General features: G+C 44.6%; 1 protein-coding gene across 1 annotated transcript; it reads left to right on the top strand.

Moving 5' to 3' along the window:
- The first annotated feature begins 24,256 nt into the window (after window positions 1-24,256).
- On the top strand, window positions 24,257-70,914 carry LOC115206775 (ATP-binding cassette sub-family B member 7, mitochondrial-like). Its single transcript, XM_029773976.1, has 8 exons — window positions 24,257-24,458; window positions 24,772-25,103; window positions 25,530-25,693; window positions 42,840-42,969; window positions 43,240-43,411; window positions 43,996-44,099; window positions 53,947-54,054; window positions 70,046-70,914. The coding sequence occupies exons 1-8, from the start codon at window positions 24,257-24,259 to the stop codon at window positions 70,265-70,267; spliced, it is 1,434 nt and encodes a 477-aa protein (XP_029629836.1). The 3' UTR covers window positions 70,268-70,914.
- The last annotated feature ends 1,175 nt before the right edge of the window (window positions 70,915-72,089 follow it).

The raw sequence follows: 72,089 nt of genomic DNA, 5'->3' as shown, positions 1-72,089 counted from the left end.
ATAATAGAGACTGTTCCAGCCCAGGCCGTGTAATAATAGAGACTGTTCCAGCCCAGGCCGTGTAATAATAGAGACTGTTCCAGCCCAGGCCGTGTAGTAATAGATACTGTTCCAGCCCAGGCCGTGTAATAATAGATACTGTTCCAGCCCAGGCCGTGTAATAATAGAGACTGTTCCAGGCCAGACTGGTAACTCTAATGAACTTATCCTCTGCAGCAGAGATAACTCTGGGTCTTCCAATCCTGTGGCAGTCCTCATGAGAGCCAGTTTCATCATAGGCTTGATGGTTTTAGCGACTGCACTTGAAGAAAAGTTCTTGAAATGTTCCGTAATGACTGACCTTCATGTCTTAAAGTAATGATGGACTGTCGTTTCTCAAATCAAACTTTATTTGTCACATGTACCGAATACAACAAGTGTAGACTATACCGTCAAATGCTTACCTAAAAGCCCTTAGCCAACAGTGAAGTACAAGAAGAGTTAAGAAAATATTTACCAAGTAGACTAATATAAAAAGTAACACAATAAGAATAACATTAACGAGGCTATATACAGGGGGCACCGGTACCGAGTCTGTGTGCGGGGCTACAGGCTAGTAATTTGTACATGTAGGTGGGGGTGAAGTGACTATGCATAGATAATAAACAGCGAGTGGCAGCAGTGTACAAAATGGAGGTGGGTGGGGTGAATGTAAATTATCCGGTGGAAATTGTATTAATTGTTCAGCAGTCTAATGGCTGGGGGTTAGAAGCTGTTGAGGATCCTTTTGGTCAAAGATTTGGCACTTCGGAAAAGGCTTGCTGTGCGGTAGCAGAGAAAATATGGGCTTTCCTCTGACACCACCTATTATATAGGTCCTGGATAGCAGGAAGCTTGGCCCCAGTGATGTACTAGGCCGTTCGCACTACCCTGTGTAGCGCCTTACGGTCAGATTCTGAGCAGTTGCCATACCAGGCGGTGATGCAACCGGTCAAGATGCTCTTGATGGTGCAGTTGTAGAACCTTTTGAGGATCTGGGGACCCATGCCAAATCTTTTCAGTCTCCTGAGTGGGAAAAGGTTTTGAGGTGCCCTCTTCACGACAGTCTTGGTATGTTTGGACCATGATAGTTTGTTGTTGATGCGGACACCAAGGAACTTGAAACTCCCGACCAACTCCACTACAGCCCCGTCGATGAGAATGGGTGCCTGTTCGGCCCACCTTTTCCTGTAGTCCACGATCAGCTCCTTTGTTTTGCTCACATTGAGGGAGATGTTGTCCTAGCACCACTGCCAGGTCTCTGACCACCTCCTTATAGGCCGTCTCATCGTTGTCGGTGATCAGGCCTACCACTGTTGTGTCGTCAGTTAATGACTTAATGATGGTGTTGGAGTCATGTTTGGCCACGCAGTCGTGATTGAACAGGTAAAACATTAGGGGACTAAGTACACAACCCCGAGGGGCCCCAGTGTTATTAAGGATCAGCATGGCAGACTTGTTGTTGCCTACTCTTACCACCTGGGGGGGTGGCCCGTCAGGATGTCCAGGATTCAGTTGCAGAGGGAGGTCTTTAGTCCCAGAGTCCTTAGCTTAGTGATGAGCTTAGTGGGCACTACGGTGTTGAATGCTGAGCTGTAGTCAATGAACAACATTCTCACATAGGTGTTCCTTTTGTCCAGTTGATAAAAGGGCAGTGTGGAGTGCGATTGAGATTGTGTCATCTGTGGATCTGTTGGGGCGGTATGCGAATTGTAGTGGGTCTAGTGTGTTTGGGAGGATGCTGTTGATGTGAGCCATGACCAGCCTTTCAAAGCACTTCATGGCTACCGACGTGAGTGCCGTGGGGCGGTAATCATTTAGGCAGGTTACCTTCGCTTCCTTGGGCACAGGGACTATGGTGGTCTGCTTGAAACATGTAGGTATTACAGACTCGGCCAGGGAGAGGTTGAAAATGTCAGTGAAGACACTTGAGTTGGTCTGCGCATGCTTTGAGCACACATCCTGGTAATCCGTCTGGCCCAGCGGCTTTGTGAATGTCGACCTGTTTAAAGGTTTTGTTCACATCGGCTACCGAGAGCGCTATCACACAGTCATCCAGAACAGCTGGTGCTCTCGTGCATGCTTCAGTGTTGGTTGCCTCAAAGTGAACTAAAAGGCATTTAGCTTGTCTGGTAGGCTTGCGTCACTGGGCAGTTCACGTCTGGGTTTCCCTTTGTAGTCCGTAAAACTTTTCAAGCCCTGCCACATCTGACGAGCATCAGAGCCGGTGTAGTAGGATTCAATCTCAATCCTGAATTGAGCTTTGCTTGTTTGATGATTTGTCTGAGGGCATAGCAGGATTTCTTATAAGCGTCCGGATTAGTTTCCCGCTCCTTGAAAGCGGCAGCTCTAGCCTTTAGCTCGATGCGGCTGTTGCCTGTAATCCATGGCTTCTGTTGGGAAATGTACGTACAGTCACTGTGGGTACGACGTCGTTGACGCACTTATTGATGAAGCCAGTGACTGAGGTGGTGTACTCCTCAATGCCACTGGATGAATCCCGGAACATATTCCAGTCTGTGCTAGCAAAACAGTCCTGTAGCTTAGCATTCGTGTCGTCTGACCACTTCCACATTGAGTGCGTGCCTCACTGGTAATTTTTTTTTTCTGGTTGCACATGTGACATGCTGGTAAAAATTTGGTAAAACTGATTAAAGTTCGCCTGCATTAAAGTCCCCGGAAACTAGGAGCTCCGCTTCTGGGTGAGCATCTCTTTGCTTATTTGAGCTGTTCTTGCCATAATATGGACTTGGTCTTTTACCAAACAGGGCTATCTTCTGTAAACCCCCTCCCCTACTTTGTCATAACACAACTGATTTGCTCAACTGCATTAAGGAAAGAAATTCCACAATTGTATTTTTAACAAGGCACACCGGTTAATTGAGAAGCATTCCTGGTGACTATCTCATGAAGCTGGTTGAGAGAAGGCCAAAAGTGTGCAAATTTGTCATCAAGGCAAAGAGTGGCTATTTGAAGAATCTCAAATATAAAATATATTTTGATTTGTTTAACACTTTTTTGGTTACTACATGATTCCATATGTGTTATTTCATAGTTTGTCTTCACTAATATTCTACAATGTAGAAAATAGTAAAAATAAAGAAAAACCCTTGAATGAGTAGGTGTTCTAAAACTTTTGACCGGTAGTGTATGTTTGGGCTTCTTGCGGTCAATTTGACATCTATTTGTAATTATGATTCGGCCCCCTGTCCATCCACCCAAGAAAAAAATTATAGCTTAGCTGAATCTAGTTGATGATCCCTGCTAGAGTCTACAGGGTTCGTACAGACAGTGGCAAGTCAAATTCAAGGACTTAACTTATAGGACACTATGGTGTTGAAGGCCGAGCTGTAGTCGATGAACAGCATTCTCACACATGCATTTATTTTGTCCAGGTGGGTAAGGGCAGTGTGCAGTGCATCGTAAAATGACTGGGCATGAGCATGCACCTCAATATGTACCCGTTGTTCCTCTTTAGTGCATTTAACTATACGTCACAAATAAAAGCCTTGGGTGGCGAGTTGATGCAATTCCAAGTCAGGAAGATTAAAACCATCCTCAGACTCAGGAAGACATAAAACTCAGACTAAAAAGAAAGGTTTTATTTGCCCATATAAAGTCTGTTATTACCAAGTATATTTTAAAAGTATTTCTTTGGTGGGGTAAGCTTTATTTTTTTGTCACAAATGATTAAACTTATAGTAAACTTATATATATAATCAGCAGGGGACTCTCCAGATTTTCCTGGTTTTAATATAAGTGAAATAACTGTTTGGTACATGAAACTAGGAAGCTCTGAATTGAGTGACGTGTTGTCATTTGTGTAAATAGGGGGGCTAATTTGTCATTTACACAAAATATAAATAGGGGGGCTAATTTGTCCTTTACACAAAATATATATCTGTACCGGTAATTCAATGGGAAAGCCGTCCAATCCCGGTAGTTTTTTTTTATGCAAATGTTTATTTATTTTAAATTAGATAACCCCCCCTTGTTTCTCCACAATTTTGTGGTTTCCAATTGGTAGTTACAGTCTTGTCTCATCGCTGCAACTCCCGTACGGACTCGGGAGAGGCGAAGGTCGAGAGCTGTGCGTCATGAAGTTGTTGGCTCTCTTCAAACGTAAAAGATCGTATTCCTGCTTAGGTTCAGAAATTCTCGAATTCTTCTCGAACTCAGATTTAAGTTTTGCGGAGTATGAGATTCATTCCCCCAATGTACGCCATAAAGGCATCCCGGATTATATCGGGGGTCGGCTTTTCTATGTCTTCTGTCTACATTTGTAATATTAATCTTTGTATTTTTTATTTGTTCATTAATGTATTTAAAACATTTTGGGTCTTGAAGATGTGCTCTCTTCATTTTCCATATTCTGTCACTAAGTGTATTTTCTGTTGGTTTATCTAAGCATAATCTAAAAACACCAGCTTTGCCCCTGATGGAATATACAATGAAATCGTTATATATTTTTCACCATGTAAGGTACAATTCAACATTAGAAAACATCCTTCGTCCATTTGCTGGGATATAAGGGACAATTGTGTATTCTTATTTATCAGAATGCCTATCACGTCTGCTATTACTGCAGTTGTGAAGGGGGCACGACAACACCTTTTCCCCCTCAAGAGACTAGCATGGGTCCTCAGATCCTCAGTTTTTTACAGCTGCACCCTCGAGAGCATCCTGACCGGTTGCATCGCCGCCTGGTATGGCAATTGCTGGCATCTGACCGTAAGGCTCTACAGAGGGTAGTGCGTACGGCCCAGTAAATCACTGGGGCCAAGCTTCCTGCCATCCAGGACCTATATACTAGGCGTGTCAGAGGAAGGCCCAAAAAATTGTCAGACTCCAGTCACCCAAGTTATAGACTGTTCTCTCTACTACCGCATGGCAAGCAGTACCGGAGCGCCAAGTCTAGGATCAAAAGGCTCCTTAACAGCTTCTACCCCCCAAGCCATAAGACTGCTGAACAATTAATCAAATAGACCCCCCCTTTTTTTTGTTGTTTATCTATACATAGTCACTTTACAAATTACAGTGACTCAGTACCGGTACCCCCTGTATATAATCTCCACATTGACTCTGTACTGGTACCCCCTGTATATAGCCTCCACATTGACTCTGTACCGTAACACCATGTATATATTCTCCACATTGACTCTGTACCGGTACCCCCTGTATATAGCCTCCACATTGACTCTGTACCGGTACCCCCTGTATATAGCCTCCACATTGACTCTGTACCGTAACACCCTGTATATAGTCTCCACATTGACTCTGTATCGGTACCCCCTGTATATAGCCTCCACATTGACTCTGTACCGGTACCCCCTGTATATAGCCTCCACATTGACTCTGTACCGGTACCCCCTGTATATAGCCTCCACATTGACTCTGTACCGGTATCCCCTGTATATAGCCTCCACATTGACTCTGTACTGGTATCCCCTGTGTATAGCCTCCACATTGACTCTGTACCGTAACACCCTGAATATAGCCTCCACATTGACTCAGTACCGGTACCCCCTGTATATAGCCTCGTTATATCATTTTCTTGTTACTTTTGTATTTTTTTAACCACAGCAAGGTGACTGGGAATATGGTCGAATACAAACAGTGTAATTATACCCTCCATAAGGCAATCATACAGGCAAAACATCAGTACAGAGACGAAGTGGAGTCGCAATTCAACGGCTCAGACACGAGACGTATGTGGCAGAGTCTACAGGAAATCACGGATTAGAAAGGGAAAACCAGCCACGTCGCGGACACCGACGTCATGCTCCCAGACAAGCTAAACACCTTTTTTATCCACTTTGGGGATAACACAGTGCCACCGACGCGGCCCGCTCCCGAGGACTATGGTCTCTCGTTCTCCGTGGCCGATGTGAGTAAGACATTTAAACGTGTTAACCCTCGCAAGGCTGCCGGCCCAGACGGCATCCCTAGCCGCGTCCTCAGAGCATGCGCAGACCAGCTGGCTAGAGTGTTTACGGACACAGTTGTTTGAGAGACGAGTCAAGGATCATATCACCTCCACCTTACCGGCCACCCTAGACCCACTTCAATTTGCATACCGCCCCAATAGATCCACAGACAATGCAATCGCCATCACACTGCACAAACCCATTTGGACAAGAGGATCACCTATGTCAGAATGCTGTTCATTGACTATAGCTCAGCATTTAACACCATAGTACCCTCCAAGCTCATCATTAAGCTCGGGCCCTGGGTCTGAACCCAGCCCTGTCCAACTGGATCCTGGACTTCCTGACTGGCCGCCCCCAGGTGGTGTAGGTAGGAAACAACATCTCCACTTCACTGATCCTCAACACGGGCCCCACAAGGGTGCGTGCTCAGGCCCCTCCTGTGCTCCCTGTTCACCCATGACTGCATTGCCCCTCACCTCCAACTGTTTGAATGTTAAATGACGAGACAGAGGCATTGATGCGAGTAACCAGTCTTGTTCCGTATATTGCAATACATCCGGGTATTTCAAGAACACTGGAGTTGCAGTAATTAACATTTACCAACAGATGGCATCACTGTGCCATCTTACACCCATAACATCTTTCCTTTTATAAAATAGGACAGGAGCTGTCAATTCACTAACAAAACAAACCTAGTAATAATTTCCAACATGAACAGTTTAGTTTTTCTTTTTTTTCTTTTTTTCTTTCAGGTAACAACTTAACACATTTTGATACTCTCTTCACTTTTATCTCTGTCTGTCAACAATCCCTAATGGGAAACCTACAGATTAAGTATTTTTGGTGGCTGGGACAGACGCCCACAGCGTGAAAAGACAGGGCGCTTGTCTGCAAGGACTGCGGGTTCCCGCACAGGCGTGTCACCTGACTGTCTAAGGGGAGTATTGATGGGCGAGGGTGCGGCCGACCTGTGATCCCCTGGCTCTTCGCCCAGTGCCTCAGGCCCCATGTGACTTGCTGGGGTTCTGTCTTTTGTCATGCGACCCCTTTGACCATCAGGGTTCTGAGTAGGTGCTGGCTCAGCAATCCGAAGGTCAACCCTGTTACGACGGTACAGTGATCTATTCACCTCGACCAAGTAGGAGCGTGGTGCCACTTTTTGTACACCGGATCCGAGTCTCCAGAGGCCAGTCCGGTCCCCTGGTAGTGGCTTCATCCGCACCGTTTCACCCACCCTGAGCTCAGGTAAGTCTTTTGCTGATTTGTCATAGATGAACTTGGAGACCTGTCTTCTGTGACGTAGCTTCACCAGCACGTCTGTCACCACACATGGCTCCAGGAGAGTGCTGGCTACTGGCAGAGCTGCTTTTAAGCGCCGTGCCATGAGGCGCTGTGCCGGGCAACTATCCATGCCTTCTGTCAGGGTATTGCGCCACTGCAGGATTGCTTTCCAGGCATCTTTGCCCTCTCGCAGAGCTTTTTTGCAGAGGTTCTTTGTGATTTTGACTGCGGACTCCACCTTCCCATTAGCTTTTGGGTGTCGTGGTGATGAAGTGACGTGCTCGATTTCCAATCTGCAGCAAATTTTCGGAACTCAACTCCGGAGAATTGGGGTCCATTGTCTGAAATTACCCTATCTGGCTGGTCATAGCGGGCAAACTGAGCCTTGCAGCGTTTGATTGTTGTCTCTGCTGAGAGGTCGGGGAGGAGGTCAATCTCCCAGAAGTCTGAGTAATGATTGACTACCAGCAGAAAGTCTTTGCCACTGTGCTGGAAGAGATCTAGACTTACTATCTGCCAGGGGCGCATCGGTAGCTCGTGGGACATCATCGTCTCTCTCTGTTGCTCAATGGCATATTCATTGCAGATTGTGCATTTACTGACATAGTCTTTGATTTCACTCTGCATTCCTGGCCAATACAGTGTGTCACGTGCTTGTCTGTAACAGGCCTCACCTCCTATGTGACTTGAGTACACGCGCGCCAACATCTCAGGGCGCAGAGACCGGGGAATAACGACTCTCTGACCCTTGAATATTACTCCGTTTTGAACACTGAGCTCCTCTTTGACTGGCCAATAATCTCTGACGGCTAAAGCAGTTTCTTCCTTGCAGTCGGGCCAGCCCATCAGAATCACAGACCTCAATGCATGGAGTTGCTCGTCCCTGTCTGTGTGCTGTCTGATTTGTATAAGGCGCTGGTCCGTGACATTGAGGTAATCAGCCTGGTTGATGTGTTCAACATCCACTTGCTCTGTTTGTAAGCTGCACACTGCGTGTCGTTCATGCATGGAGTGTGTGTGAGTGCCTGATGCAGTAGCCCTGCTGAGCGTGTCACTCACATACATCTCTGGCCCTGGCTTGTACACCACCTTGAGGTTGTAGTTTTGTAGGGCCAGTAGCATGCTCTGCAGTCGTTTCGGGGCATTCAGGATAGGCTTGCTGAATATAGCAATAAGGGGCTTGTGATCTGTCTCTGCGGTAATATTGTCGCGCCCGTACAGGTAGTGGTGGAAGCGTTGGCATGCAAACACAATGCTGAGGCACTCCTTCTCTATCTGGGCATAATTCTGCTCTGTTGGGGTGAGTGCCCAAGAGGCGAATGCCACAGGCTGGCCCTCCTGCATGAGGCAACAGCCAAGTCCATACTGGATTGAGTCACTCTGAATCGTGACAGGTTTTGACACATCGTAGTATCGCAGTACAGGTGTCTGGGTGACCAGTTCTTTTATTTCCCTCACCGCTGCGTCATGTTTTGGGAGCCAATGCCAGATGGTGTCCTTGTCCATGAGCCTCCTTAGTGGCTCACACACTTCAGAGAGCCGCGGTAGGAACTTGGCCAGGTAGGTGACGAATCCGACGAAGCGCTGCACTGCCTTCACGTCAGATGGGTGGGGCATTTCCAAGACAGCCTTCACTTTTTCAGGATCCGCCTTCAATCCGGTGGAGGACAAGATGTGCCCATGAAAGCGGACCTCTGGCACTTTAAACTGAAGCTTTTTTATGCTGAGCCTTAGCTTGACCTGTCTGCATCTGACCATCAGGGCCAGCAGCTTGGCGTCATGGTCACATTCTGCCTCCTCATAACTGTCCCCACAGCCCACTACGAGGATGTCATCTGCTATGGGTTCCACGCCACTGAGTCCCATCAACAGCTCATGCTGTTTCCGCTGATACACCTCTGGAGCCACGGAGACACCAAACGAGAGCTTCAACCACCTCTTCCTGCCACAGGGTGTCCAAAAGGTGGTCATGTAGCTGCTGGGCTCGTCGAGCTTGCACTGCAGGAAGGCATCTCTGGCGTCCACGAGCGTGAAGACTCTGGCCTTTGGGAGCTTGTAAAGAACATCCTCCAACGTGGGCATAATGTAATGTGAGCGTCGCAGAGCCCGGTTGAGGTGTTTAGGATCAATGCATATCCGTAACTTGTCTGGTTTCTTGACGATGACCATATTACTTATCCAGTCTGTAGGCTCGGTGACGGATATCATGTGGCCATCTGCTTCGTTTTTGTCAAGCTGAGCCTTTGTAGCTGCTTTCATGGCCACTGGTACATTGCGGGGTGCACACTGGACAGGCTGGATTGTGGACTTCGCCTGGAACTGACTCGACCGGTGCGTTGAAGACATCATGGTACTTGCTTAGGAGTGTCTCCTTGCTCAGGAGATGGTAAAGTTAATAAGTCCAAGGCGCTCGCATGTAGAACCTGACAGTAATGGCTGTTGACTAGCCTCAACTATTTCAAACTCAAGGGTGTGTTTCTGGCCATGTAAAACACACTCTGTCACAAACAGGCCTAAAGAGGTCATGAACTGGCCTGAATACAGTTTCAGCTTGGTGCTACTCTGTGTGAGTTTGTCTCTGAGCGCGAGCCTCCTTTTATCTTTAAGGCTCATAACGTTACATGTGGCCCCTGAATCTAGCTGGCATTGCTGTGGTTTATTATTAAGTAGCAGTGACAAACCACTTGTGTCCTTTTGCCCTCACTGTCCCTATGCACACGCTAGCATATACATCCTCTGTGCTGTTGTTCCCTTCATCTGTGTTTGTTTCAATGGAGTGCACTTTACCCTCCTTTCTCTTGCTTTTCATGCAGACCCTTGCGAAGTGATTAGCTGTACCACAGGATTTGCATATTTTTCCATAGGCTGGGCAGTATTCTTTTCCTCGTCCATGAGAAATGCCACAATATCGGCACGTATTGGGGTTGTCTGCTGCAGAGTTGGCTGTAGTATTAGCATTAGCTGTGGCCAAGGGGAATTTCTTTACTGGCTGCCTGAATGTAGCATTGACATTGTCCAGATGTTGTCTTTCTAGTTCCAGGGACCTTATCCGTATATCAGTAAGCTCTGCTGCACGGCATGTCTCCACTGCCAAGACCAGCGTCAGGTCACGTTCTCTCAGCAAACGTCTGCGGGTGCCCTCGTCAGTTATGCCAAGCACTATCTTATCTCTGATCAGTTCATCTCTTAAAGCACCATAGTCACATGTAGCTGCCTTTTCCCTTAGCCTAGTGACAAAGTTGTCAATGGACTCCCCGTCCTCCTGTTTGCAACAACCGAAAACATAACGCTCGTAGATAACGTTCTTTGCTGGCTTAAAGTAATGTTCAAGAGCATCAAGAATAGCTGTAGCATTACCTTGCTGAGCTGCTGTTAGGTTCAGGTTGTGTTTGTATACGTGTCGGCATTCTGTTCCCATTATAGTCCTCAAAGTGGCAGCCACTACCTCATCGTCCTTTTCCTGAAGTCCCGTTGCTAGTGCATAGTCCTCCCATTCACCTCTAAACGTATCCCAGTTTGTGCTCCAGTCTCCACTAAGCTTCATAACGGCGGGAGGGGGAATGTTCGCTGCCATGTCTAACCGGTGCTAACAACACTGAAGCTAACTAGCAAACTCAATCTAGCTAAGGACAATTCCGGCGTCCGGCAAAGTTTTACTCAAATAAGCATTTTTAGGGGGTAAACCAGAACAGGTCAAATCAAATCAAATCAAATTTATTTATATAGCCCTTCGTATATCAGCTGAAATCTCAAAGTGCTGTACAGAAACCCAGCCTAAAACCCCAAACAGCAAGCAAAGCATGTGAAAGAAGCACGGTGGCTAGGAAAAACTCCCTAGGAAAAACTCCCTAGAAAGGCCAAAAACCTAGGAAGAAACCTAGAGAGGAACCAGGCTATGAGGGGTGGCCAGTCCTCTTCTGGCTGTGCCGGGTGGATATTATAACAGAACATGGTCAAGTTGTTAAAATGTTCATAAATGACCAGCATGGTCAAATAATAATAATCATTGTAGTTGTCGAGGGTGCAACAAGCACGTCCGGTGAACAGGTCAGGGTTCCGTAGCCGCAGGCAGAACAGTTGAAACTGGAGCAGCAGCATGGCCAGGGCGACTGGGGACAGCAAGGAGTCATCATGCCAGGTAGTCCCGAGGCATGGTCCTAGGGCTCAGGTCCTCCGAGAGAAAGAAAGAAAGAGAGAAAGAGAGAATTAGAGAGAGCATATTTAAATTCACACAGGACACCGGATAAGACAAGAGAATACTCCAGAAGTAACAGACTGACCCTAGCCCCCCGACACATAAACTACTGCAGCATAAATACTGGAGGCTGAGACAGGAGGGATCAGAAGACACTGTGGCCCCATCCGATGATACCCCCGGACAGGGCCAAGCAGGCAGGATATAACCCCACCCACTTTGCCAAAGCACAGCCCCCACACCACTGGAGGGATGTCTACAACCACCAACTTACTGTCCGAAGACAAGGCCGAGTACAGCCCACAAAATCTCCGCCAAGGCACAACCCAAGGGGGGGCGCCAACCCAGACAGGAAGACCACGTCAGTGACTCAACCCACTCAAGTGACGCACCACTCCCATGGACGGCATGGAAGAACACCAGTAAGTCAGTGACTCAGCCCCTGTAATAGGGTTAGTGGCAGAGAATCCCAGTGGAAAGAGGGGAACCGGCAAGGCAGAGACAGCATGGGCGGTTCGTTGCTCCATCCTTTCCGTTCACCTTCACACTCCTGGGCCAGACAATACTTAATCATAGGACCTACTGAAGAGATAAGTCTTCAGTAAAGACTTAAAGGTTGAGACTGAGTCTGCGTCTCTCACATGGGTAGGCAGACTATTCCATAAAAATGGAGCTCTATAGGAGAAAGCCCTGCCTCCAGCTGTTTGCTTAGAAATTCTAGGGACAATTAGGAGGCCTGCGTCTTGTGACCGTAGCGTACGTGTAGGTATGTACGGCAGGACCAAATCGGAAAGATGGGTAGGAGTAAGCCCGTGTAATGCTTTGTAGGTTAGCAGTAAAACCTTGAAATCAGCCCTTGCCTTAACAGGAAGCCAGTGTAGGGAGGCTAGCACTGGAGTAATATGATCAAATTTTTTGGTTCTAGTCAGGATTCTAGCAGCTGTATTTAGCACTAACTGAAGTTTGTTTAGTGCTTTATCCGGGTAGCCGGAAAGTAGAGCATTGCAGTAGTCCAGCCTAGAAGTAACAAAAGCATGGATTAATATTTCTGCGTCATTTTTGGACAGAAAGTTTCTGATTTTTGCAATGATACGTAGATGGAAAAAAGCTGTCCTTGAAACAGTCTTGATATGTTCTTCAAAAGAGAGATCAGGGTCCAGAGTAACGCCGAGGTCCTTCACAGTTTTATTTGAGACGACTGTACAACCATCCAGATTAATTGTCAGATTGAACAGAAGATCTCTTTGTTTCTTGGGACCTAGAACAAGCATCTCTGTTTTGTCCGAGTTTAAAAGCAGAAAGTTTGCAGCCATCCACTTCCTTATGTCTGAAACACAGGCTTCTAGCGAGGGCAATTTTGGGGCTTCACCATGTTTCATTGAAATGTACAGCTGTGTGTCGTCCGCATAGCAGTGAAATTTAACATTATGTTTTCAAATGACATCCCCAAGAGGTAAAATGTATAGTGACTCTAATTTGCGGAAAGCATGGTTAGTTATCCGACTCTGACACCATGTTTGAATGTTAAATGACGAGACAGAGGCATTGATGCGAGTAACCAGTCTTGTTCCATATTTTGCAATACATCCGGGTATTTCAAGCACACCGGTAAGAACACAGGAGTTGCAGTAATTAACATTTACCAACAGATGGCATCACTGTGCCATCTTACACCCATAACACCAACTCAATCATCATGTTTGGAAACTTCATAACAGTGGTAGGCTTGATTACCAACAACGACGAGACAGCCTACAGGGAGGAGGTAAGGGCCCTGTTGGAGTGGTGCCAGGAAAATAACCTCTCCTTCAACGTCAACAAAATGAAGGAGCTGATCGTGGACTCCAGGAAACAGCAGAGGGAGCACGTCCACATCGACAAGGTTGCAGTGGACAACGTGAAAAGCTTCAAGTTAAACTTAGTCACTGTCACTAGCTGGCTACCATCTGGTTACTTAGAGGCTGCTGCCATATGTACAATGAGGGAAAAAGGTATTTGATCCCCTGCTGATTTTGTACGTTTGATAATTTCTTTGTCGCTGGACAATCAAATCAATTTATAACATTTTTGACATGCGTTTTTCTGGATTTTTTTGTTGTTATTCTGTCTCTCACTGTTCAAATAAACCTACCATTAAAATTATAGACTGACCATTTCTTTGTCAGTGGGCAAACGTACAAAATCAGCAGGGGATCAAATACTTTTTTCCCTCACTGTACATAGACATTGAACACTGTTCACTTTAATAATGTTTACATACTGTTTTACTAATTTCATATGCATGTACCTACCATCGAGCATCCTGACTGGTTGCATCATTGCCTGGTATGGTAACTGCTCGGCCTCCAACCGCAAGGCTCTACAGAGGGTAGTGCGTACGGCCCAGTAAATCACTGGGGCCAAGCATCCTGCCGTCCGGGACCTCCATACCAGGCGGTGTCAGAGGAAGGACCTAAAAATTGTCAAAGACTCCAGTCACCCTAGTCATAGACTGTTCTCTCTGCTACCGCACTGCAAGCGGTACCGGAGCGCTAAGTCGAGGTCCAAAAGGCTTCTTAACAGCTTCTACCCCCAAGCCATAATACTCCTGAACAGCTAATCAAATGGCTACCCAGACCCCTTTTTTAGGTTGCTGGTACTCTCTGTTTATTATCTATGCATAATCACTTTAACTCTTCCTACATGTACATATTACCTCGATTACCTCGACTAACCGGTGCCCCCGCACATTGACTCTGTACCGGTACACCCTGTATATAGCCTCCACATTGACTCTGTACAGGTACCCCCTGTATATAGTCTCCACATTGACTCTGTACCGTAACACCCTGTATATAGCTTCCACATTGACTCTGTACCGGTATCCCCTGTATAAAGCCTCCACATTGACTCTGTACCGGTACCCCCTGTATATAGCCTCCACATTGACTCTGTACTAAGCATTGTTAGTTAAGGGCTTGTAAGTAAGCATTTCACTGTAAGGTCTACATCTGTTGTATTTGGCGCATGTGACAAATAAAAATGTGATTTGTACTGTATTCTAGTCAAGTCCATCCTATTCAACAATTGCTGTGTGTATATATACTATTCTATCCATGTATTATACAGATATACTACATATTCTATATAGTGTCCATAATGCCTTTACATCCCATCATTCCTATATATATATGTATATGTATATGTATATATGTGTATATGTATATATGTGTATGTGTAAATATGTATGTATATGTATGTATATATATGTGTGTATGTGTATATATGTGTGTATGTATATATATGTGTGTATGTATATATCTGTGTGTATGTGTATATATGTGTGTATGTATATATATGTGTGTATATATACACATATATACATATGTGTGTATATATACACACACACACACACAATCAGACACTGCTCGTCCTAATATGTATATATTTATAAATTACATTCTTTACTTTTAGATGTGTGTGAATTGTTAGATATTACTGCACTGTTGGCGCTAGGAACACAAGCATTTCGCTACACAAGCAATAACGTATGCTAAATGTGTAGGTGACCAATAAAATGTGGTTTTGTTGCTTATTTCCTGTCTTGGTTGTTTCCCTGCATGGTTTTATTTCCTGTCCTGTTTCTCTGTGATGTTTACCACCAAAAAGCACTTGTTACATTTTGAATGCTGCACTTATCAAGAGAACATCCCTGGTCATTCTTACTTCCTCTGATCAGGCGGACGCATTTTGTTTGTGCATTATGTCCAAGTGTTGGAGTGTGCTGCTAGCTATCATAAATAATGTACAGTGTATGTAAATAAATGGTGCCGTCTGGTTTGCTTCATATAAGGAATTTGAAAGGATTTATACTTTTACAATTCACTACAGTGTAAAAACAAAAAGATTGAAGTGGAGGGTGAGTCAAAAAAAAATGTGATGATTGAAAAGGTGAGCGTGGCAGCCTATATTTTTCTCTGCCTGCAAATCGTCCTCCTAAAAGTAAGCTTATATCCTACGTGCATAACATAGCTCAAGAGAAAGTGTATTTCTTGCTGCTTCAAGTTCAATAGCCATAGGTGTGAGATCAGGTGCGGTCTCCATTAAAATAGTAGGCTAGCTAATAGTAGGTTAGCTAATAGTAGGTTAGCTAATAGAAGGCTAGCTAATAGTAGGCTAGCTAATAGTAGGCTATAGCCTATGCAAAGGCAGATAAGTTATGATTAGACTGTACTTTACTACATTAGGTATGAAAATCGTCTCACTCCTAAAAGGTAGGCTATAAAACGTAGTTCAAGTCTCTCCAGCTCTGCTATGAAAGCTACGAGACTTGAAATGGTCACCGACAGTCCAAATTTCCTCTGTGGAGATGAGAGAACCTTCCAGAAGGACAACCATCACTGCAGCACTCCACCAATCAGGCCTTTATGGTAGAGTGGCCAGACGGAAGCCACTCAGTAAAAGGCACATGACAAAAGGCACCTAAAGGACTCAGACCATGAGAAACAAGACTGGGAGACTAGTCAAGATCGAGGGAAAGATGAACAGAGCAAAGTACAGAGAGATCCTTGATGAAAACCTACTCCAGAGCACTCGGGACCTCAGACTGGGGCGAAGGTTCACCTTCCAACAGGACAATGACCCTAAGCACACAGCCAAGACAACGCAGGAGTGGCTCTGGGACAAGTCTCTGAATATCTTTGAGTGGCCCAGCCAGAGTCCGGACTTGCACCCAATCTAACATCTCTGGAGAGACCTGAAAATAGCTGTGCTGCTACGCTCCCCATCCAACCTGATAGAGCTTGAGAGAAACTCCCCAAATACAGGTGTGCCAAGCTTTTAGTGTCATATCCAAGAAGACTCAAATCAAATTGTATTAGTCACATGCGCCGAATACAACAGGTGTAGACCTTAGTGAAATGCTGAATCCAACAGGTGTAGACCTTACAGTGAAATGCTAACTTACAAGCCCCTAACCAACAATGCAGTTTTTTTTATTACAAAAATAAATATGATATTAAACTAACAAATAATTACGGAGCAGCAGTAAAATAACAATAGTGAGATTATATACAGGGGGTACCGGTACAGAGTCAATGTGCGGGGGCACCGGTTAGTCGAGGTAATTGAGGTAATATGTACATGTAAGTAGAGTTAAAGTGATTATGCATAGATGATGATAAGAGAGAGTAGCAGCAGTGTAAAGCTGTAGAAGCTGTTTAGAAGCCTCTTGGACTTGATGCTCCGGTACCGCTTGCCGTGCGGAAGTAGAGAGAACAGTTTATGACTAGGGTGACCGTGATCTCTGCCAAAGGGTCCAAATCATCTCCAATCAATTGAATTTACCACAGGTGGACTCCAATCATGTTGTAGAAACATCTCAAGGATGATCAATGGAAACAGGATGCACCTGAGATCAATGTTGAGTCTCAGCAAAGGGTCTGCATACTGATGAGAACCTGCGTTCTCTGCCTTTTGGTAGGTCAGCCTTGTAAATAAGATTTTGTGCTTAACTGACTTGCTTTGTTAAGTAAAGTTGTAAACATTTCTAAAAAACCTGTTTTTGCTTTGGCATTGTGGGGTATTGTGTGTCGATTTAGAATAAGGCTGTAACGTAACAATTTGGAAAAGTCAAGTTCAGTATATTATTATTATTATTATTATTACATGTTGTGTTTATTTCAGTTTCTTATTATTATTATTATGTTGTGTTTATACTTTAGTTCAGTTTATTATTATTACTATTATTATTATTACTCTTATTAATATTATTATGTTGTGTTTATATTTTAGTTCAGTTTATTATTATTATTATTATTATTATTATTACATGTTGTGTTTATATTTTAGTTCCGTTTATTATTATTATTATGACATGTTGTGTTTATATTTTAGTTCAGTTTATTATTATTATTATGTTGTGTTTATTATTATTATTATTACATGTTGTGATTACATTTTAGTTCAATTTATTATTATTAATATTATTATTATTATTATTACATGTTGTGTTTATATTTTAGTTCAGTTTATTATTATTATTACATGTTGTGTTTATATTTTAGTTCAGTAAATTAATATTACATGTTGTTTATATTTTAGTTCAGTATATTAATATTTACATGTGTTTATTATTACATGTTGTTTATTATTATATGCTGTGTTTATTATTACATGTTGTTTATTATTACATGTTGTGTATGTAAAGTATTTTATTGAGACAGTAAGCCACGGCTGAGAAATGGAACATTAGCCCCTCTGTTGGTCCCAACCTGTCTGTCTTGATTCTCTACTACACGATACTGTCTGACATCACCTGGCCTCCCTCTCTCTCTCTGTTCCTGTATTCTACTACACAATACTGTCTGACCCTACCTGGCCTCCCTCTCTCTCTGTTCCTGTATTCTACTACACAATACTGTCTGACCCTACCTGGTCTCCCTCTCTCTCTCTGTTCCTGTATTCTACTACACAATACTGTCTGCCCTCACCTGGCCTCCCTCTCTCTCCCTGTTCCTGTATTCTACTACACATACTGTCTGACCTCACCTGGCCTCCCTCTCTCTGTTCCTTTATTCTACTACACAATACTGTCTGACCCTACCTGGCCTCCCTCTCTCTGTTCCTGTATTCTACTACACAATACTGTCTGCCCTCACCTGGCCTCACTCTCTCTCTCTGTTGCTGTATTCTACTACACAATACTGTCTGACCTCACCTGGCCTCCCTCTCTCTCTCTGTTCCTGTATTCTACTACACAATACTGTCTGATCTCACCTGGCCTCCCTCTCTCTCTCTGTTCCTGTATTCTACTACACAATACTGTCTTACCCTACCTGGCCTCCCTCTCTCTCTGTTCCTGTATTCTACTACACGATACTGTCTGACCCTACCTGGCCTCCCTCTCTCTCTCTGTTCCTGTATTCTACTACACAATACTGTCTGACCCTACCTGGCCTCCCTCTCTCTCTCTGTTCCTGTATTCTACTACACATTACTGTCTGACCCTACCTGGTCTCCCTCTCTCTCTCTCTGTTCCTGTATTCTACTACATGATACTGTCTAATCCTACATGGCCTCACTCTCTCTGTTCCTGTATTCTACTACACAATACTGTCTGATCTCACCTGGCCTCCCTCTCTCTCTCTGTTCCTGCATTTTACTACACGATACTGTCTGACCCTACCTGGCCTCCCTCTCTCTCTCTGTTCCTGTATTCTACTACACAATACTGTCTGACCCTACCTGGCCTCCCCCTCTCTCTGTTCCTGTATTCTACTACACAATACTGTCTGACCTCACCTGGCCCCCACTCTCTCTCTGTTCCTGTATTCTACTACACAATACTGTCTGACCCTACCTGGCCTCCCTCTCTCTCGGTTCCTGTATTCTACTACATGATACTGTCTGACCCTACCTGGCCTCCCTCTCTCTCTCTCTCAAATCAAATCAAATCAAATTTATTTATATAGCCCTTCGTATATCAGCTGAAATCTCAAAGTGCTGTACAGAAACCCAGCCTAAAACCCCAAACAGCAAGCAATGCATGTGAAAGAGGCACGGTGGCTAGGAAAAACTCCCTAGGAAAAACTCCCTAGAAAGGACAAAAACCTAGGAAGAAACCTAGAGAGGAACCAGGCTATGAGGGGTGGCCAGTCCTCTTCTGGCTGTGCCGGGTGGATATTATAACTGAACATGGTCAAGATGTTAAAATGTTCATAAATGACCAGCATGGTCAAATAATAATAATCATTGTAGTTGTCGAGGGTGCAACAAGCACGTCCGGTGAACAGGTCAGGGTTCCGTAGCCGCAGGCAGAACAGTTGATCCTGGAGCAGCAGCATGGCCAGGTGGACTGGGGACAGCAAGGAGTCATCATGCCAGGTAGTCCCGAGGCATGGTCCTAGGGCTCAGGTCCTCCGAGAGAAAGAAAGAAAGAGAGAAAGAAAGAATTAGAGAGAGCATATTTAAATTCACACAGGACACCGGATAAGACAAGAGAATACTCCAGATGAAACAGACTGACCCTAGCCCCCCGGCACATAAACTACTGCAGCATAAATACTGGAGGCTGAGACAGGAGGGATCAGAAGACACTGTGGCCCCATCCGATGATACCCCCGGACAGGGCCAAACAGGCAGGCTATAACCCCACCCACTTTGCCAAAGCACAGCCCCCACACCACTAGAGGGATGTCTACAACCACCAACTTACCGTCCGAAGACAAGGCCGAGTATAGCCCACAAAAATCTCCGCCATGGCACAACCCAAGGGGGGGCGCCAACCCAGACAGGAAGACCACGTCAGTGACTCAACCCACTCAAGTGACGCACCCCTCCCATGGACGGCATGGAAGAACACCAGTAAGTCAGTGACTCAGCCCCTGTAATAGGGTTAGAGGCAGAGAATCCCAGTGGAAAGAGGGGAACCGGCAAGGCAGAGACAGCAAGGGCGGTTCGTTGCTCCAGCCTTTCCGTTCACCTTCACACTCCTGGGCCAGACTACACTTAATCATAGGACCTACTGAAGAGATAAGTCTTCAGTAAAGACTTAAAGGTTGAGACTGAGTCTGCGTCTCTCACATGGGTAGGCAGACCATTCCATAAAAATGGAGCTCTATAGGAGAAAGCCCTACCTCCAGCCGTTTGCTTAGAAATTCTAAGGACAATTAGGAGGCCTGCGTCTTGTGACTGTAGCATACGTGTAGGTATGTACGGCAGGACCAAATCGGAAAGATAGGTAGGAGCAAGCCCATGTAATGCTTTGTAGGTTAGCAGTAAAACCTTGAAATCAGCCCTTGCCTTAACAGGAAGCCAGTGTAGGGAGGCTAGCACTGGAGTAATATGATCAAATTTCTTGGTTCTAGTCAGGATTCTAGCAGCCGTATTTAGCACTAACTGAAGTTTGTTTAGTGCTTTATCCGGGTAGCCAGAAAGTAGAGCATTGCAGTAGTCCAGCCTAGAAGTAACAAAAGCATGGATTAATTTTTCTGCGTCATTTTTGGACAGAAAGTTTCTGATCTTTGCAATGTTACGTAGATGGAAAAAAGCTGTCCTTGAAACAGTCTTGATATGTTCTTCAAAAGAGAGATCAGGGTCCAGAGTAACACCGAGGTCCTTCACAGTTTTATTTGAGACGACTGTACAACCATCCAGATTAATTGTCAGATTGAACAGAAGATCTCTTTGTTTCTTGGGACCTAGAACAAGCATCTCTGTTTTGTCCGACTTTAAAAGTAGAAAGTTTGCAGCCATCCACTTCCTTATGTCTGAAACACAGGCTTCTAGCGAGGGCAATTTTGGAACTTCACCATGTTTCATTAAAATGTACAGCTGTGTGTCGTCCGCATAGCAGTGAAATTTAACATTATGTTTTCGAATGACATCCCCAAGAGGTAATATATATAGTGAAAACAATAGTGGTCCTAAAACGGAATCTTGAGGAACACCGAAATTTACAATTGATTTGTCAGAGGACAAACCATTCACAGAGACAAACTGATATCTTTCCGACAGATAAGATCTAAACCAGACCAGAACTTGTCCATGTAGACCAATTTGGGTTTCCAATCTCTCCAAAAGAATGTGGTGATCGATGGTATCAAAAGCGGCACTAAGATCTAGGAGCACGAGGACAGATGCAGAGCCTCGTTCTGACGTCATTAAAAGGTCATTTACCACCTTCACAAGTGCAGTCTCAGTGCTATGATGGGGTCTAAAACCAGACTGAAGCGTTTCGTATACATTGTTTGTCTTCAGGAAGGCAGTGAGTTGCTGTGCAACAGCTTTTTCAAAAAATTTTGAGAGGAATGGAAGATTCGATATAGGCCGATAGTTTTTTATAATTTCTGGGTCAAGATTCGGCTTTTTCAAGAGAGGCTTTATTACTGCCACTTTTAGTGAGCTTGGTACACATCCGGTGGATAGAGAGCCGTTTATTATGTTCAACATAGGAGGGCCAAGCACAGGAAGCAGCTCTTTCAGTAGTTTAGTTGGAATATGGTCCAGTATGCAGCTTGAAGGTTTGGAGGCCATGATTATTTTCATCATTGTGTCAAGAGATATAGTACTAAAACACTTTAGTATCTCCCTTGAGCCAAGGTCCTGGCAGAGTTGTGCAGACTCAGGACAATGGAGCTTTGGAGGAATACCCAGATTTAAAGAGGAGTCCGTAATTTGCTTTCTAATGATCATGATATTTTCTTCAAAGAAGTTCATAAATGTATTACTGCTGAAGTGAAAGCCATCCTCCATTTGCGAATGCTGCTTTTTAGTTAGCTTTGCGACAGTATCAAAAATAAATTTCGGATTTTTCTTATTTTCCTCAATTAAGTTGGAAAAATAGGATGATCGAGCAGCAGTGAGGGCTCTTCGATACTGCACGGTACTGTCTTTCCAAGCTAGTCAGAAGACTTCCAGTTTGGTGTGGCGCCATTTCCGTTCCAATTTTCTGGAAGCTTGCTTCAGAGCTCGTGTATTTTCTGTATACCAGGGAGCTAGCTTCTTATGACAAATGTTTTTAGTTTTTAGGGGTGCAACTGCATCTAGGGTATTGCGCAAGGTTAAATTGAGTTCCTCGGTTAGGTGGTTAACTGATTTTTGTCCTCTGACATCCTTGGGTAGGCAGAGGGAGTCTGGAAGGGCATAAAGGAATCTTTGGGTTGTCTGAGAATTTATAGCACAACTTTTAATGCTTCTTGGTTGGGGTCTGAGCAGATTATTTGTTGCGATTGCGAACGTAAAAAAATGGTGGTCCGATAGTCCAGGGTTATGAGGAAAAACATTAAGATCCACAACATTTATTCCATGGGACAAAACTAGGTCCAGAGTATGACTGTGGCAGTGAGTAGGTCCAGAGACATGTTGGGCAAATCCCACTGAGTCGATGATGGCTCCGAAAGCCTTTTGGAGTGGGTCTGTGGACTTTTCCATGTGAATATTAAAGTCACCAAAAATTTGAATGTTATCTGCAATGACTACAAGGTCCAATAGGAATTCAGGGAACTCAGTGAGGAACACTGCATATGGCCCAGGAGGCCTGTAAACAGTAGCTATAAAAAGTGATTGAGTAGGCTGCATAGATTTCATGACTAGAAGCTCAAAAGACAAAAACGTCGTTGTTGTTTTTTGGGGGGTAAATTTAAATTTGCTATCATAAATGTTAGCAACACCTCCGCCTTTGCGGGATGCACGGGGGATATGGTCACTAGTGTAACCAGGGGGTGAGGCCTCATTTAACACAGTAAATTCATCAGGCTTAAGCCATGTTTCAGTCAGGCCAATCACATCAAGATTATGATCAGTGATTAGTTCATTGACTATAACTGCCTTTGAAGTGAGGGATCTAACATTAAGTAGCCCTATTTTGAGATGTGAGGTATCACAATCTCTTTCAATAATGGCAGGGATGGAGGAGGTCTTTATACTAGTGAGATTGCTAAAGCGAACACCGCCATCTTTAATTTTGCCCAACCTAGATCGAGGCACAGACACGGTTTCAATGGGGATAGCTGAGCTGACTACACTGACTGTGCTAGTGGCAGACTCCACTAAACTGGCAGGCTGGCTAACAGCCTGCTGCCTGGCCTGCACCCTATTTCATTGTGGAGCTAGGGGAGTTAGAGCCCTGTCTATGTTCGTAGATAAGATGAGAGCACCCCTCCAGCTAGGATGGAGTCTGTCACTCCTCAACAGGCCAGGCTTGGTCCTGTTTGTGGGTGAGTCCCAGAAAGAGGGCCAATTATCTACAAATTCTATCTTTTGGGAGGGGCAGAAAACAGTTTTCAACCAGCGATTGAGTTGTGAGACTCTGCTGTAGAGCTCATCACTCCCCTAACTGGGAGAGGGCCAGAGACAGTTAATCGATGCCGACACATCTTTCTAGCTGATTTACACGCTGAAGCTATGTTGCGCTTGGTGACCTCTGACTGTTTCATCCTAACATCGTTGGTGCCGACGTGGATAACAATATCTCTATACTCTCTACACTCGCCAGTTTTAGCTTTAGCTAGCACCGTCTTTAGATTAGCCTTAACGTCGGTAAACCTGTCCCCTGGTAAACAGTGTATGATCGCTGGATGATTCGTTTTTAGTCTAATACTGGGGGTAATGGAGTCGCCAATGACTAGGGTTTTCAATTTGTCAGAGCTAATGGTGAGAGGCTTCGGCGTCTCAGACCCCACAATGGGAGGAGCAGAGACCAGAGAAGTTTCGGCCTCCGACTCCGACTCGCTTAATGGGGAGTACCGGTTGAAAGTTTCTGTCGGCTGATTAAGCGACACCGGTTGAGCATTCCTACAGCGTTTCCAGAATCCATGAGAAAGTTGTCCGGCTGCGGGGACCGTGCGAGGGGGTTTATACTAACGTTACTATCTGTACTTACTGGTGCCACAGACGCTGTTTCATCCTTTCCTACACTGAAATTGCCCTTGCCTAACGATTGCGTCTGAAGCTGGGCTTGCAGCACAGCTATCCTCGCCGTAAAGTGATCGTTCTCCTGTATATTATAAGTACAACGACTGCAATTAGAAGGCATTCTGTTAATGTTACTTAGCTTCGGCTGTTTGAAGTCCTGACGAACCATGTCCAGATAAAACCTCCGGGGTGAAAAAGTTGAATGAAAAAAGTTGAGTGAGGGAAAAACTAAATATATACGGTAATGAAAAAGTAAAAACCGTGAAGTAGTCAGGTAGCAAATTAAGATCAACAACAAAACGCACAGCAGCACGTAAACAAGTCTGCAAGTTGTGACCGGAAACTAACCCCTACACCCTAACTAACCCCAACCCCTACACCCTCACTAACCCTAACTAACCCCTACACCCTAACTAACCCCAAACCTATCAAGGGCAGCATGACAGGTCAGTCTAACCCTAGTCCCACCAAGGGCAGCATGACAGGTCAGTCTAACCCTAGTCCCACCAAGGGCAGTATGACAGGTCAGTCTAACCCTAGTCCCACCAAGGGCAGCATGACAGGTCAGTCTAACCCTAGTCCTACCAAGGGCAGCATGACAGGTCAGTCTAACCCTAGTCCTACCAAGGGCATCATGACAGGTGAGGAGAGGGTCCAGAATTAGAATGATGAGAACCCTTTAATCTCCAACTCATCTGACATTACAAAATCAACATTCCATTCCCGCAGATTCTTCCTTTAACTAGCTGTGGAAGTTTGACAGTGTGTTGTTGTTGACAGGCTCTATGACAGTAGGAGACCTGGTGATGGTGAATGGTCTGCTGTTCCAGCTCTCTCTGTCTCTTAACTTCCTGTTGTTGTTGACAGGCTCTATGACAGTAGGAGACCAGGTGATGTTGTATGGTCTGCTGTTCCAGCTCTCTCTGTCTCTTAACTTCCTGTTGTTGTTGACAGGCTCTATGACAGTAGGAGACCTGGTGATGGTGAATGGTCTGCTGTTCCAGGTCTCTCTGCCTCTTAACTTCCTGTTGTTGTTGACAGACTCTATGACAGTAGAAGACCTGGTGATGGTGAATGGTCTGCTGTTCCAGCTCTCTCTGTCTCTTAACGTCCTGTTGTTGTTGACAGGCTCTATGACAGTAGGAGACCTGGTGATGGTGAATGGTCTGCTGTTCCAGCTCTCTCTGCCTCTTAACTTCCTGGGCACCGTGTACAGAGAGACACTCCAGGCCCTGATCGACATGAATACACTCTTCACACTGCTCAGTGTTGACACCAAGATCAAGGTAACACACACCAATTGCACCCTATTCCCTATGTAGTGCACTTCTTTTGGCTCAGAGCCCACCTTGTGCTGGGCTAGAGCTAAGATCTATCTAGAACACTGTAATTACTGACCAGCTGTACACAGTATTCCTAAAGGTTCTATACTTATAGTCCAGTTCTAGAACACTGTAATTACTGACTAGCTACACACAGTATTCCTAAAGGTCCTATACTTATAGTCCAGTTTTAGAACACTGTAATTACTGACTAGCTACACACAGTATTCCTAAGGGTTGGGTTCTATACCTATGGTCCAGTTCCTCTCCTCTGTCTATAGGAGATGGAGCAGGCCTCTGCCCTCCTTTAGACCCCCCCCCACCCCAGGGGGGTCAGGGGTAAGTCTATAGTAGCTAGTCTATCCTAACTCTCCTGTCTCTCTACTCTAGGACAGAGAGCTGGCCCCTCCTCTCTTCGTCACCCCTCAAGATGCCACCATCAGGTTTGAGGATGTCTACTTTGAGTACCTGGAAGGACAGAAGGTTCTAGAGGGCATCTCCTTCCAGGCGCCGGCTGGGAAGAAGGTGGCCATTGTAGGAGGGAGCGGATCAGGGTAGGTACTAATTTAGAAAGGCCTTGACCTGTCTGAAATGGTCATATGAAGTGCACTGGTCAATAGTAGGGTTGCACATTTCTGGTAGCTTTCTCAAAGTCCCTGGAATTGGTTGGGAATAACCAGGAAATCCAGAATCGCCCAAGCAGGATTTCTGGAGAACCAGGACATTTTGGGAATGTTACCAGGATTTCTGGAGAACCAGGACATTTTGGGAACGTTACCAGGACTTAGCAACATTAGTCAACAGTGTTCATCTGTAACATCCTGGTCTGATTGTCCACGTTTCCATGCTCACAGTATTCCACATAGTAGCTCATATTCCACTTAAGGTCTTATTCAGGATGAGCTGTTTACATGCACCTTTAGTATCCTGTTCACAAGTATCCCTGTAGCCCTGAATAAACAGAATATTCCTCATTGAAGTTCATATGGGCTAAATGGAATAGTAACTGAAGTCTGGACACTGGCTGTAGGCCTATGACCTCACCTGTAGGCCTATGACTTCACCTGTAGGCCTATGACCTCACCTGTAGGCCTATGACCTCACGTGTAGAACCAATGACCTCACGTGTAGAACCAATGACCTCACCTGTAGGCCTATGACCTCACCTGTAGGCCTATGACCTCACCTGTAGGCCTATGACCTCACACCTGTAGAGTAATATGTTATTAACTCAGAATGATGCATTTCTTGCAGTTATAGGATACAACAAATGTGCATTTTGTCTCAGGAACAGTAGTGGAGTCATATGTCTTCCTTTCAGCATGTCTTGAGAAAATGCCAAGGCGCGGTTAATGTGTTATCTTTGACTCTGTTATGGAAGCACACCGTATTTCAACCACATCAAATGTCTTATCAAAAACATGTTAAATCGTTTTCATCAGCTTTTGATTTCCTTAAAACCAGTCAAACTGATGACATTTGAAATGTTGCACAGGACCAATCTTTCCAGTGTTTTGGATGCTGTTGAGTTTTCTCCCAGTAACTAATGGAAACAGACAACTTGTTAACTACATTACTGATGCATTAATTCTGTCGATGTAAGACGTTGTTCTGCTGAACACTACTTTATTTAGTCTGTTATGACAGAAGAGTATGTTTATTTAGTCTGTTATGACAGAAGAGTATGTATCTAACTATAGTTTACAAAAAAAATGGCCCACCAAATGTCAGTAATTGTAATGTGGCCTACCAAATGTCAGTAATTAGAATATGGCCTAACAAATGTCAGTAATTATCCTGTTAGGGCTAGGGGGCAGTATTTACACGGCCGGATAAAAAACGTACCCGATTTAATCTGGTTACTACTCCTACCCAGTAACTAGAATATGCATATAATTATTGGCTTTGGATAGAAAACACCCTAAAGTTTCTAAAACTTTTTGAATGGTGTCTGTGAGTATAACAGAACTCATATGGCAGGCAAAAACCTGAGAAGATTCCTTAAAGGAAGTGCACTCTCTGACAAGATCTTGTTCTTCTTGTCTCTGTTTATTGAAGACTGAGGATCTTTGCTGTAACGTGACACTTCCTACGGCTCCCATTGGTTCTCAGAGCCCGGGAAAAAGCTGAATGATGTCATTCCAGCCCCAGGCTGAAACACATTTGCGCTTTTGGCAAGTGGCCGATAAGAGGATAATGGGCTTAGGCGCGTGCACGAGTCGATCCCGTGCTTTATTTTCTTTAGTCTATTTACCTAAACGCAGATTCCCGGTCGGAATATTATCGCTTTTTTACGAGAAAAATTGCGTAAAATTGATTTTAAACAGCGGTTGACATGCTTCGAAGTACGGTAATGGAATATTTAGAATTTTTTTGTCACGAAATGCGCCGTGCTCGTCACCCTTATTTACCATTCGGATAGTGTCTTGAACGCACGAACAAAACGCCGCTGTTTGAACATAACTATGGATTATTTGGGACCGAACCAACATTTGTTATTGAAGTAGAAGTCCTGGGAGTGCATTCTGACGAAGGACACCAAAGGTAATCAAACTTTCTAATAGTAAATCGGAGTTTGGTGAAGGCTAAACTTGCTGGGTGTCTAAATAGCTAGCCCTGTGATGCCGGGCTATCTACTTAGAATATTTCAAAATGTGCTTTCACCAAAAAGCTATTTTAAAATCGGACATATCAAGTGCATAGAGGAGTTCTCTATCTATAATTTTTTAAATAATTGTTATGCTTTTTGTGAACGTTTATCGTGAGTAATTTAGTAAATTTAGTAAATCTGGGTTTTTGTGACATTATATGCTAGCTTGAAAAATGGGTGTCTGGTTATTTCTGGCTGGGTACTCTGCTGACATAATGTCACAACATCCACAGAAGGTGGTGCCTCTCCTCGGTCGAGCGGCGCTCGGCGGTCGTCGTCGCCGGCCTACTAGCTGCCACCGATCTGTGTTTCAGTGTCTGTTAGTTATGTCTGTTTTGTGATTGCACCTGTTTTGTGTTTGTCATTAGTGGGCGGGTATTTAGTCTGTCTGTGTTTAGCTAGGATTCGTGCGGGATTGTTCTTTGTTACGTGTGGTGTTACTTTTATTGTATAGGCATTAGGGTTGCCGGGCTGCGCCCCGTCTGCCTTTTGAGCGGAGCTTCGTTTAACCTGTTATGGCTAGGGGGCAGTATTTTCACGGCTGGATAAAAAACGTACCCAATTTAATCTGATTATTAGTCCTGCCCAGAAACTGGAATATGCATATAATTATTAGCTTTGGAGAGAAAACACTCCAAAGTTTCTGAAACTGTTTGAATGGTGTCTGTGAGTATAACAGAACTCCTATGGCAGGCAAAAACCTGAGATGCTTCTGTTCAGGAAGTACCCTGTCTGAACATTTCTTGCCCTTCTTTATTATCTCTATCGTTTACAAAGGATCTCTGCTCTTACGTGACACTTCACACGTCTCCAATGAGGTCTCATAGCCCGGGAAAAACAGGAATGACGTAATTCAAAGCCCTGGCTGAAACAAAGGAGAGCAAAAGCTAAGTGGTCACTCAATGGACTAAGCCTTAGGCGCGTGACACACCCCGCCCCCGGCTTTCGGTTTTTTCCTCAGTTTACAGACAGGCAGATTCCCGGTCGGAATATTATCGCTTCTCTACGAGATAAATTGCATAAATATTGGTTTTAAACAGCGGTTGACATGCTTCGAAGTACGGTAATGGAATATTTAGTAATTTTTTGTCATATTTTGCGTCATGCTCGTGGCCGAGATTTAGCGTTGGGATAGTGTCTAGAACGCACGAACAAAACGTCGCTGTTTGGATATAACGATGGATTATTTGGGACCAAACCTACATTTGTTATTGAAGTAGAAGTCCTGGCAGTGTATTCTGATGAAGAACAAGCAAGGTAAGAACATTTTTCTTATAGGAAATGTGATTTTGGTGAAGGCTAAACTTGCAGGGTGTCTAAATAGCTAGCCCTGTAACGCCGGGCTATGTACTTACATTATTGCAAAATGTGCTTCATCCGAAAAGCTATTTTAAAATCGGACATATCGAGTGCATAGAGGAGTTCTGTATCTATAATTCTTAAAATAATTGTTATGCTTTTTGTGAACGTTTATCGTGAGTAATTTAGTAAAATCACCGGAAGTGTTCGGTGGGAATGCTAGTTCTGAACGTCACATGCTAATGTAAAAAGCTGGTTTTTGATATAAATATGAACTTGATTGAACAGAAATGCATGTATTGTATAACACAATGTCCTAGGTGTGTCATCTGATGAAGATCATCAAAGGTTAGTGCTGCATTTAGATATGGTTTGGGTTTATGTGACATGATATGCTAGCTTGAAAAATGGCTGTGTGATTATTTCTGGCTGGGTACTCTGCTGACATAATCTAATGTTTTGCTTTCGCTGTAAAGCCTTTTTGAAATCGGACAGTTTGGTTAGATAAAGGAGAGCCTTGTCTTTAAATAGCTGTAAAATAGTCATATGTTTGAAAAGTGTAAGTTTTCGGATTTAGAGGAGTTTGAATTTCGCGCCCCGCCCATCATTGGATATTGGAGCAGACGTTCCGCTAGCGGAACGTGTAGATGTAAGAGGTTTTAAGTCATTTTTGACTGTTATGCTCTCAGCCATATATGGATCTTGCCATTGGATTATTAAATTAAGTTTGTTCCAATGGACCTCAGTCTCCTGCGCTTGACTCACTCCTTAAACGGTTCATTCCGCTCGTGACAGAATCTCGCACCAATTTATGGAGTCAGCAGGGACGGAAACATTTTCAATGGAGGAACAAGTCTCCCAACATGCCCGCCTCCTCCAGCGACTGGGCACGGCCATGGACCAGGTGCTGACCCGATTGGAGAGCTGGGAGCGAGTCGCTCCATCACCCCCACCAGGACCAAGTCATCACCCTGCGCCCCTACCGAATCCAACCGAACCCAGTACAAGCGGGATACGAATCATGGCTCCCAGGGAGTTCGATGGGACGGCCGCTGGGTGCAAGGGGTTTTTGCTCCAGTTGGACCTGTACCTGGCAACCGTCCGGCCCTATCCCTCCGATGAAGAGAAGGTGAGCGTCCTCGTCTCGTGCCTCACGGGTAGAGCCCTGGAATGGGCCAACGCCGTCTGGGAGGGCCCAGACTCAGCGAAGGACAACTACCCAGAGTTCGCTCGCCGCTTCCGGGCGGTATTCGATCATCCCCCGGAGGGCAAGGCGGCGGGCGAGCGATTATTTCATCTGAGGCAGGAGACGAGGAGTGCTCAGGACTTTGCTCTGGAGTTCCGGACTCTAGCCGCCGGATCGGGGTGGAATGAGCGGGCCCTGATTGACCACTACAGGTGTAGTCTACGTGAGGACGTCCGCCGGGAGCTGGCTTGCCGGGACCATACCACCACTCTGGACCAGTTGATTGATTTGTCCATCAGGCTGGACAACCTGCTGGCTGCCCGGGGACGTTCCGATCGGGGCCTATTCATTCCACCTCCCATCCCTCCTGCTCCAACGCCCATGGAGCTTGGAGGGACTGCTGCTGGGAGGACCGGGGGGGGCCTCTCCTGCACCCACTGTGGCCGTAGAGGACACACTGCGGACCAGTGCTGGAGAGGTTCTCCCGGGAATTCAGATGGCAGGCAGAGCACCCCATCGACCCCCCAGGTGAGTCAGCACCAGCCACACCCAGAGCTCCCTGTCGACCACATGTATGTCTCTGTTTTCTTCCCTGAGTTTTCCCCTCACTCCCAGTATAAGGCACTAGTCGATTCAGGCGCAGCTGGGAGTTTTATGGACCGAAGTGTTGCTGATAAGTTAGGGATTCCCCTGGTTAAACTGGACCAACCCTTCTCCGTGCACGCTTTAGATAGTCGACCACTAGGGTCTGGCCAAGTGAGGGAGGTAACAGTGCCACTGGTCATGGTAACGCAGGGGGGTCATGAGGAACGTATCAGCCTGTTTCTTATTGATTCCCCGGCATTTCCGGTGGTGCTGGGACTTCCCTGGCTAGCCTCTCACAATCATCAGATTTCATGGGGGCAGAGGGCTCTTAAGGGGTGGTCGAGGGAGTGCTCAGGTAGGTGTATAGGAGTTTCCATCGGTGCAACCACGGTGGAGAGTCCAGACCAAGTCTCCACTGTACACATTTCCTCTGAATATGCCGATTTGGCTATCGCCTTCAGTAAAACGAAGGCGACTCAATTACCACCCCATCGACAGGGGGATTGTGTGATAAACCTCCAGGCTGGCGCGGCCCTTCCTAAAAGTCACGTGTATCCTCTGTCGCAGGAGGAGACAGTGGCTATGGAGACATACGTCACTGAATCCTTGAGACAGGGATACATTCGGCCATCTAAATCACCCGTCTCCTCGAGTTTCTTTTTTGTGAAGAAGAAGGGGGAGGCCTGCGCCCGTGCATTGATTATAGAGGTCTAAATTCTATCACAGTGGGGTTCAGTTACCCACTACCTCTCATTGCTACGGCCGTGGAGTAATTTCACGGGGCGCGCTTTTTCACCAAACTAGATCTCAGGAGCGCGTATAACCTGGTGCGTATCCGAGATGGAGACGAGTGGAAGACCGCAATTAGTACCACATCTGGCCATTATGAGTACCTCGTCATGCCGTATGGGTTAAAGAATGCTCCCGCCGTATTCCAATCCTTTGTGGATGAGGTTCTCAGGGACATGCTCGGGCAGGGGGTGGTGGTGTACATCGATGACATCCTGATCTACTCCGCCACTCGCGCCGCGCATGTGGCTCTGGTGCGTAAAGTGCTTGGGCGGCTGCTGGAGCATGACCTATACGTCAAGGCTGAGAAATGTGAGTTCTTCCAACAAGCCGTTTCTTTTGTGGGATATCGCATTTCCACCACAGGGGTGGTAATGGAAGATGACCGCGTTACGGCTGTGCGTAATTGGCCGACCCCTACCACTGTAAAGGAGGTGCAGCGGTTCTTGGGGTTCGCCAATTATTACCGGAGGTTTATCCAGGGTTTTGGCCAGGTGGCAGCTCCCATTACCTCACTGATGAAGGGGGGTCCGGTGCAATTGCGGTGGTCGGCAGAGGCGGACAGAGCCTTCCGTCGTCTGAAGGTTCTGTTTACCAATGCTCCGGTGCTGGCGCATCCGGATCCCTCTTTGCCATTCATAGTGGAGGTGGACGCGTCCGAGGCTGGGGTGGGAGCTGTGCTTTCGCAGCGTTCGAGCGCTCCTCCGAAGCTCCGCCCCTGCACATTCTTTTCTAAGAAGCTGAGCCCGGCGGAGCGCAACTATGATGTGGGGACAGGGAGTTGTTAGCTGTGGTCAAGGCTTTGACAGTGTGGAGACATTGGCTTGAGGGGGCACGTCACCCTTTTCTCATCTGGACCGACCACCGTAACCTGGAGTACATCCGGGCAGCGAGGAGACTTAATCCTCGTCAAGTCAGGTGGGCCATGTTCTTTATGAGGTTTCAGTTCACCCTTTCGTACATTCCGGGTTCTCGGAACCGGAAGGCCGACGCACTGTCACATCTCTACGACACCGAGGAGCGGACCATCGATCCCACTCCCATACTCCCTGCTTCCTGTCTGGTGGCACCGGTGGTGTGGGAGGTGGATGCGGACATCGAGCGGGCGGGTCGGTTCGAACCCACTCCACCTCAATGTCCCGCGGGTCGGAAGTTCGTTCCGCTGGGTGTTCGCGATCGCTTGATCCGATGGGCCCACACTCTACCTTCCTCGGGTCACCCTGGGGTGGAACGGACAGTGCGAGGCCTGAGGGGGAAGTACTGGTGGCCCACCTTGGTAGAGGATGTAAGACACTATGTCTCTTCCTGTTCGGTGTGCGCTCAGTGCAAGGCTCCTAGGCACCTGCCTCGAGGGAAATTACAGCCCCTCCCCGTTCCACAGCGACCATGGTCTCACCTCTCGGTGGATTTCCTTACGGATCTCCCGCCATCTCAGGGAAATACTACGATCCTGGTTGTTGTGGATCGGTTCTCGAAGTCCTGCCGTCTGCTTCCGTTGCCCGGTCTTCCTACGGCCCTACAGACCGCGGAGGCCCTATTCACCCACGTCTTCCGGCACTACGGGGTGCCCGAGGACATCGTATCTGATCGGGGTCCCCAGTTCACGTCCAGGGTGTGGAAGTCGTTTATGGAGAGGCTGGGGGTCTCGGTCAGCCTGACCTCGGGTTTCCACCCCGAGAGTAATGGGCAGGTAGAGCGCATTAACCAGGATGTGGGCAGGTTTCTGCGGTCATATTGCCAGGACCGGCCAGGGGAGTGGGCGCGGTTCGTACCCTGGGCCGAGATGGCCCAGAACTCTCAGCGCCACTCCTCTACTAACCTGTCACCCTTCCAGGTCGTGTTGGGGTATCAGCCGGTCCTGGTGCCATGGCAACAGAGCCAGACAGAGGCTCCTGCAGTGGAGGAATGGGTCCAGCGCTCTAGGGAGACCTGGAATGCGGTCCAGGAGTGTATAAAGAAGGCTGGAGAACGACACAAGGAGAGCGCTGACCGCCACCGCAGTGAGGCCCCGGTGTTTAACCCAGGGGATAGAGTCTGGCTCTCGACCCGGAACCTGCCCCTCCGCCTTCCCTGCCGGAAGCTGGGTCCGCAATTTGTGGGGCCATTCAAAGTCCTAAGGAGAACAAACGAGGTGTGTTATAGGTTACAACTTCCTACATATTACCGTATTAACCCCTCGTTTCATGTGTCTCTCCTCAGGCCGGTGGTAGCTGGTCCGCTGCAGGACGCTGAGGTGCGGGAGGTCCCCCCGCCCCCCCTGGACATCGGAGGGGCCCCGGCGTACACAGTCCGGGCCATCTTGGACTCCCGACGTCGGTTGGGGGGCCTACAGTACCTCGTGGACTGGGAGGGGTACGGTCCGGAGGAGAGGTGCTGGGTCCCGGCGAGGGACATTCTGGATGAAGCCATGTTGCGGAATTTCCACAACCTCCACCCGGATCGCCCAGCGCCTCGCCTTCCGGGTCGTCCCCGAGGCCGGTGTCGGCGCGCTGCGGGACCCGCGCGTCAGGGGAGGGGTACTGTCACAACATCCACAGAAGGTGGCGCCTCTCCTCGGTCGAGCGGCACTCGGCGGTCGTCGTCGCCGGCCTACTAGCTGCCACCGACCTGTGTTTCAGTGTCTGTTAGTTATGTCTGTTTTGTGATTGCACCTGTTTTGTGTTTGTCATTAGTGGGGGGGTATTTAGTCTGTCTGTGTTTAGCTAGGATTCGTGCGGGATTGTTCTTTGTTACGTGTGGTGTTACTTTTATTGTATAAGCATTAGGGTTGCCGGGCTGCGCCCCGTCTGCCTTTTGAGCGGAGCTTCGTTTAAAATGTGGCCTACCAAATGTCAGTAATTATAATATGGCCAAACAAATGCCAGTAATTAAAATGTGGCCTACCAAATGTCAGTAATTATAATAGGGCTACCAAATGTCAGTAATTATAATGTGGTCTACCAAATGCCAGTAATTATAATGTGGGCTACCAAATATCAGTAATTATAATGTGGCCTACCAAATGTCAGTAATTATAATATGGCCCACCAAATGTCAGTAATTATAATATGGCCCACCAAATGCCAGTAATTATAATGTGGCCAACCAAATGTCAGTAATTATAATGTCAGTAATTATAATATGGCCTACCAAATGTCAGTAATTATAATATTGCCTACCAAATGTCAGTATTTATAATGTGGCCTACCAAATGTCAGTAATTATAATATGGCCTACCAAATGTCAGTAATTATAATGGGGCCAACCAAATGTCAGTACTTATAATATGGCCTACCAAATGTCAGTAGTTCTAATGTGGCCTACGAAATGGCACAAATTATAATATGGCCTACCAAATGTCAGTAATTATAATGTGGCCTACCAAATGTCAGTAATTATAATATGGCCTACCAAATGTCAGTAATTATAATGGGGCCTACCAAATGTCAGTAATTATAATATGGCCTACCAAACGTCAGTAAATATGTGGCATACCAAATGTCAGTAATTATAATGGGGCCTACCAAATGTCAGTAATTAAAATATGTCCCACCAAATGTCAGTAATTATAATGTGGCCTACCAAATGTCAGTAATTATAATGTGGCCTACCAAATGTCAGTAATTTAATGTGGCCTACCAAATGTCAGTAATTATAATGGGGCCTACCAAATGTCAGTAATTATAATATGGCCTACCAAATGTCAGTAAATACAATGTGGCCTACCAATTGTCAGTAATTATAATGGGGCCTACCAAATGTCAGTCATTATAATATGGCCCACCAAATGTCAGTAATTATAATATGGCCTACCAAATGGCACAAATTATAATATGGTCTACCAAATGCCAGTAATTATAATGTGGCCTACCAAATGTCAGTAATTATAATATGGCCTACCAAATGTCAGTAATTATAATGTGGCCTACCAAATGTCAGTAATTATAATATGGCCTACCAAATGTCAGTAATTATAATATGGCCTACCAAATGTCAGTAATTATAATGTGGCCTACCAAATGTCAGTAATTATAATGGGGCCTACCAAATGTCAGTAATTATAATGGGGCCTACCAAATGTCAGTAATTATAATGGGGCCTACCAAATGTCAGTAATTATAATGGGGCCTACCAAATGTCAGTAATTATAATGGGGCCTACCAAATGTCAGTAATTATAATGTGGCCTACCAAATGTCAGTAATTGTAATGGGGCCTACCAAATGTCAGTAATTATAAGCAGAAACTTGTCTAAAGGAGGTGTGAAAGTGCTGAATTTCAGCTAAATAAATGATTGTGGCTGGAACTGCCAGGTAATGTACTTTTTCAAGTGATTTGTTGAATAATCAGATGAAAACATCATCACACAACCCACAGACTGACACCCATGATATACCCAACTGAGTCCCGGCGAGGGACATTCTGGATGAAGCCATGTTGCGGAATTTCCACAACCTCCACCCGGATCGCCCAGCGCCTCGCCTTCCGGGTCGTCCCCGAGGCCGGTGTCGGCGCGCTGCGGGACCCGCGCGTCAGGGGAGGGGTACTGTCACAACATCCACAGAAGGTGGCGCCTCTCCTCGGTCGAGCGGCACTCGGCGGTCGTCGTCGCCGGCCTACTAGCTGCCACCGACCTGTGTTTCAGTGTCTGTTAGTTATGTCTGTTTTGTGATTGCACCTGTTTTGTGTTTGTCATTAGTGGGGGGGTATTTAGTCTGTCTGTGTTTAGCTAGGATTCGTGCGGGATTGTTCTTTGTTACGTGTGGTGTTACTTTTATTGTATAAGCATTAGGGTTGCCGGGCTGCGCCCCGTCTGCCTTTTGAGCGGAGCTTCGTTTAAAATGTGGCCTACCAAATGTCAGTAATTATAATATGGCCAAACAAATGCCAGTAATTAAAATGTGGCCTACCAAATGTCAGTAATTATAATAGGGCTACCAAATGTCAGTAATTATAATGTGGTCTACCAAATGCCAGTAATTATAATGTGGGCTACCAAATATCAGTAATTATAATGTGGCCTACCAAATGTCAGTAATTATAATATGGCCCACCAAATGTCAGTAATTATAATATGGCCCACCAAATGCCAGTAATTATAATGTGGCCAACCAAATGTCAGTAATTATAATGTCAGTAATTATAATATGGCCTACCAAATGTCAGTAATTATAATATTGCCTACCAAATGTCAGTATTTATAATGTGGCCTACCAAATGTCAGTAATTATAATATGGCCTACCAAATGTCAGTAATTATAATGGGGCCAACCAAATGTCAGTACTTATAATATGGCCTACCAAATGTCAGTAGTTCTAATGTGGCCTACGAAATGGCACAAATTATAATATGGCCTACCAAATGTCAGTAATTATAATGTGGCCTACCAAATGTCAGTAATTATAATATGGCCTACCAAATGTCAGTAATTATAATGGGGCCTACCAAATGTCAGTAATTATAATATGGCCTACCAAACGTCAGTAAATATGTGGCATACCAAATGTCAGTAATTATAATGGGGCCTACCAAATGTCAGTAATTAAAATATGTCCCACCAAATGTCAGTAATTATAATGTGGCCTACCAAATGTCAGTAATTATAATGTGGCCTACCAAATGTCAGTAATTTAATGTGGCCTACCAAATGTCAGTAATTATAATGGGGCCTACCAAATGTCAGTAATTATAATATGGCCTACCAAATGTCAGTAAATACAATGTGGCCTACCAATTGTCAGTAATTATAATGGGGCCTACCAAATGTCAGTCATTATAATATGGCCCACCAAATGTCAGTAATTATAATATGGCCTACCAAATGGCACAAATTATAATATGGTCTACCAAATGCCAGTAATTATAATGTGGCCTACCAAATGTCAGTAATTATAATATGGCCTACCAAATGTCAGTAATTATAATGTGGCCTACCAAATGTCAGTAATTATAATATGGCCTACCAAATGTCAGTAATTATAATATGGCCTACCAAATGTCAGTAATTATAATGTGGCCTACCAAATGTCAGTAATTATAATGGGGCCTACCAAATGTCAGTAATTATAATGGGGCCTACCAAATGTCAGTAATTATAATGGGGCCTACCAAATGTCAGTAATTATAATGGGGCCTACCAAATGTCAGTAATTATAATGGGGCCTACCAAATGTCAGTAATTATAAGCAGAAACTTGTCTAAAGGAGGTGTGAAAGTGCTGAATTTCAGCTAAATAAATGATTGTGGCTGGAACTGCCAGGTAATGTACTTTTTCAAGTGATTTGTTGAATAATCAGATGAAAACATCATCACACAACCCACAGACTGACACCCATGATATACCCAACTGAGTCTTTACCGACCGTGAAAAACAACCATCAACCGCATAAGATCAGCATACCCAAGGAATCTTATTCTGGTTTCACGTAACTGGGATATAAGCTTTTCGGGGTTTATTGTAAACAGGATATGATGTTTATATGTGTCGACTCAAAAACAGAATACTTGAGTCTCCCGAATACTAACGGGATATAGGTGTGCATGTAAACATAGTCACTGGGTCTGAAATCTGTCTCTGTGTAGAAACCCTTATTATCCAGCTCTACTTGGTAAATAATTGGACGGCAGCTTCACTAATCTGTTCTAGTGTTGAAGTGGAAATGTGCCTCTTATGTTCCTAACCTGTATTTAACTTATCCCCTCCAATTACATCTGCAGATTGTGGTTATAACCTTAGGTGCTTATTCAGCTTCGCTCTGCTAGTTTAGTCTTTCTACTATAGTTATAGTGTCAGTCCTATTTCCCAAAAGTCATAGAAAAAATTTATTGGTCACATACACATATTTAGCAGATGTTATTGTGGGTGTTGCGAAATGCTGGTGTTGCTAGCTCCAACAGTGAAATGCTGGTGTTTCTAACTCCAACAGTGAAATGCTGGTGTTGCTAGCTCCAACAGTGAAATGCTGGTGTTTCTAGCTCCAACAGTGAAATGATGGTGTTCCTAGCTCCAACAATGAAATGCTGGTGTTCCTAGCTCCAACAGTGTAATGCTGGTGTTCCTAGCTCCAACAGTGAAATGCTGGTGTTCCTAGCTCCAACAGTGAAATGATGGTGTTTCTAGCTCCAACAGTGAAATGCTGGTGTTCCTAGCTCCAACAGTGAAATGCTGGTGTTCCTAGCTCCAACAGTGAAATGCTGGTGTTCCTAGCTCCAACAGTGAAATGCTGGTGTTCCTAGCTCCAACAGTGTAATGCTGGTTTTCCTAGCTCCAACAGTGAAATGCTGGTGTTCCTAGCTCCAACAGTGAAATGCTGGTGTTCCTAGCTCCAACAGTGAAATGCTGGTGTTCCTAGCTCCAACAGTGTAATGCTGGTGTTCCTAGCTCCAACAGTGAAATGCTGGTGTTCCTAGCTCCAACAGTGAAATGCTGGTGTTCCTAGCTCCAACAGTGAAATGCTGGTGTTCCTAGCTCCAACAGTGTAATGCTGGTGTTCCTAACTCCAACAGTGAAATGCTGGTGTTCCTAGCTCCAACAGTGAAATGCTGGTGTTCCTACCTCCAACAGTGTAATGCTGGTGTTCCTAGCTCCAACAGTGTAATGCTGGTGTTCCTAGCTCCAACAGTGAAATGCTGGTGTTCCTAGCTCCAACAGTGAAATGCTGGTGTTCCTAGCTCCAACAGTGTAATGCTGGTGTTCCTAGCTCCAACAGTGAAATGCTGGTGTTCCTAGCTCCAACAGTGAAATGCTGGTGTTCCTAGCTCCAACAGTGAAATGCTGGTGTTCCTAGCTCCAACAGTGAAATGCTGGTGTTCCTAGCTCCAACAGTGTAATGCTGGTGTTCCTAGCTCCAGCAGTTCAGTAATATCAAACAATTCACAACAATTCACACACATCTAAAAGAATGGATTTAAGAAATATATAAATATTAGGACGAGCAATGTTGGAGTGGCATTGACTAGAATACAGTAGAATTGAATACAGTATATACATATGAAATGAGTAAAACAGTATGTAAACATTATTAAAATGACCAGTGTTCCATTATTAAAGTGACCAGTGATTCCATGTCTATGTACATAGGGCAGCAGCCTCTAAGGTGCAGGGTTGAGTAACCGGGTGGTAGCCGGGTAGTAACAGTGACTCAATTCAGAGCAGGGTACTGGGTGGAGGCTATCTAGTGTCATGACATTGGCCTGTGGGTAAGTTTAATGACCCCCCCATAAATACCTTTCTCCCTTCCCCTCTCTTTCTGACCCTACTGAAGGACTGTTGAATAGCCTGTGTTAAATATAGAGAGTCTGGGAACATCAAACAAATGGGGAAAGGAACCATATTTTGGTATTAAAACCAGTTGGAAATATGCTTTGAAACTTAATGAGTATGGATGTCAGTTCGGTTGTCATCTGAGACATTATGACTGATGACAGGACGACATAAACTGTACCTGGGAAAGTATACACCCTCTAGTTATCAGAGTCACATGGAATTGTTATGCAATTGAAATGTTTGATATTGAAATTGTTTGTTAGGAGATTAAATGTAATTTTAGCTTCCAATTGAGAGAATTGGGTTTTCATAAGGAAAGTGCCCTGCTTGATCAGTGGCCCGCCCCTGTGAAGAGACAGGGGTCATAAACCTTGAAACACATCCTTCCCCCTCTCTACTATATAAGACAATGACACAATGTAACCAGTTAGTTCCACTACGTGAGGTCTGCAGCCTCTGCGTTACAAGGACACACATGTCAAGTACAGAACTAAGCCAACCTCGGCGTGAGCTTTGGTTGTGAATGGTATGAACTTTGAACTTATTCACTACAGAAGTGATACCTCCTAGCCGTTGAGTTAGCAGCGGCCGCTGTAGACGTGGGCTAGGAAAGGACGGACGACGGATCCAGTCTACCACAGACGAAGATACCACCACGAATCCAATTTACCACCAGAGACATTCTTCCGAGGACCGGAAGATTTGTTGGCCAACCCGGCCAATCTACCGAAGTGCAGCTCAGAGTAAATATTTATTGCATTTTCCTTTTCCAAATGGGCGGTAATTTAGAATGCATAAGATTCTGTATTTACGATAGCATAGCTGCTGTTTCTTTGTTCCTAAGTCTTCCCGCTCTTTCATTCAAGCCCAACCCCCTTTCTGTGTGTAACAACCCGCCATGTCGGCTTCGTCCACCAGGGACATTTTCTGTATGACATCATTTGTATTCAGTGTATATGTAATTCTGTGTGATAAATTAGGTATTTAGTAAATAAATAATTAAACCCAATTTTGTATTGCTGATTCAACTTGTTAGCCAGGGTTCTTGAAGATAACCAAGAATTTACCACTTTCATTATGAGACTGAAAATAAGGTGACGATTAAGATGACGGCTATCGATGTAAAATATTACTACGTTTTTAAGAGTTTATTCGGAAGATAACGGCTCTATAAACACTCTTCCGTGGTGTCCCGACTTTCTAGTTAATTACATTTACATGATTAGCGAATCAGGTGATATTAATTACAGAGAAAGGATTTTATAGAATAGCTTGTCATATCACTTAATCCGGCATAGCAAAGACACGACACTAGTGATGGCTATTTAACAGTGATGGCCTTGAGATAGAAGCTGTTTTTCAGTCTCTTGGTCCCAGCTCTGATGCACCTGTACTGACCTCGCCTTCTGGATGATAGCGGGGTGAACAGGCCGTGATTCGGGTGGTTGATGTCCTTGATGATCTTTTTGGCCTGTGACATCGGGTGGTGTAAGTATCCTGGAGGGCAGGTAGTTTTCCCCCGGTAATGCGTTGAGCAGACCGCACCACCCTCTGGGTAGCCCTGCCGTTGTGGGCGGTGCAGTTGCCGTACCAGGCGGTGATACAGCCCGACAGGATGCTCTCGATTGTGCATCTGTAAAAGTTTAAGGGTCTTAGGAACCAAGCCAAATTTCTTCAGCCTCCTGAGGTTGAAGAGGCGCTGTTCCGCCTTCTTCATCACACTGTCTGAGTGGGTGGACCATTTCAGATTGTCAGTGATGTGTGCGCTGAGGAACTTGAAGCTCTTCACCTTCTCCGCTGTGGTCCCGTAAATGTGGATGGGGGGCGTGCTCCCTCCACTGTCTCCTGAAGTCCACGATCAGCTCCTCCGTTTTGTTGATGTTGAGTGAGAGGTTGTTTTCCTGGCACCACTCCGCCAGGGCACTCACCCCCTCCCTGTAGGCTGTCTCGTCATTGTTGTGAATCAAGCCTACTACTGTTGTGACGTCAGTTGAAATGTATTTGGCTAAGGTGTATGTAAACTTCTGATTTCAACTGTATATGTCAATGTTATTCTCAGAGGCTACCCGGGAACATAGCCCAGTCTGCGTGATCAAAACAGTCTTGAAGCATGGATTCTGATTGGTCAGACCAACGTTGAATAGACCTTAGCACGGGTACTTCCTGTTTGAGTTTCTGCCTATAGGAAGGGAGAAGGAGGATGGAGGGCGAGGGAGTAACAATGGTCTAGAGTTTTTGAAGCGCGAGTACGACAAGCAATGTGTTGATCCAACTTCGGTAGCGTTTTCCTCAAATGTATTTTTTAAAAATCCCCAGATACGATAAATGTGGCCTCAGGATATGTGTTTTCCAGTTTGCACAAAGCTCAGTGTAGTTCCTTCAGGGACGTTGTGGTATCGGCTTGAGGGGGAATATACACGACTGTGACGATAACCGAAGATAATTCTCTCTGGAGGTAATACGGTTGGCATTTGATTGTGAGGTATTCTAGGTTGGGTGAACAAAAGGACTTGAGTTCCTGTACGTGATCACAATCTCACCATGAGTAGTTAATCATGAAACATACACCCCCGCCTTTCTTCTTTCCGGAGAGTTCTTTATTCCTGTCTGTGTGATGTACTGAGAACCCAGCTGGCTGTATGGACGGGGACAGTATATCCGGAAAGAGACATGATTCCATGAGTATGTTACAGTCCCTGATGTCTCTCTGGAGGGAGATCCTCGCCTTGAGCTCATCTACTTTATTGTCCAGGGACAGAACATTAGCGAGTAATATATTAGGGTTTTCACGAAGCGCACCACAGGAATAATGGTTATGTGTTGTTTCAGGAACAGCACCACAGAAATAATGGTTCTGTGTTGTTTCAGGAAGAGCACCACAGGAATAATGGTTCTGTGTTGTTTCAGGAAGAGCACCACAGGAATAATGGTTCTGTGTTGTTTCAGGAAGAGCACCATAGTGCGTATGTTGTTCCGGTTTTATGAGCCCCAGAATGGAAACATCTACATCGCTGGACAGAACATCAGAGACGTTGGACTGGACAGTCTGCGACGGGCCGTAGGGGTGGTACCACAGGTAAAACTGCCTTGATTTTATTAAACTTATTGATCCTGTATTAAGTTGACTTGGACAACAGTAAACTCCCACAACAAGGGGGCACTGTGGAAGGGTATAGAAACTACAGGTTCTTTCCTTCACATGTTGAAAGAACAGTTTGTGTATTTGTTCAGTGTGTTTCTACACTTGATGCTGTCCTCTCCTGATGTTTCCACTCCTCAAGTTGAGCTGAAGGTATTGATTGACTACTGCTTCCTCCCTCTCTCTGTCTCTCCTCCTTCTACCCAGGATGCACTGCTCTTCCACAACACCATCTTCTACAACCTTCAGTACAGGAACATCAACGCCACGCCAGAGGAGGTGTACCAGGTGGCACGGCTGGCAGGGATCCACGATGCCATCCTTAGGATGCCCCACGGATACGACACTCAGGTTGGCGAGAGGGGACTCAAACTGTTAGGTAGGTCAGACACACTCTGGTCGGGAGAGGGGACTCAAAAATCTACTAGTCTGACTGGTGTAGCTCCTACTGTTACTACTGGGGCTTTTTATATCTACCAGTCTGACTGGTGTAGCTCCTAATGTTACCACTGGGGCTTTCTATATCTACCAGTCTGACTGGTGTAGCTCCTACTGTTACCACTGGGGCTTTCTATATGTACCAGTTTGGCTACCTGTTGACTTTTCCATAGCACTTCTACAGAGTCAGTTAGAACAGAGAGAATGACAAACGTCTTCAGTTGCGTTGCTTTCTTTGTGACCTGACCTGGCTCTAGATATGTGTATGCTTCCTGTCCTGTCTCTGTTGCCGTGTGTTTCAAGACTGCTTTATTTGCTTCCTGTTATGTCTCTGTTGCCATGTGTGCCAATAATGCTTTATTTACTTCCTTTTCTGTCTCTGTTGCCATGTGTGTCAAGACTGCATTATTTACTTCCGGTTCTGTCTCTTGTGCCTTGTGTGTCAAGCCTGCATCATTTACTTCCTGTTCTGTCTGTTGCTGTGTGTGTCAAGACTGCATCATTGACTTGCTGTGTGTTTTTCAGGTGGGGAGAAGCAGCGTGTGGCCATAGCCAGGGCCATACTGAAGAACCCTCCTATCCTGCTGTATGATGAAGCTACGTCCTCACTGGACTCTATCACTGAGGAGGTAACCCCCACACAATACAGAATCACCTGTTGCCTCTTCTGCAGCTCAATTTACCAACCAATCAATCAGCTCAGTAGATGTTAGGGGATAGAGTACACTGTGCCCTGAACTTGGAGAGAATAGGCCACATCATATTATACGTTTCTTACTGAATTACATTTAGATGTGTATTGCTTTCTTATTGTGAAGCTTTTTATAAGGGCGTATGTAAATATCATTAGGAGCACACAGGGGTGTGCAGCAGGGGTGATGATGACAGGAGATATTGCTGGCTGCTTTTGTGTTGACTTAGTTGTTTTAATGGCATTTCTCAGAGAAACCGGGTTCATATATATCCTGTCTGTCATATTGGCATCGGTGTGCTCCTAGAACATTCTAGAACTATTTCTAATACTTGATGTTCCTGTGTTGTTTCTATACAGTGTTCTAGAACTATTTCTAATACTTGATGTTCCTGTGTTCCATAATAATGGCGCTGTAGGGGATGGCTGCCATTTTACGGGCTCCAAACTAGTGATGCACCGATATGACATTTTTGTCCGATATCGATAATTTCCTTGCCAAAAAAACGATACCGATAACCGATATTTAAACCTTTCTAACTTCTAGTACTGTTAAGTAGTTAACACACACACACATGGACGCAGTGGTCTAAGGCACTGCATCTCAGTGCAAGAGGCGTCACTACAGTCCCTGGTTCGAATCCAGGCTGTATCACAACTGGCCGTGATTGGAGGCACATTTGGCCCAGCGTCGTCCGGGCCGTCATTGTAAATAAGAATTTGTTCTTAACTGACATGCCTAGTTAACCTATCTAGGGGAGGTGGGACGAAATCGTCTACACTGTTCAACAGTCAGTGACAAATCAGAGCGCCAAATTTAAAACCACAAAATGTCATAATTCAAAGTTCTCAAACATAGGACTATTTTACACCATTTTATAGATACACTTCTCCTGAATCGAACCACGTTGTCCGATTTCCAAAAGGCTTTACAGCGAAAGCAAAACATTAGATTATGTTAGGAGAGTACATAGACACAAAAAACCACACAGCCATTACCAAGCAACTAGCATGCATCACAAATACCCAAAACACAGCTAAATGCAGCACTAACCTTTGATGATCTTCATCAGATGACACTCCTAGGACATTATGTTATACAATACATGCATGTTTTGTTCAATCAAGTTCATATTTATATCAAAAAACAGCTTTTTACATTAGCATGTGATGTTCAGAACTAGAATACACACCGAAAACTTCCAGTGAATTTACTAAATTACTCACGATAAACGTTGACAAAATACATAACAATTATTTTAAGAATTATAGATACAGAACTCCTTTATGCAATCGCTATGTCCGATTTTAAAATAGCTTTTCGGCGAAAGCACATTTTGCAATATTCTGAGTACATAGCTCAGCCATCACGGCTAGCTAATTTGACACCCACCAAGTTTGGGACAACCTAAACTCAGAATTACTATTAGAAAAATTGGATTACCTTTGCTGTTCTTCATCAGAATGCACTCCCAGGACTTCTACTTCAACAACAAATGTTGTTTTGGTTCCAAGTAATCCATAGTTGTATCCAAATACCGCCGTTTTGTTCATGCGTTCAGGTCACTATCCGAAGGGTAACGTGCGAGCGCATTTCGTGACAAAAAAATTCAAAATATTCCATTACCGTACTTAGAAGCATGTCAAACGCTGTTTAAAATACATTTTTATGCTACTTTTCTCGTAAAATAGCGATAATATTCCAACCGGGCAATGTTGTATTCATTCAGAGAGAGAAAGAAAAACATGGAGAAGTCTCGTGACCGCGCATCTCATTCTCACTGTCCCCAGGCTGACAACTTACAAATTCTGCTGCTGTTCTTTGCCCAGAGACAGCAGACATTCCACTTTCTGGCGGCTTTAGAGAGCCAATGAAAGCCTTAGAAAATGTCCCTTTACAGCACAGATGCTGTATTTTCGATAGAGATGCAACAGAAGGACAACAAATTGTCAGACAGGGCACTTCCTGTATGGAATCTTCTCAGGTTTTGGCCTTCCAAATGAGTTCTGTTATACTCACAGACACCATTAAAACAGTTTTAGAAACTTTAGAGTGTTTTCTATCCAGATCTACTAATTATATGCAAATTCTAGTTTCTGGGCAGGAGTAGTAACCTGATTAAATCGGGTACGTGTTTTATCCGGCCGTGAAAATACTGCCCCCTATACCACAACAGGTTAAATAAAGGTTACACACACACACACACACACCCACACACCCCACACTGACCAAAAAGGTATTTTGTTGGCATTTACGTATGTCCCCATTACCAGTAAAACATAATCAAAACCTATTTCTTTCACTTACTTGCTGTGCTGTTTCGTTGTTCATTTGTTCAGTTTCATTCTCAACCAGGATTTCTATGGAACGCAGTTTGGGTCTTTGTGGGTCAAAAAAGATACACGTAAAATAACACAACATCTTTTTCAGTAGCTATCGTTAGCTAGCTAGCTATATAGCTAGGTGTCATTATCTAAAATAACCCTAATTTATAAGACAGTTCTTATTTGATTAATGATGGTCGGAACCATTTATGTGAAGCTAGCCACAATAAGGATTAGTCACAATAGTGGACTTTGAGGTTAGCCTTCAAAATAAAAGTATGGCATAATTATACTATTTGTATTCATTTGCATTGACATACTTTTATTTTGAAGGCAAACCGCAAATTCCACTATTGTGCCTAAACCTTATTGTGGCTAGCTTCACAACACATAACCCAGTCCGGTCGAGCGTCACTAGCGAGATGAAGCTAGCTGGCTGCTTATAACGTTAGCTTTGGGCAACAGGGTTAAGTAGCTGGTTAGTAATTTATTTTCACGACCTGAAATTCAATTTCAATAGGCGAACAACAAGTGGCAACCTAGCTAATACTTACTCACAAGGATTCCTAAATCATTGCTAAGAATAATGAAAATGACTGCAGTTTCTACTGGTCATTGTTTTCAGGCTGGTTGTATTGGTGCTAGCTAGGTACCAAGCTAAAGCTAGCTAGCTACCCCAGAAGTTGCAGTTGAACAAATTATGCTTTACCACCAACGTGGTATTGAAAACACATCGTTCGTGGCCGGTGTTCGCAGACTTTTTTTGTACAGTGCTACTGTATCTTTTTTGACACACAAAGACCCAAACGGCGTTCCATAGTATGTATGTCGTGGAGCTAATAGCAGTGACACCATTACTGTGTAACTCCGTTAGGGCAACATCTGAAAAATAGCGCACTTGGCAGTGTTTACCGGTGCTCGACCAGTCGGCGAAAGCCAACATCACCCACGACAGAGAACGGTTGATTATCAAGGGCAATAAATTCCATTATCTTGGCGTTAATGGATTTCACCTTTGAGTTGTCTCGCTGAAATGTTCTTACTCTTTCAAATGACTGCTGGACTTGTTGACGGCTCGATCCACACAGAAGATATTGTGGGCTAGATCAGGAATGCTGTGTTGAACGTACAGTGCAGCATTTTACCTACGTTATATAGGTATGCACGTCAGCTTTCACATCGGTTTTGCACATCGGCATTAAACTAGACATAGATTCCGATATGTTCACCGATATATCGTGCATCCCTACTCCTAACCAACTGTGGTATTTTGTGTGTTTTTTTGCATTGTTTGTAATTTTATTTTGTACATAATGTTGATGCTACCATCTCTCTTATGACCGAAAAGAGCTTTTGGACATCAGACCAGTGATTACTCACCTCGAACTAGACAAAGAATTTTCTTTAATGAGTCCGACGTGAAGGATATACTGCTTTCCGGAGACCAGGCCCAAATCCCTGTCATTCGCGTGAAGAAAAGGCGGCGATACAGAGGGAGAAGGTTGGGATGCCTTGTGAGGATTCAGAGGCGAGTGAGTAAATCACCACTACCATCGGTTCTCTTGGTCAACCACTGGAGAATAAACTGGATGATCTACAGTCAAGACTGTCCTACCAACGGTCATTAAAAACTGAAATATATTATGTTTATGAGTCGTGGCTGAACAACAACACATTTTATTTATTTTACCTTTGTTTAACTTGGCAAGTCAGTTAAGAACAAATTCTTATTTTCAATGATGGCCTAGGAACAGTGGGTTAACTGCCTTGTTCAGGGGGCAGAACGACAGATTTTGTACAATTTTGTCAGCTCGAGGATTTGAACTTGCAACCTTTCGGTTACTAGTCCAACGCTCTAACCACTAGGCTACACTGCCGCCACATAACATAGAGTTGACTGGGTTTTCCATGCATCGGCAGGACAGAACAGCAATACCTCAAGACTTCTTTAATATTAGACATCGCACACTAGAACTTACCAGACGAGGGGCGGGGCCTGGTAAGTTGGGCCTGGTAAGACGAGGGGCGGGGTTGCGTCTATTTGTCAAAAACTTATAGTGTGCGATGTCTAATATTAAAGAAGTCTTGAGGTATTGCTGGCCTGAGGTAGATTACCTCATGATAAGCTGTAGACCACACTATCTACCAGGAGAGTTTTTATCTATATTATTCGTAGCCGTCTATTTACCACCAAAAACAGATGCTGGCACTAAGACCGCACTAAACTAACTGTATAAGGCCATAAGCAAATAAGAAAATGCTCATCCAGAAGTGGCGCTCCAAGTGGCCGGGGATTTTAATGCAGGCAAACTAAAATCCATTTTACCTTATTTCTAGCAGCATGTCACATGTGCAACCAGAGGGGAAAAAAACTCTAGACCACCTTTACTCCACACACATAGATGCATACAAAGCTCTCCCTCACCCTCCATTTGGCAAATCTGACCATAATTCTATCTTCCTGATAAAACTAAAGCAGGAAGTACCAGTGACTCGCTCAATACGAAAGTGGTCAGATGACACGGATGCTACGCTACATGACTGTTTTGCTGCACAGACTAGAATATGTTCCAGTATTCAGCCAATGGCATTGAGGAGTACACCACATCAGTCACCGGCTTCATCAATAAGTGCATCGACGACGTGTACTCAGAGCATGCGAGGATCAACTGGCAAGTTTATTCACTGACATTTTCAACCTCTCCCTACTGAGTCTGTAATTCCTACATGTTTCAAGCAGACCGCCATAGTCCCTGTGACCAAGAATGCGAAGAATGCAATAATGCGAAGGTAACCTGCCTAAACCTGCTCTAGCCTAGTGGTTAGAGCATTGGGCCAGTAACCGAAAGGTTGCTAGATTCGAATCCCCGAGCTGACTTTGCGTCACCGCCTGGTATGGCAACTGCTCGGCATCCAACCGTAAGGCGCTACAGAGGGTAGTGCGTACTGCCCAATACATCACTGGGGCCAAGCTTCCTGCCATCCAGGACCTATATACTTGCTGGTGTCAGAGGAAGGCCCAAAAATTGTCAGACTCCAGTCATCCAAGTCATAGACTGTTCTATCGGCTACCGCACGACAAGCGGTACTGGAGCACCAAGTCTAGGTCCAAAAGACTCCTTAACAGCTTCTACCCCCCCAAGCCATTAGACTCCTTAACAGCTTCTACCCCCCCCAAGCCATAAGACTGCTGAACAATTCATCAAAAGGCCACCTGGACTACTTACATTGCTGCTACTCACTGTTTTTATATAGTCTCTTTATATAGTCTCATAGTCTCTTTCCCCCTACCTACATGTGCAAATTACCTTGACTAACATGTATCATTGCACATTGACTCGGTACCGGTACCCCCTGTATATAGCCTTATTATTGTTATTTGTTATACACTGCTGAAAAAAATAAAGGGAACACTAAAATAACACATCCTAGATCTGAATGAATGAAATAATCTTATTAAATACTTTTTTCTTTACATAGTTGAATGTGCTGACAACAAAATCACACAAAAATAATCAATGGAAATCCAATTTATCAACCCATGGAGGTCTGGATTTAGAGTCACACTCAAAATTAAAGTGGAAAACCACACTACAGGCTGATCCAACTTTGATGTGATGTCCTTAAAACAAGTCAAAATGAGGCTCAGTAGTGTGTGGCCTCCACGTGCCTGTATGACCTCCCTACAATGCCTGGGCATGCTCCTGATGAGGTGGCGGATGGTCTCCTGAGGGATCTCCTCCCAGACCTGGACTAAAGCATCCGCCAACTCCTGGACAGTCTGTGGTGCAACGTGGCGTTGGTGGATGGAGCGAGACATGATGTCCCAGATGTGCTCAATTGGATTCAGGTCTGGGGAACGGGCGGGCCAGTCCATAGCATCAATGCCTTCCTCTTGCAGGAACTGCTGACACACTCCAGCCACATGAGGTCTAGCATTGTCTTGCATTAGGAGGAACCCAGGGCCAACCGCACCAGCATATGGTCTCACAAGGGGTCTGAGGATCTCATCTCGGTACCTAATGGCAGTCAGGCTACCTCTGGCGAGCACATGGAGGGCTGTGCGGCCCCCCAAAGAAATGCCACCCCACACCATGACTGACCCACCGCCAAACCCGTCATGCTGGAGGATGTTGCAGGCAGCAGAACGTTCTCCACGGCGTCTCCAGACTCTGTCACGTCTGTCACATGTGCTCAGTGTGAACCTGCTTTCATCTGTGAAGAGCACAGGGCGCCAGTGGCGAATTTGCCAATCTTGGTGTTCTCTGGCAAATGCCAAACGTCCTGCACGGTGTTGGGCTGTAAGCACAACCCCCATCTGTGGACGTCGGGCCCTCATACCACCCTCATGGAGTCTGTTTCTGACCGTTTGAGCAGACACATGCACATTTGTGGCCTGCTGGAGGTCATTTTGCAGGGCTCTGAGAGTGCTCCTCCTGCTCCTCCTTGCACAAAGGCGGAGGTAGCGGTCCTGCTGCTGGGTTGTTGCCCTCCTATGGCCTCCTCCACGTCTCCTGATGTACTGGCCTGTCTCCTGGTAGCGCCTCCATGCTCTGGACACTACGCTGACAGACACAGCAAACCTTCTTGCCACAGCTCGCATTGATGTGCCAACCTGGATGAGCTGCACTACCTGAGCCACTTGTGTGGGTTGTAGATTCTGTCTCATGCTACCACTAGAGTGAAAGCACCGCCAGCATTCAAAAGTGACCAAAACATCAGCCAGGAAGCATAGGAACTGAGAAGTGGTCTGTGGTTACCACCTGCAGAACCACTCCTTTATTGGGGGTGTCTTGCTAATTGCCTATAATTTCCACCTGTTGTCTATTCCGTTTGCACAACAGCATGTGAAATTTATTGTCAATCAGTGTTGCTTCCTAAGTGGACAGTTTGATTTCACAGAAGTGTGATTGGCTTGGAGTTACATTGTGTTGTTTAAGTGTTCACTTTATTTTTTTGAGCAGTGTATATTGTTATTATCAACAGCCTTACACCCCCCGCAGAAACTTGCCTAAGCCTCCCCCATTTCTCTTTCACCCAAATCCAGATAGCTGATGTTCTGAAAGAGCTGCAAAATCTGGACCCCTACAAATCAGCTGGGCTAGACAATCTGGACCCTCTCTTTCTAAAATTACCAGCCGAAATTATTGCAACCCCTATTTCTAGCCTGTTCAACCTCTCTTTCGTATCATCTGAGATCCCCAAAGATTAGAAAGCTGCCGCGGTCATTCCCTTCTTCAAAGGGGGAGACACTCTAGACCTAAACTGCTACAGACCCGTATCTATCCTACCCTGCCTTTCTAAAGTCTTCGAAAGCCAAGTTAAGAAACAGGATCACCGACCATTTCGAATCCCATCGTACCTTCTCCGCTATGCAATCTGGTTTCCGAGCTGGCCATGGATGCTCCTCAGCCATGCTCAAGGTCCTAAACGATATCATAACTGCCATCGATAAGAGACAATACTGTGCTGAGCTGTATTCATCGACCTGGCCAAGACTTTCGACTCTGTCAATCATCACATTCTTTATTGGCAGACTCAACAGCCTTGGTTTCTCAAATAACTGCCACGCCTTGTTCACAAACTACTTCTCAGACAGAGTTCAGTGTGTCAAATTGTCTCTATGGGGGTGCCACAGGGTTCAATTCTCGGGCCGACTCTTTTCTCTGTATACATCAATGATGTCGCTCTTGCTGCTGGTGATTCTCTGATCCACCTCTACGCAGACGACACCATTAGATATACTTCTGGCCCTTCTTTGGACACTGTGTTAACTAACCTCCAGACGAGCTTCAATGACATACAACTCTCCTTCTGTGGCCTCCAACTGCTCTTAAATGCAAGTAAAACTAAATGCATGCTCTTCAACCGATCACTGCCCACACCTGCCCGCCCATCCAGCATCACTACTCTGGACGGTTCTGAGTTAGAATATGTGGACAACTACAAACACCTAGGTGTCTGGTTAGACTGTAAGCTCTCCTTCCAGACTCAAATGTCTCCAATCCAAAGTTAAACCTAGAATTGGCTTCCTATTTCGCAACAAGGCATCCTTCACTCATGCTGCCAAACATACCCTCGTAAAACTGACCATCCTACCGATCCTCGACTTCGGCGATGTCATTTACAAAATAGCCTCCAATACCCTACTCAATAAACTGGATGCAGTCTATCACAGTGCCATCCGTTTTGTCACCAAAGCCCCATATACTACCCACCACTGTGATATGTATGCTCTCGTTGGCTGGCCCTCAATTCATATTCGTCGCCAAACCCACTGTCTCCAGGTCATCTATAAGTCTTTGCTAAGTAAAGCCCCGCCTTATCTCAGCTCTCTGGTCACCATAGCAGCACCCACCCGTAGCACCATCTCCAGCAGGTATATCTCACTGGTCACCCCCAAAGCCAACTCCTCCTTTGGCTGCCTTTCCTTCCAGTTCTCTGCTGCCAATGAATAGAATGAACTGCAAAAATCACTGAAGCTGGAGACTCATATCTCCCTCACTAACTTTAAGCACCAGCTGTCAGAGCAGCTTACAGATCACTGCACCTGTACATAGCCCATTTGTACATAGCCCATCCAACTACCTCATCCCAATATTGTTATCTATTTTTTTTATTTTGCTCCTTTGCACCCCAGTTTCTCTACTTGTGCACTCATCTTCTGCACATCTATCACTCCAGTGTTTAATTGCTATATTGTAATTATTTCGACACTTTGGCCTATTTATTGCCTTACCTCCCTTATCCTACCTCATTTGCACACAATGTATATAGACTTTTTCTATTGTATTATTGACTGCATGTTTGTTTATTCAATGTGTAACTCTGTGTTTTTGTTTGTGTCACACTGCTTTGATTTATCTTGGCCAGGTCGCAGTTGTAAATGTGAACTTGTTCTCAACTAGCCTACCTGGTTAAATAAAGGTGAAATACATTTTCAAAAACTTTTTTAATTTTGTTACTTTTTATTAAAACATTTTTTTTTACTTTAGTTTATTTTGTAAATATTTCTTAACTCTATTTCTTGAAGTGCATTGTTGGCTAAGGGTTTGTAAGGGTATTGGTTAAGGGTATTGTATTCGTTGTATTCGGCACATGTGACAAATAACATTTTATTTGATCTACAACACTTTAGATATGTTTCTAACATTTGATGTTCTTGTGTTGTTCTGGAACATTCTATAACGTTTTATAATACTTGATGTTTCTCTATCTCTACAACATTTTGGAAATAATTTAGAATACTTCATGTTCCTGTGTTGTTCTAGAACCTTCTAGAACTATTTGTAACGTTCAATGTTTCTGTGTTGTAGAAAGTTCTAGAACTATTTCTAATACTTGATGTTCCTCTGTTTCTCTACAACATTCTAGTACCATTTTGAATAATTTATCTTTCTGTGTTGTAGAGCGTTCTAGAACTATTTCTAATACTTCATGTTGATTCTGTGTACTTCTAGAACATTCTTAGTTCCATGAAGGGTCTGGTCCAGGACCGGACGTCGGTGTTCATCGCTCACAGACTGTCCACCATCGTAGACGCAGACGAGATCATCGTACTCAACAAGGTAAGAAAACCTTCTGATAGCGATTTATCCAAGGAGGGAGCTTTTTTTACAACCTTTCCTGTTGAAAAGCATTATCCCAAGTATAAATCCTGAAAATTACACAGACTAAAGGGTAAAAAAACAACATTTGGGAACAAAATAGTGTTTTTTTAGATACAACTGCAAACTACTTTACTGTAATTATATACTTGGGATATATTATTATAATTCTTTTTTAACCTTTATTTAACTAGGCAAAGAAAAAATTCTTATTTACAATGACGGCCTGGGCCAGGGACATTTTGCTAGATAAACAGTGTTGGCTGATTTTTACCTTGTCAGCTCAGGGATTCAATCCAGCAACCTTTTGATTACTAGCCCAACGCTCTAACCACTAGGCTACCTGCTGCCCCGGATATCACTTTTCAACAGGAAATGTTCAGAAAACACTGGACGTGTTTTAGGATGTTGGCTATTAGACCCCAATTTCCTCTACCTCGAATAACATTCAGGTCCAGAATCTTTGCCATGCCAAAATGTCCCTGGCCTGGCGCATTTGGTTAATCTTAATTTACATACACCAGAACAACCTGAAACACACACACACACACCACACCAGAACAGACCCTGAGACCACCACAGTATCAGCACTGAGATGTTTAATGGCCAGAGACACAGGAATGAATACCACTTAGTGCATACTGTGGTAGGCCCACTTTCCCAAAGCTATCTTAAGGTAGGAGCATCATTAAAACCATCATTAGTAAAGTTGAAAACACTCATTATTTACCGACTACCACATACCACTTTATCTTGCAGTCATCTCGGTTGTAATTTGAAGCATATTTTTATCCTTTGTTTGTAACAATTGCAAAGATATTGGGAACTTTGTATGTAGGCTTATTTGTGGTCACCTTTGTTCTGAACATATCAGCGTTCACTTTATACACAGAAAAACTCCACTAAACACAGTGTAGGCTGAAAACCAAGATGGCTGCTAGATAAATAGTGTAGGCTGAAAACCGAGATGACTGCTAGATAAATAGTGTTGGCTGAAAACCAAGATGGCTGCTAGATAAATAGTGTAGGCTGAAAACAAAGATGGCTGCTAGATAAATAGTGTAGGCTGAAAACCAAGATGGCTGCTAGATAAATAGTGTAGGCTGAAAACCGAGATGACTGCTAGATAAATAGTGTTGGCTGAAAACCAAGATGGCTGCTAGATAATTAGTGTAGGCTGAAAACAAAGATGGCTGCTAGATAAATAGTGTAGGCTGAAAACCAAGATGGCTGCTAGATAAATAGTGTAGGCTGAAAACCAAGATGGCTGCTAGATAAAGAGTAGGCTGAAAACCAAGATTGCTGCTAGATAAATAGTGTAGGCTGAAAACCTAGATGGCTGCTAGATAAATAGAGTAGGCTGAAAACCAAGATGGCTGCTAGATAAATAGTGTAGGCTGGAAACCAAGATGGCTGCTGGATAAATAGAGTAGGCTGAAAACCAAGATGGCTGCTAGATAAATTGTGTAGGCTGAGAACCAAGATGGCTGCAAGATAAATAGTGTAGGCTGAAAACCAAGATGGCTGCTAGATAAAGAGTATAGGCTGAAAACCAAGATGACTGCTTGATAAATAGTGTAGGCTGAAAACCAAGATGGCTGCTAGATAAATAGAGTAGGATGAAAACCGAGATGGCTGCTAGATAAATAGAGTAGGCTGAAAACCGAGATGGCTGCTAAATAAATAATGTAGGCTGAAAACCAAGATGGCTGCTAGATAAATAGTGTAGGTTGAAAACCAAGATGGCTGCTAGATAAATAGTGTTGGTTGAAAACCAAGATGGCTGCTCGATAAATAGTGTAGGCTGAAAACCAAGATGGCTGCTAGATAAATAGTGTAGGCTGAAAACCAAGATGGCTGCTAGATAAATAGAATAGGCTGAAAACCAAGATGGCTGCTAGATAAATAGTGTAGGCTGAAAACCAAGATGGCTGCTAGATAAATAGGCTGAAAAATAAGATGGCTGCTAGATAAATAGTGTAGGCTGAAAACCAAGATGGCTGCTAGATAATTAGTGTAGGCTGAAATCCAAGATGGCTGCTAGATAAATAGAGTAGGCTGAAAACCAAGATGGCTGCTAGATAAATAGTGTAGGCTGAAAACCAAGATGGCTGCTAGATAAATAGGCTGAAAAATAAGATGGCTGCTAGATAAATAGTGTAGGCTGTAAACCAAGATGGCTGCTAGGTAAATATTGTAGGCTGAAAACCAAGATGGCTGCTAGATAAATAGTGTAGGCTGAAAACCGAGATGACTGCTAGATAAATAGTGTAGGCTGAAAACCAAGATGACTGCTAGATAAATAGTATAGGCTGAAAACCAAGATGGCTGCTAGATAAATAGTGTAGGCTGAAAACCAAGATGGCTGCTAGATAAATAGTGTAGACTGAAAACCAAGATGGCTGCTAGATAAATAGTGTAGGCTGAAAACCGAGATGGCTGCTAAATAAATAATGTAGGCTGAAAACCAAGATGGCTGCTAGATAAATAGAGTAGGCTGAAAACCAAGATGGCTGCTAGATAAATAGTGTTGGTTGAAAACCAAGATGGCTGCTAGATAAATAGTGTAGGCTGAAAACCAAGATGGCTGATAGATAAATAGAGTAGGCTGAAAACCAAGATGGCTGCTAGATAAATAGTGTAGGCTGAAAACCAAGATGGCTGCTAGATATATAGGCTGAAAACCAAGATGGCTACTAGATAAATAGTGTAGGCTGAAAACCGAGATGACTGCTAGATAAATAGTGTAGGCTGAAAACCAAGATGGCTGCTAGATAAATAGTGTAGGCTGAAAACCAAGATGGCTGCTAGATAAATAGAGTAGGCTGAAAACCAAGATGGCTGCTAGATAAATAGTGTAGGCTGAAAACCAAGATGGCTGCTAGATAAATAGGCTGAAAAATAAGATGGCTGCTAGATAAATAGTGTAGGCTGAAAACCAAGATGGCTGCTAGATAATTAGTGTAGGCTGAAATCCAAGATGGCTGTTAGATAAATAGAGTAGGCTGAAAACCAAGATGGCTGCTAGATAAATAGTGTAGGCTGAAAACCAAGATGGCTGCTAGATAAATAGGCTGAAAAATAAGATGGCTGCTAGATAAATAGTGTAGGCTGTAAACCAAGATGGCTGCTAGGTAAATAGTGTAGACTGAAAACCGAGATGACTGCTAGATAAATAGTATAGGCTGAAAACCAAGATGGCTGCTAGATAAATAGTGTAGGCTGAAAACCAAGATGGCTGCTAGATAAATAGTGTAGACTGAAAACCAAGATGGCTGCTAGATAAATAGTGTAGGCTGAAAACCAAGATGGCTGCTAGATAAAGAGTAGGCTGAAAACCAAGATGGCTGCAAGATAAATAGTGTAGGCTGAAAACCAAGATGGCTGCTAGATAAATACTATAGGCTGAAAACCAAGATGACTGCTTGATAAATAGTGTAGGCTGAAAACCAAGATGGCTGCTAGATAAATAGAGTAGGTTGAAAACCGAGATGGCTGCTAGATAAATAGAGTAGGCTGAAAACCGAGATGGCTGCTAAATAAAAAATGTAGGCTGAAAACCAAGATGGCTGCTAGATAAATAGAGTAGGCTGAAAACCAAGATGGCTGCTAGATAAATAATGTAGGCTGAAAACCAAGATGGCTGCAAGATAAATAAGATATAGACTAAATTAAAGCAGTGCATTCTACCTGAGAATTTTAGAACTTGGACACTGTCTCGTTGGCCTAACGTTATATCCTGATTTGACTTTGGTGCAGGTCATGTTGTTCTTCGCATTACCGTCTCTGGTAAACACAAACTATATCAAATAAAACCAACGTTTATTTGTCACATGCACAGGATATAGAAGGTGTAAACGGTACTGTGAAATGGTTACTTGCATAGTGGAGTCTTTTGTTTATACATGTAGCTGGATAGCTTGCTAGCTAAACAATTAACCATAATCCCAACTCATAATGTTACTTACTACCCTGCATGAATCTACAGGTAACTAAACATTAACCAACTAGGTGCAACGTTAGCTAGCTAACATTAGGCTATAACTAGCGATGCAAATAGCTCTGAGATACGAATAATATTTCTACACAGATCATACATGTAACTTTGGCTAGTGACACAGCCAGCTAACGTTAGCTAGCTAGCTAACCGTACACTTTAACTTGCAATGAAAACGACTTTCTGACAAAATTAAACATATAATATCTGAAAATGTATACTGAACAAAAATATAAACGCAACATTCAACAATTTAAACGTTTTTACTGAATTACAGTTCATATAAGGAAATAAGTGAATTGAAATAAATTCATTAGGTCGTGATCTATGGATTTCACATGACTGGGTAAAGGCGCAGCCATGGTTGGGCCTTGGATGGCATAGGCCCACCCACTGGGGTGCCAGGCCCACCCACTGGGGTGCCAGGCCCACCCACTGGGGTGCCAGGCCCACCCACTGGGGTGCCAGGCCCACCCACTGGGGTGCCAGGCCCACCCACTGGGGTGCCAGGCCCACCCACTGGGGTGCCAGGCCCAGCCACCGGGGTGCCAGGGGCCTTGGAGGGCATAGGCCCACCCACCGGGGTGCCAGGCCCAGCCATGGTTGGGCCTTGGAGGGCATAGGCCCACCCACTGGGGTGCCAGGCCCAGACACCGGGGTGCCAGGCCCAGCCACCGGGGTGCCAGGCCCAGCCACCGGGGTGCCAGGCCCAGCCACCGGGGTGCCAGGCCCAGCCACCGGGGTGCCAGGCCCAGCCACCGGGGTGCCAGGCCCAGCCACCGGGGTGCCAGGCCCAGCCACCGGGGTGCCAGGCCCAGCCACCGGGGTGCCAGGCCCAGCCACCGGGGTGCCAGGCCAAATCCTCATAAGAAAGGATTACCTTCCCATACTGGGGTGGGGAGATTGAATCCCTGAGCTGACAAGGTAAAAATCTGTCGTTCTGCCCCTGAACAAGGCAGTTAACTCACTGTTCCTAAACCGTCATTGTAAATAAGAATTTGTTTTTAACCTGTTGGGGGTAGGGGGCAGTATTTACACGGCCGGATAAAAAACGTACCTGATTTAATTGGGTTACTACTCCTGCCCAGTAACTAGAATATGCATATAATTATTGGCTTTGGATAGAAAACACCCTAAAGTTTCTAAAACTGTTTGAATGGTGTCTGTGAGTATAACAGAACTCATATGGCAGGCAAAAACCTGAGAAGGTTTCATGCAGGAAGTGGCCTGTCTGACAAGGAGTCGTTCTTCTTGTCTCTGTTTATTGAAGAGTGGGGATCTTAGCTGTAACGTGACACTTCCTACGGCTTCCATAGGCTCTCAGAGCCCGGGAAAAAGTTGAACGATCACGAGGCAGCCTCAGGCTGAAACACAAAATCGCCTTTGCCAAGTGGCCGATAAGAGGACAAAGGAATTAGGCGCGTGCCCGATTCGACTCCGTGCTGTATTTTCTTTCGGCTGTTTACCTAATTGCAGATTCCCGGTCGGAATATTATTGCTTTTTTCCGAGAAAAATGGCATAAAAATTGATTTTAAACAGCGGTTGACATGCTTCGAAGTACGGTAATGAAATATTTAGAAATCTTTTGTCACGAAATGCTCCGTGCGGGTGACCGTTATTTACCATTGGGATAGTGTCTTGAACGCACGAACAAAACATCGCTGTTGGAACATAACTATGGATTATTTTGGACCAAACCTACATTTGTTATTGAAGTAGAAGTCCTGGGAGTGCATTCTGACGAAGAACAGGAAAGGTAATCAAACTTTTCTAATAGTAAATCTGACTTTGGTGAGTGCTAAACTTGCTGGGTGTCTAAATAGCTAGCCCTGTGATGCCGGGCTATCTACTTAGAATATTGCAAAATGTGCTTTCACCGAAAAGCTATTTTAAAATCGGACATATCGAGTGCATAGAGGAGTTCTGTATCAATAATTCTTAAAATAATTGTTATGCTTTTTGTGAACGTTTATCGTGAGTAATTTAGTAAATTGTTAGTAAATTCATCGGAAGTTTGCGGGGGGTATGCTAGTTCTGAACGTCACATGCTAATGTAAAAAGCTGTTTTTTGATATAAATATGAACTTGATTGAACAAAACATGCATGTATTGTATAACATAATGTCCTAGGTGTGTCATCTGATGAAGATCATCAAAGGTTAGTGCTGCATTTAGCTGTCTTCTGGGTTTTTGTGACATTATATGCTAGCTTGAAAAATGGGTGTCTGATTATTTCTGGCTGGGTACTCTGCTGACATAATCTAATGTTTTGCTTTCGTTATAAAGCCTTTTTGAAATCGGACAGTGTGGTTAGATTAACGAGAGTCTTGTCTTTAAATAGCTGTAAAATAGTCATATGTTTGAGAAATTGAAGTAATAGCATTTCTAAGGGATTTGAAAATCGCGCCACAGGATTCAACTGGCTGTTATGTAGGTGGGACGATTTCGTCCCGCCTGCCCTAGAGAGGTTAACTGACTTGTCTATTTAAATAAAGGTAAAATAACAAATTTATAAAACCATACTGAGCAGCTCATTATTGACAGTCCTTTATGGCAGACCACCATGAACTCATCTCTCGGCATGTGTTGACGATCAGTTACTTGAGAAGGAGACCAAGTCAAGACGCTGGACCGGGTGGATTCAGTTTATAGTAGGCAGTTTATTATGAGACAAAGATATTTGCCAAAGCGTGCACGGACTCCTTCGTTTAGCTCATAGGGAACTAGCGGAAGAGCGCCCCGAAACATGGTGTGCATCCAATTTATACAATGAAATAACAGTGTGTTGACGTAGGTTGAGTCTAGTAGGTCCGCTCTCCTGACTGGTCGATGAGTGGAGGGACGGTCCATTCTCCAGGTGGTGTCGACTTCCCATTGGCCCTTGGCAGTGTCCTTTGTCTTCGGAGTCCAACACCCCTAAGTGTGTTTTTCTGCTAATTCGTGTCTGGGTGGTTTGCGATATTCATGGAATGTTGTTTTTTACACCAGTGGTCAGTTCGTGTGGCTAGGGCGCTTTCATGTCTTGACATTTTTGTGTGAGTGCTTAAGTCAGCCATCTGTCTCTGGGTGTGTTCGTGATTGGTATCAGTTGGTTGCTCAATATGTCTCTGGAATTTTGTTGTGTGCTGTTGTGAAGCATGTTGTGCAAATGCCCTCCTTATATATCATTAGGTAAAACGTTAGATTATCTTTATTACACATGTCCAGCCCATTCATTATCTCAGCCAATCATGGCCAGCGGGAAGGTTTCTGGCTTTTTCAGAGGCGAAACCAACTAGGCTCGTAATTTAACAAATTGTATTTATATTTACAGATGGCATACAAGTTTGTTACTAAGGCACATGAAAGTTCACATGTTCCACAAGACATTTCTGCCCTAAATGTATGTTCTCCTGTGAAGTAGTGATGCGCGCGACATACTCTTAGTTTCCTGAAACAAGTCACAGTTATAGGATAGGCTAAGCATTAGAATGAGATGCCTCGATATTAGCTACTATCGGTGGTAGGCCTAATGTCTCTCCAGGAGCTGATTTGTCGTCAGTATTGTGGAAAAATTCTAGTGTTAACCTGTTAGGGTATAGGGGGCAGTATTGAGAATTTTTTGAAAAAATATGTGCCCATTTTTATCTGCCTCCTACACCTACCCAGTAACTACAATATGCATATACTTATTATATATGGATAGAAAACACCCTAAAGTTTCAAAAACTGTTTGAATGGTGTCTGTGAGTATAACAGAACTCATTTGGCAGGCAAAACCCTGAGACAGATTCTGACAGGAAGTGGATACCTGATGTGTTGAATTGACTTTGAGCCTATGCCATTGAAAAACAAAGGGGGTGAGGAATATTCTGGCACTTCCTATTGCTTCCACAAGATGTCCCCAGCCTTTACAAAGTGTTTTGAGTGTTCTACAGTGAGATCTGACCGAATAAGAGCCATGGAACGTGATGGTCCATTAGACACCTGGCGCGCGATTTGATGGTGGGTACTCTCATTCCGAAACGTTTTAAAAGAAAACCCAAAGGTCCGCCTTGAATTTTATTCATGTTCTGGTTAAAAAAGGCCCTAATGATTTATGCGATACAACGTTTGACATGTTTGAACGAACGGAAATATATTTTTTCCGTTCTTGAAGTGAAGTGAAGTCCGGCTGGCTTAGATCATGCGCTACAACACGGAGGTTTTTCGACATAAATGATGAGCTTTTTTGAACAAAACTACATTCGTTATGGACCTGGGACTCTTTGGAAGTGACATCTGATGAAGAGAATCAAAGGTAATGGATTATTTATATAGTATTTTCGATTTTAGATTCCTCCAACATGGCGGTTAGTCTGTATCGCGATGCGTATTTTTCTGGCGCAGTGCTCAGATTATTGCAAAGTGTGATTTCCCAGTAAGGTTAATTTTAAATCTGGCAAGTCCATTGCGTTCAAGAGATGTAAATCTATAATTCTTTGAATGACAATATAATATTTTAGCAATGTTTTCTAATATTAATGAATTATTTTGTTGTGATGACTTGACTGCCGGTATTGGAGGGAAACGATTTCCTGAACATCAACGCCATAGTAAAACACTGTTTTTAGATATAAATATGAACTTGATAGAACTAAAAATGCATGCATTGTCTAACATAATGTCCTAGGAGTGTCATCTGATGGAGATTGTAAAAGGTTAGTGCATAATTTTAGCTGATTGTATGGTTTTGGTGAAGCCTGTCTTTGAATCGACAATGCATTGCACACCGCTATTGTCAATGTACTCTCCTAACATAACCTAACTTTATGCTTTCCCCGTAAAACCTTTTTGAAATCGGTAAACGTGGTTAGATTAAGAAGATGTTTATCTTTCAAAGGCTGTAAGTTAGTTGTATGTTTGAGAAATTTGAATTTGTACATTTATTTGGTTTCAAATTTGCCGCTCTTGAAACGCACCTGCTGTTGATAGGGTGCGCCATGGGGGGCACGCTAACATCCCAGGTAGCCTCAAGAAGTTAAGGAAAGATTTGAATAGCGAAATCTGATCCGAGAGCAGCATTCCCTTTCTTTCGATCCTATCAGTATCGACAAATGCCTCAACAACACACTTAGCGAAGGTTCTCAACAACACACTTAGCGAAGGTTCTCAACAACACACTTAGCGAAGGTTCTCAACAACACACTTAGCGAAGATTCTCAACAACACACTTAGCAAAGGTTCTCTCTGCATGGTGTTTTGGGAAACGCATGGTACATCTTCAGCTGTTGTAAGAAAGATGCATTGTTAAAACACTCGTTAACCTGTTGGGGCTAGGGGGCAGTATTTGCACGGCCGGATAAAAAACGTACCCAATTTAAACTGGTTACTACTCTTGCCCAGAAACGAGATTTGGATAGAAAACACTCTAAAGTTTCTAAAACTGTTTGAATGGTGTCTGTGAGTATAACAGAACTCATATGGCAGGCCAAAACCTGAGAAGATTCCATACAGGATGTGCCCTGTCTGACAATTTGTTCTCCTTCTGTGGCATCTCTATCAAAAATACAGCATCTCTGCTGTAACGTGACATTTTCTAAGGCTTCCATTGGCTATCAGAAGGCGCCAGAAAGTGGAATGACGTCTCTCCTGTCTCTGGGCGAAAAACAGCAGGAGATTTTGTGAGTGGTCAGGCTGAGAACAGTGACACAGGAGATGCGCGTTCATGTGAATTCTCAATTTTTTTCTTTCAGCCTTTGAATGAATACAACGTCGCCCGGTGTCACGTCCTGACCAGTATAAAGATTATTTGCTATTGTAGTTTGGTCAGGACGTGGCAGAGGGTATTTTGTTTATGTGTTTCGGGGTGATGGTTTATGTAGTAGGGTGTTTGATTTATTATTTCTGGGGTTTTTGGTCACTGCTCTATGTTAGTCTATTTCTATGTTCTTTCTAGTTAGTCTGTTTCTATGTTTAGTTAATTGGGGTGTGGACTTTCAATTGGAGGCAGGGGTTGTCTAGTTGCCTTTGATTGAGAGTCCTATATATTAGGGTGTGTTTGTGATTTGTGGGAGGTTGTGCTTGTTTAGCTGTTTAGCCTGACAAGACTGTATTTTCGTCGTTCATAATTTTTGTGATTTTTGTATACGTGTTTGTTTGGTTTTCCTTCTTAATCCTATTAAAAGAAGATGAGTATACAACCCGCTGCGATTTGGTCCACTATTCCAGACGACAACCGTTACAGAACCTCCCACCACAAATTGACCAAGCAGCGGAGTAAGGAGCAAGGGGAATTCAATATGGACTGGCGGGAGAAATGGACGTGGGAGCAGATTCTGGCCGGAGAGGGCCCATGGAGGAAGTCTGGTAATGACCGGGAACGCTACCGGGGAACACGACTGGCGTTTAAGCCCGAGAGGCAGCCCCAATACTTTTTTTGGGGGGGGCACATGGGTAGTTTGGCTGGGCGAGGCTTGAGCCCCAGGCCAAATCTCCATACTTTTTCTGGGCAACCAGTGAATGGACAGGTCCCGTGCTTCGGGGTAATGGGTACTGTGGCTAGGCCAAGTATTTTTAGGCCGGTACGCGCAATACCAGCTCCCCGCATTTGCCAGGGGGAAGTGGGCATCCAGCCAGTAAGAGCGATGCCAGTTCTGCGCTCAAGACCGCCAGTACGCCTCTACGGTCCAGTGCGTCAGCCCAGTCCGACTCGTCCTGTTCCCGCTCCCCGCACTAGCCCTGAGGTGCGTGTTCCCAGGCTGATACCTCCAGTACCAGCACCACGCATCAGGCTTCTAGTGAGTCAACCCAGTCCGACTCGGCCTGTTCCTGCTCCCCGCACTAGCCCTGAGGTGCGTGTTCCCAGGCTGATACCTCCAGTACCAGCACCACGCATCAGGCTTCTAGTGAGTCAACCCAGTCCGACTCGGCCTGTTCCTGCTCCCCGCACTAGCCCTGAGGTGCGTGTCCCCAGACTGGCACATCCATACCACGCATCAGGCTTCCAGTGCATCAGCCCAGCCTCGAGAGTTCGGCAACAGTGTGCAGTCCAGAGTATCCGGCAACAGTGTGCAGTCCAGAGTATCCGGCAACAGTGTGCGGTCCAGAGTATCCGGCAACAGTGTGCGGTCCAGAGTATCCGGCACCAGTGTGCGGTCCAGATTATCCGGCAACAGTGTCTGGTCCGGAACCGAGGGAGTCTGCCTGCGACCCGGAACCGAGGGAGTCTGCCTGCGACCCGGAACCGAGGGAGTCTGCCTGCGACCCGGAACCGAGGGAGGCTGCCTGCGACCCAGAACCGAAGGGGTCTGCCTGCGACCCGGAACCGAAGGGGTCTGCCTGCGACCCGGAACCGAAGGGGTCAGCCTGCGACCCGGAACCGAGGGAGTCTGCCTGCGACCCGGAACCGAAGGAGTCTGCCTGCGACCCAGAACCGGGTGAGTCTGCCTATGACCCGGAACCAAGGGAGTCAGTTGATGATCTGGAACTAAATATGATTAACTATGTATTTAATGAGTCTGCCTACAGTGTGGAAATGAAGAGGTCTGCCTACGGTCCGGAACAATGGAAGTCTGCCTACGGCCCGAAACTAAGCAAGTCTGTCTGCATTCTGGAGGACAGTAGGCCGGAGCCTGAACCACCTCCTGCATAGGTGGGTTGGGGAGGGGGGGTGTAGCACAAGTGCCGTCGGTGACGGCAGCCACCCTCCCTTCCCTCCCTTTAGTTTAGGGGGATTTTTATTTTTTTTTATTTTGTTTTTTACGAGGTGCATCCGGGGTCTGCACCTTTAGGGGGGGTACTGTCACGTCCTGACCAGTATAAAGATTATTTGCTATTGTAGTTTGGTCAGGACGTGGCAGAGGGTATTTTGTTTATGTGTTTCGGGGTGATGGTTTATGTAGTAGGGTGTTTGATTTATTATTTCTGGGGTTTTTGGTCACTGCTCTATGTTAGTCTATTTCTATGTTCTTTCTAGTTAGTCTGTTTCTATGTTTAGTTAATTGGGGTGTGGACTCTCAATTGGAGGCAGGGGTTGTCTAGTTGCCTTTGATTGAGAGTCCTATATATTAGGGTGTGTTTGTGATTTGTGGGAGGTTTTGCTTGTATAGCTGTTTAGCCTGACAAGACTATTTTCGTCGTTCATCATTTTTGTGATTTTTGTATACGTGTTTGTTTGGTTTTCCTTCTTAATCCTATTAAAAGAAGATTAGTATACAACCCGCTGCGTTTTGGTCCACTATTCCAGACGACAACCGTTACACCCGGTTGGAATATTATCGCTATTTTACGAGAAAAATAGCATAAAAATTTATTTTAAACAGCGTTTGACATGCTTCGAAGTACGGTAGTGGAATATTTTGAATTTTTTTGTCACGAAATGCGCTCGCGCGTCACCCTTCGGATGCTGACCTGAACGCACGAACAAAACGGAGGTATTTGAATATAACTGTGGATTATTTGGAACCAAAACAACATTTGTTTTTGAAGTAGAAGTCCTGGGAGTCGATTCTGACGAAGAACAGCAAAGGTAATCCAATTTTTCTTATAGTAAATCTGAGTTTGGTGGGGGCCAAACTTGGTGGGTGTCAAATTAGCTAGCCGTGATGGCCGGCTTTGTACTCAGAATATTGCAAAATGTGCTTTCGCCGAAAAGCTATTTTAAAATCTGACACCGCGATTGCATGAAGGAGTTCTGTATCTATAATTCTTAAAATAATTGTTATGTATTTTGTGAACGTTAATCGTGAGTAATTTAGTAAATTGACCGGAAGTTTGTGGTGGGTATGCTAGTTCTGAACATCACATGCTAATGTAAAAAGCTGGGTTTTGATATAAATATGAACTTGATTGAGCAAAATATGCATGTATTGTATAACATAATGTCCTAAGTGTGTCATCTGATGAAGATCATCAAAGGTTAGTGCTGCATTTAGCTGTGGTTTTGGTTTTTGTGACATATATGCTTGCTTTGAAAATGGCTGTGTGATTATTTTTGGCAGGGTTCTCTCCTGACATAATCTAATGTTTTGCTTTCGCTGTAAAGCCTTTTTGAAATCGGACAATGTGGTTAGATTAACGAGAGTCTTGTCTTTAAAATGGTGTAAAATAGTAATATGTTTGAGAAATTGAAGTTATAGCATTTTCGAGGTAATTGTATTTCGCGCCACGCGATTCCACTGGCTGTTGACTAGGGTGGGACACAAACGTCCCACCTTGCCCAGGGAGGTTAACCTAAATACCATTTATATGGGGAAACCAGGCTCTGTTTAGTTATGGGGAAACCAGGCCCTGTTTAGTTATGGGGAAACCAGGCCCTGTTTAGTTATGGGGAAACCAGGCCCTGTTTAGTTATGGGGAAACCAGGCCCTGTTTGGTTATGTACCTCTTTCAGCTATTATATCGAGGTAGAGTTCTCACTTAACCTGTTTGGGCTAGGGGGCAGTATTGAGAGTTTTGGAAAAAATATGTGCCCATTTTTAACTGCCTCCTACACCAACTCAGAAGCTAGAATATACATATTATTGTTCAGGTTTGGATAGAAAACACTCTGAATTTTCTAAAACTGTTTGAATGGTGTCTGTGAGTATAACAGAACTCCTATGGCAGGCAAAAACCTGACAAGGTTTCATGCAGGAAGTACCCTGTCTGACAAGGAGTCGTGCGTCTTGCATCTGTTTATTGAAAAGTAAGGATCTTAGCTGTAACGTGACAATTCCCAGGGCTCCGATAGGCTCTCAGAACCCGGGAAATACCTGAAGGTTGACGAGGCAGCCTCAGGCTGAAACACATTATCGCCTTTGGTAAGTGGCGGATCAGAGGACCTTTGAATGAGGCGCATGCACGATTCGCTCCTGAGGAGAAATTTAATTCGGCTGTTTAGGCTGATTGCATATTCCCGGTCGGAATATTATCGCTTTTCTACGAGATAAATGGCATAAACATTGGTTTTAAACAGCGGTTGACATGCTTCAAAGTACGGTAATGGAATATTTAGACATTTTTTGTCACGCCAATGCGCCATGCGCGAGACCGTGATGTAGCATTCTGATAGTGTCTAGAACTCACGAACAAAACGTCGCTGTTTGGATATAACGATGGATTATTTGGGACCAAACCAACATTTGTTATTGAAGTAGAAGTCCTGGCAGTGTATTCTGACGAAGAACAAGCAAGGTAAGAACATTTTTCTTATAGGAAATGTGATTTTGGTGGAGGCTGACCTGGGTGGGTGTCTAAATAGCTAGCCCTGTGATGCCGGGCTATGTACTTAGATTATTGCAAAATGTGCTTCATCCGAAAAGCTATTTTAAAATCGGACATATCGAGTGCATAGAGGAGTAATGTATCTATAATTCTTAAAATAATTGTTATGCTTTTTGTGAACGTTTATCGTGAGTAATTTAGCAAACTGTTAGTAAATTCCCCGGAAGTTTGCGGGGGTTATGCTTTTTCTGAACGTCACATGCTAATGTAAAAAGCTGTTTTTTGATATAAATATGAACTTGATTGAACAGACATGCATCTATTGTATAACACAATGTCCTAGGTGTGTCATCTGATGAAGATCATAAAAGGTTAGTGCTGCATTTAGCTGTGGTTTGGGTTCATGTGACATGATATGCTAGCTTGAAAAATGGGTGTCTGATTATTTCTGGCTGGGCACTCTGCTGACATAATCTAATGTTTTGCTTTCGTTGTAAAGCCTTTTTGAAATCGGACAGTGTGGTTAGATTAACGAGATTCTTGTCTTTAAATAGCTGTAAAATAGTCATATGTTTGAGAAATTGAAGTAATAGTATTTCTAACGATTCAAAAATCGCGCCACTGGATTTCAGTGGCTGTTACGTAGGTGGGACGAGTTCGTCCCACATGCGCCAGAGAGGTTAAAACATTAATCTAGTGAGGTAGGAGGAGAGAGGAATGAGGAATAGAAAGAGGAGAGGAGAGGGGGATGAGGAATAGAAAGAGGAGAGGGGGATGAGGAATAGAAAGAGGACAGGAGAGGTGAGGGGGATGAGGACTAAAAAGAGGATAGGAGAGGGGGATGAGGACTAAAAAGAGGAGAGGAGGATGAGGAATAGAAAGAGGAGAGGAGAGGGGGATGAGGAATAGAAAGAGGAGAGGGGGATGAGGAATAGAAAGAGGAGAAAGGGTTGAGGTTTGGTTTGTCTTGTGGTGCGTCGTAGCACTTTGAAAGCTGTTGGTAATGTTTTCCATGTTCCCCTGTGAGCAGAGGCAGAGCGTCAGATGGAGAGATCAGAAGGTCGTCGTGGCGAGGAGGCGTGTTATGCCGTGTCGCCATGGTGTCGGCTCGTTAAGTCACAGAGTTAGAAACAGTCAGTTACGTGCATGCTCACGGTGCCAACATTTCTGCCTCGCTCCCTGGGGGGTGCGACACTTTTATTACTGAGTGGGTGGGTGGGTGGGTGGGTGGGGGAGGGAGGGAGGGGGTGTGCTGCTGCTGTGTGCCAGTAGGGAAGAGTCAGGTACAGAAGGAGGGTTTCAGAGAGACAGAGAGTAGGGAAGAGTCAGGTACAGAGGGAGGGTTTCAGAGAGTAGGGAAGAGTCAGGTACAGAGGGATGGTTTCAGAGAAACGGAGAGTAGGGAAGAGTCAGATAGAGAGGGAGGGTTTCAGAGAGACAGAGAGTAGGGAAGAGTCAGGTACAGAGGGAGGGTTCCAGAGAGTAGGGAAGAGTCATGTACAGAGGGAGGGTTTCAGAGAGTAGGGAAGAGTCAGGTACAGAGGGAGGGTTTCAGAGAGACGGAGAGTTGACTCTATTCATCACTGTAGAGTTGATATTATCATTCATTCTCGATGTCTCCCATTCAATACTGCATTCTGTGTCAAAGTCCTTTTTACATGGACTTTAGTCGGACTCAACTAGACTTTATAGTAGAATAATCCTCCTCTCTCTCTCTCTGTCCCTCTCTCTGTTCTTCTCCCTCTGTCCCCATCTGTCTCCCTCTGTCTCCCTCTTCCCTCCTCCTCCAGGGTAAGATAGCAGAGCGAGGGGACCACCACTCTCTCCTGGCTACTCCAGGCTCTCTGTATGCTGACCTGTGGAACACTCAGAAGAGCAAGATACTGAACAGTAAGAACAGCCCAGTGGAGCTGCAGCCAGAGAGACTCAGCCAGAAGGAGGAGGAGGAGAGGAAGAAACTACAGGAGGAGATCATGAACAGTGTCAAGGGCTGTGGGAACTGCTCCTTTTGAGGAGAGGAGAGACAAGGACACCCCTCAATACTTGTCCTCCCTTCCTCCTTCCTTCACTCACTGACAGCCTGCACTCAGTACTTTAGTCTCTCTCAGGGGAGGGGCCACCTACACCTCTCTCCATCTCACTCCTGCCATGATGAACCCTGGGCTGGCTGCCTCGCCCCCTGCTCCTCTTGAGAAGGCGATTGGTGGCCGAAGAGAAGACTGAGAAGGAAGCCTGAGAAGGAAGCCTATCTGCCATTGGCTGATGTCTACAGAGAGGCAGTGTTCATCCACCAATCATCTCAGGACAAACCACGCATAAGATATCTTATATATGATGACATCATGGTGTATAGGACCGAGTAAGACCAGGACCGAGTAAGACCAGGACCGAGTAAGACCAGGACCGACTGAGTAAGTCCAGGACCGACTGAGTAAGAACAGGACCGAGTCAGAACAGGACCGAGTAAGACCATGACCGAGTAAGAACAGGACTGAGTAAGAACATTAAAGCTTATTTGTCAGATCAGTGCCCATGTTGCGTGATGTCATCATGTACAGTTTGTTAGAACGGAACGCTGGTTGGACTTGTTGTACAAATTCACTTTCATGTCCAACAGAAATGTAATATGTATAATTACATAAAGGCATTGGAGAAAGGACATGGTATTTTTGTGTGATAACCTGAATCAAGAACAGTGAGACTCAGATTGTTCCTATTATCTGTCAGTCTGATGAAGGGGAGGTCTTTCTTAATGTCCGGAGCCTTCTGCTTTTCTGTTCTACCTGATAATTAATTGCACCCACCTGGTGTCACAGGTCTAAACCAGTCCCTGATTAGAGGGGAACAATGAAAAATGCGCAGTGGAACTGGCTAGGAGGTCCAGAGTTGAGTTAGAGGGATCCAGATCATTCTTCATTGTGTTTTCTATGGATAACACACCAGCCGTTTTGTACGGTTCTTCCTCCCTGATGCCACGGGGTGGTCCTGTACTTCCTCCCTACCAGTCTAGGTTGCTTGGTAATGCCACATCCTTCCTCCCTACCAGTCTAGTTTGCTTGGTGATTCCACATCCTTCCTCCCTACCAGTCTAGTTTGCTTGGCGATTCCACATCCTTCCTCCCTACCAGTCTAGTTTGCTTGGTGATTCCACATCCTTCCTCCCTACCAGTCTAGTTTGCTTGGCGATTGCACATCCTTCCTCCCTACCAGTCTAGTTTGCTTGGTGATTCCACATCATTCCTCCCTACCACATCAGGCCTCCACTCCATTACGAGTTGGCCAATAGGTTTGACCCTGCATCCCTCTACTTAACTTTAACCATACCACGTGGTTAAACTTTTAGACTATCGATACCGACAGAATAATAACAAGTCTTTGATAGAATTTCTAGCTGCAGACTATTAATTAATATCATTGAACGCGAAGACCGACAAAAACCCATTCTATAACGACATTAATGAATGTCGCTTTGAAAGATCCATTCTAACCAAGAGAGAGAGAGAGAGAGAACGTGGACAAAAACTCTCCAAGAAGGATCCCGACGCCACACTGAGCGTAAATATATATTGATTGCAATTGTTCCCGAATGAGTGAGCGTTCATGTGCAAAGGATTAGCATATCAATTGTTAATATTTATCAACTCTAGTGTCTTCTCAGCTGCCCTTTATGACCCTTTGTTTTAACAAGACACCAGCCATGCCTGTTTAGCCCACTAGGGCACATTACTCTACCAATTCTTTGTGACGATAATTACTGTTTGTATACTTTCTGTGAATTACTTTGTTTAGTAAATAAAAGATTTTAAGACAGTTGATGTATGAATGATTTAGTAA

Source organism: Salmo trutta, chromosome 13 (genome assembly GCF_901001165.1).
Source record: "Salmo trutta chromosome 13, fSalTru1.1, whole genome shotgun sequence".
Classification (NCBI taxonomy): Eukaryota; Metazoa; Chordata; class Actinopteri; order Salmoniformes; family Salmonidae; genus Salmo; species Salmo trutta.
Note: the sequence above shows the minus strand (reverse complement) of the source record. Positions and strands in the feature narration are given on the sequence as shown.

Coding starts and splice junctions, on each gene's coding strand:
- LOC115206775 (XM_029773976.1), top strand. CDS start 24,257: ATGACAGGTCAGTCTAACCCTAGTCCCACCAAGGGCAGCATGACAGGT. Junction 42,970..43,239: donor CCGTAGGGGTGGTACCACAG/GTAAAACTGCCT, acceptor CCTTCTACCCAG/GATGCACTGCTCTTCCACAA. Junction 44,100..53,946: donor TGGACTCTATCACTGAGGAG/GTAACCCCCACA, acceptor GTGTACTTCTAG/AACATTCTTAGTTCCATGAA.